The sequence below is a fragment of the Trichomycterus rosablanca genome, chromosome 3 (assembly GCF_030014385.1).
Source record: "Trichomycterus rosablanca isolate fTriRos1 chromosome 3, fTriRos1.hap1, whole genome shotgun sequence".
Taxonomy (NCBI): Eukaryota; Metazoa; Chordata; class Actinopteri; order Siluriformes; family Trichomycteridae; genus Trichomycterus; species Trichomycterus rosablanca.
In genome coordinates, this window is record NC_085990.1 from 25,703,790 (window position 1) to 25,775,878 (window position 72,089).

At 40.4% G+C, this 72,089-nt stretch overlaps 1 protein-coding gene across 1 annotated transcript; it reads right to left on the reverse strand.

Annotated features, from left to right (window-relative positions):
* Window positions 1-776: 776 nt before the first annotated feature.
* LOC134309793 (rho GTPase-activating protein 21) lies at window positions 777-51,585 on the reverse strand. The gene is made up of 25 exons (XM_062991108.1): window positions 51,338-51,585; window positions 44,580-44,765; window positions 42,395-42,416; window positions 28,747-28,839; window positions 27,019-27,097; window positions 25,572-25,626; window positions 24,780-24,803; window positions 22,135-23,935; window positions 19,273-19,404; window positions 19,080-19,182; window positions 18,477-18,519; window positions 18,252-18,377; window positions 15,868-16,164; window positions 14,205-14,269; window positions 13,949-14,097; window positions 12,934-13,061; window positions 11,182-11,337; window positions 9,791-9,869; window positions 9,487-9,560; window positions 8,004-8,093; window positions 7,772-7,897; window positions 7,552-7,593; window positions 6,208-6,313; window positions 2,938-2,969; window positions 777-2,420 (listed from the first exon to the last, which is right to left on the reverse strand). Exons 1-25 carry the CDS (start codon window positions 51,536-51,538, stop codon window positions 936-938), a joined length of 5,694 nt encoding a protein of 1,897 aa, XP_062847178.1. The 5' UTR covers window positions 51,539-51,585; the 3' UTR covers window positions 777-935.
* Window positions 51,586-72,089: the final 20,504 nt, after the last annotated feature.

Consider the following 72,089-nt stretch of genomic DNA (forward strand, 5'->3'; position numbering starts at 1 on the left):
TAGCAAGGACCTGGCTCAGCATCTTACAGCTTTGTCCCCTCTACACTCCAAAGAAGCTTGATTAGGAATGGTCTTTTTGAAAGAGTAGCAGCCAAGAAACCACTTTTATGGAAGGGGACAGGGTAAAATGGCTAGGATATGGTGAAGCAAACAAAGACTGGAATACATATCAGTGGAAATTTAGTATTATGGAGGGACAGATCTAAGCTTGAAATTTTTGTGTGAGAAGAAGATTTGGAGAAAGATGGAAGTATTAGTGCCTGCAGCCTTCAGTGAAACAAGGTGGAGGGTGTGTCTTTGTTTGAGGATGCATTTTTGCCAGTGGTGCTGGCAAAATTGTCTAAATGTATGGGATGATGAATTAAAATCTGTCTGTACTTTTCAGCATTCATCATACCATTCCTTCTGGAAAGCAAATTATGAAAGGTTTTGTTTATCAGTCCAGAGTCCAGACCTGAATATTACAGAAGCAATATGGGATCACCTGGACAGAAAAGGAAATAAAAGACAGCCTAAATCTAAAGAAAAACTCTGGCAAGTACTGAGAAAGCCTGGTATAATATACCAGACAATTATTTAGAAAATGTCAGGATGGTCTTCCCAAAAGAGTTTAAGATGTGCTCAGTGCCAAGTGAGATCACACTTAGTTCTGACTTTTGCCTGTAGAAGCCAAATTGTTTTTTTTTATTTTGTGTACATACAGTATATCCTATATTTTATGTTATCTTAATAAACAGACCAAAAAATAAATACAGATGGTCATTAAAACTTTGCTGAAACAACACTTAGTTAAAAAATAGGGAAAGGGGTTTGAGGAATACAAAATTTAGTGCAGTACCTCTATCAACATTTATATTGACTTTCATCATTCTCTCATTGCTTCATGCAACACCACACACAAGACACTAATGCAGACGTTATCATTGCAGACATTATCACAGACATTGGTAAAACTGGGACCGGACCACTTGTGTCCCCGTGAGTTTATGTGGGTGAGATTCGGTGCCCAGATTCAGGTTGGCTTTGCCTTTGCATTTTGGTTTACCACCATTTAATTGATTCATACTTGACTGGTTACTCGGTGCAATTGAAATCCGACTTAAATCCTTTTCTGTCACCTTTGATCCTTTCAAACTGGCAGCATGACAGAGCTCATGAGTGATTCCATCACAAATGGAAACTTCTCTAAGGTTTTGAGGGCTGAGCTGGTCCACATCTGAAAGCTCTGCCTTCTTCTCAGTGCCACCTTGCTCACGCCAGTCATTAATCACGGCTAGCTCTTTGAAATCCCGCTGGCCACCAAGGGTATGACGCCGCCGTACTCTTTTCTCCCTCTTAGTGCTATTTTTGCGGCTGCTAATCCCAAACATGTCATCTGCTGACCGGTGAAGGTGTGATCTTAACCTTTCTGCAATGCTTGGCCGCTTTACTGTCTCAGATTGGGGCGGGGTGGAGTTTAGGCTTCCCGTGGAACGCCCCTTTTTGACTGCCTCTAGAACACGAGACAGTCGGCTAGGTTCGCTTCGACTCATCCTATCCCTCTCTTTACCAGGTCTAACCTCTAACGAAGACTCGCTGTCTGTCTTCTGCTGCAAAGACTGCTTTTTGGACATGTCGTGGTCTATCAGCCTGGGCAGGAGGCGTCGATTTTTTAGAAGGTCCCATGCTGAAGTAGACTTGCTCTTTCCAGGAATTTTCCAAGTTGGAACAGGAGAAGCACCTCCTTGGGTGAAATCGCCAAACTCAGTCTCACTATCTGTCTCTAGGTGTCGTCCCTCACTGATGAGCTCACTGCACTCATCATCGGCCTCGTCTCCACCACGGCTCTGTATATCTGAACTAATGGCACTCGACTCCGCCCCCGTCAGAAAGGTCATGAAGGACGTAGTTGAGTAGTCCGAGGTGATGGAACTTACTTCGGCTGTTGCTGATCCTCCCACAGGACCTGATTGAGGGAGATCAAAAACAGAAAAAGCTGATGGATCACAAATCCTTGACCTATTCCTAGGCCCAGATGTTGATGAGCTCATTGTACCAAGGTCAGAGGTTTGGTCATCCACCTGAGATGGCGGGTCTGATTTAGATACTTTAGAAAGATCTGCAATTCGGGAACCTTTCTGCCAGTCTGGGGGCTTCACAGGCAGCTTCCTAAAGATAGAATTTCTGAACTCTTTGCGATTTTTAAATGTCTTTAGGGATTCTTCAGCATCATGCTTCTCTCTTAACTTGGTGGTGTCTCCTGGTACAACTTTCTCTTTCAGGTTCTGAAGCTCTTTCTCAGAGAAGACAGAATCAAGATCATCTTCTGAGCTGCTGGCCTGCAGCTTCTCCCTGGCCTTTCGTTGTTTGCGGTTAGCTGCAGCAAAGATGGAGGAGACCAGCTCGTGGCTGTACTGGTCCTTCCAGGACCCTAACGAGCTCTGAAAGAGAAAGAGGATGGAGAGAAAGAAAACAGACAGAGAGAAATATGACAACTTAATATGAGAATGAACTTAGAGGTAAAAAAAAAAAACAGCAATAAAAGCAGGAAGGTCAAAGATCTAACCGGCCACTGCAACACCACGCCACCTTCTCCTCTGAAACCAACTCAAAGAAGAGACAAAAAAGAAAAGAGTCTCTGTAAAGTAGGGCTCATGAAGAACATGAGCAAAACCAGCAGTGGCAAAGCTGCACCATTCACCAACTAGAGCTGAATGATATAGATGATAGCAGGCCATACCACAAGCAGCATTATTTTTTTTTATCACTGCTTGATGCTAAGCAAGCATGATGTATGAAGAAGCATGGCTAGATGGATTCTGATCCGTCTGTCAAAGCTGCCTCAGAGTCAGGTTTATTTCAGAAAGAGACGAGGTGCGTACAGGGTAGATTTGGGATTTTAATAAGCTCTACCTTACTCACTTTTGTGCTAAGTTTAAAATCCAGATCCACACTTACCTTTGATTTGGCAGAATCAGTAGGTGGTGAATCTGTGAAGAAAACATCAGAACAGAGTAAGGAAACAATGCCAGACCTTACACGGTTATGCAGTCTGCACAATGAGTCGAAAAATTAGTGGAAGTGATAAGGCAGATGAGGGGAAACAGAAGTATGCAGGAGAATGCACTGTAAATAGCAAGTGTGGATAAAAACTAACAAATAAAACATTAAGAAATGAAGAGGATGAACATCTGTCTTTGATGTGAAGCACCAGTCTGACTATTCTTGCGGAGACACTTCCATCTGCTAACCATGAGTGATTAAATGAAATAAAAGCCAGGTTTACAAGGTAAGCAAAGAGAATAAAAAAGAGCATGCAGGGATCAACAATTAGCAACTACAGCAGTCCACTCAGGTCCACATCTATCAGTGGGTGCTGTTCTGTCCCATTGGCACTCAAAAATCAGATAAGTAAGTAGATGAATGGTTTAATAGGTATAAGTATAATTAATTTACACCACGTCTTTTATAGTTAAAGCATGAAGGTGTTATGAGAGTAGAAGAAGTACACCGATCAGCCATAACATTAAAACCACCTCCTTGTTTCTACACACATTGTCCATTTTATCGGCTTCACTTACCATATAGAAGCACTTTGTAGTTCTACAATTACTGACTGTAGTCCATCTGTTTCTCTGCATGTATTGTTAGCCCCCTTGCTAATGCTGTTCTTCAAAGTTCTGGACCCCCACAGGACCACCACAGAGTAGGTATTATTTGGGGGGTGGATCATTCTCAGCACTGTAGTGACACTGACATAGTGGTGGTGTGTTAGTGTATGTTGTGCTGGTATGAGTGGATCAGACACAGCAGTTTTTAAACACCTCACTGTCACTGCTGGACTGAGAACAGTCCACCAACCAAAAACATCCAGCCAACATCACTAACATCTTCTTGTGTCCTGTGACCACTGATGAAGGTCTAGAAGATGACCAACTCAAACAGCAGCAATAGATGAGCGATCGTCTCTGACTTGACATCTACAAGGTGGACCATCTAGGTAGGAGTGTCTAATAGAGTGGACAGTGAGTGGACACGATATTTAAAAACTCCAGCAGTGCTGCTGTGTCTGATCCACTCATACTAGCACAACACACACTAACACACCACCACCATGTTAGTGTCACTGCAGTGCTGAGAATGATCCACCACCTAAATAATACCTGCTCTCTCGTGGTCCTGTGGAGGTCCTGACCATTGAAGAACAGGGTGAAAGCAGGCTAAAAAGTATGTAGAGAAACAGGTGGACTACAGTCAGTAATTGTAGAACGACAAAGTGCTCCTATATGGTAAGTGAAGCTGATAAAATGGACAGTGAGATGGTTTTAATGTTATGGCTGATCAGTGTAAGTGTTGCAGAAGTCATAATGGAAATATACAGGATGTGGTGAATTACATTGTAGTCATGACATTAGGTCTAAATGTAAGGTCTAAACCAGGTCATCATTACAAAACCACTGACAAACTTTAATAGGTATAAGTAAGTATGTAAATAATTAAATAAATAAATAAATAAAATTTCACCCATAACCACTAAAAGCATTCAACTAATGTGAAATTGTGGTATTTGGAAAAGTTTGGACACCCTATTACCTTTAAAGGATCCAATATAAACTTGTAAGTCATTCTTGTTTGTTAGTGGACTAAATAATGTGGTCAGATAGACCTGATTTGGCTCATGAGCTGCCATTTGTCATCGCCTAACAAAATGTGAAAATATGCAACATATGGCTGTGGGACCCAACAAGATGACAGGGGTAAGAGGGGCTAGCTAGAAAGAACAGAACTAAAAAAAACAATAGACATGTTGATATAAAAATAAAATGTTAATAAAAGATGGGGTGAGCGAGTGTGGTTCAGGAGCAGTGAAGCATTACCGTGCCATCACTCCATCAGGCCAGCATTCGGAGCGAGAGAAAGAGAAAAAGACAGAGAAAGGAAAAGGGGGCAAAAGAAGGGTGCTTCTTCCCCCTGCTCCCGCTTTTTGACACCTCTGTTTCATCTCTTTTTTTTTGTCTTCTATGAGTTTGACTTCACATGAAGCGAGGGCTCCTGCAGATTAGGCAGCTACAGTGTGAGCAACAGTCCCCTTTCTTCCTACAGCTCAACCTGTCCATCAGGGACATCAGGGCATGGTAGCCTCCTCCCACCTGGCCTGTGTCAAGATCAGGAGTGTGTGAAATGCTGCGAAAGGCCTTAGGAGACGCGACACGGCCGGGCTACGGACAGAAGGATCAGACTTGCTCTTTATGTAATAAAGCTGGGGATCATATGCTATCGTATTGTAATATTTTTTTTTTCTTTTAAGAAAGATCATGCTGTGTTAGCTTGTGACGGAGAAAGCCAATGAAGTTTGGTTACAGAGAATGAAACAGCCGCTACGGGACAGGGTGGAAGAAACCGAGAGGAAGATACAGGAGGGAACTTAAGTGGAAAGAAATCGTTAACAGATTAATGGAATAATAATAACACATGAATAAAACAGCCAGGCAATCTATTGTCAAAGCAATAGTTCACCTTAAAAACCCACACAGACAGGCTAAGCCAGAGCACGTTTTAAACACATAGTTAAAGCTGCAGTATGATACTTTCTGATGTTGTGAGGTAGTGCATTTTACTGTTCCGCCACCCAAGGGCAATGATTACATAAAGTAATACTTTAAAATGGCCCTACATTGACCTTTAACTCATCAAACCATGTCTTTATGGATCTCAGAGACACAGTCATAGTGGAAGAGTTCATCCTTAAATTGTTGCCAAAAAAAAAAGCAGCAATTTTGAATCACTTAAACAAAAGACACATACTCTTTTAAGCAAAAGTTTTAAAGCCCCTGGTTAAATCCCATGTTTTGTGGATTTTATAGATAAAAATATGCAAACATATCTACAACAAAAGACAAACTGAAGAACATCTTTGGTGCACAAGCAACATTTAATCTTGGACTATTAAATTAATTAATCTATTAAATTCAGCATATAAACAGTTACTACTCAGCAAAATGTTCATCAGTTGTCTTTATATACCTCATCTTGAAACTATTTATGCATTTAATCAGGGGTGTCCAAACTTCTGCACAAGACTGTTAATAAAACTCTTCACATAACTCTGGTTATTTTCTTTATAAACTTTCTTTCAAAAATGTACAGGACAATCATCCAGTACAATCATATCATAGGTAAAACTACGACTTCATTCCTAACAGGCTCTGCCCTTACAGCTTACGTTACCTGATACTTCGCCTGGAGGGGTGCTGGTGCGGCCAATGTTGGTGAGCAGGTGGTCGATGTTTGGAACAGGCTGAGTCTCAATTGCACTATCTGTTTGGACCACCGTCTGCAGGAAAAAGTAAGAGACAGTAGGTAAGCATGTGTATCTCTCTATTCACACATCTTACTACACCATTAGTCCGTCTGTCCATCTAACTACCCATGTCCATTAATCCATCCATCCAACCATCCATCTGTCTGTTTAACTATGTATTTGTTCATTTATCAACTCATCCATCCATCCATCCATCCATCGCTTAAGTTTCTTAATGTTACTGTCTAATATCAGTACCAATCTGTCTGTCTAATATTTGTATTTGTTCATTTATCAACTCATCCATCCATCCATCCATCACTTATGTTTCTTAATCCTACTGTCTAATATCAGTACCAATCTGTCTGTCTAACATTGTATTTGTTAATTTATCAACTCACCCATCCATCCATCCATCCTTTACGTTTGTCCCTTAATCTAACTGTCTAATATCAATACCAATCTGTCTATCTAACATTGTATTCGTTCATTTATCAACTCATCCATCCATTCATCAGTTGCCCATGGGACTGTGGCTGTATCTATGAACATTTCATGGCCAAAATTTATTGAACACTCCATCTAATAATTGAGAGAAGATCTTTTGTCCCCATTATTGTACTAGGTGTACAAAGCCCCTAAAAGAGTGGAGGAAACTCCATATCTATGCCCATTGTTTTAAAATGGGATGCCCATGCTCACTTGTTTGTCCGTCCATCCATCCATCATTGTCTTTCGATACATCCAGCTACGTATTTACCCATCTATCACTCATGTGTCTAATTATGTATCAGTGAGTCCATCATACCAACAATTTACCTATCTGCATTACCTATCTTCTCTCTGGATGAGTGTCAGTCAGAACCTTTACTTAGTGTTACTTTTACTTTCTAAGATTTCTGTGTATGAGCATAGCTACAGCTTGTTAGACTACAAATTTTGTCTTATCACAGTTGTGCTGTTTACCTAACAACTGACTGTTTTGCTTATGATCTCTACCACATCTTTAGATTGTCCTTTTCTGTGCCTTTGTCTACTGTGTTTAATAAAATACCTGCACTTGCATCAATTACATCTTTAGCATCATTCTAATGGCCAGCTCACACATGCATATTTCTACCTCACAGAAATATGTGCTATATGGACAAACACATCTTGGGAGGAAGGAATGGAGGAAGACAAAAGATAACAGGATGAAGAGATGTTGAGAAGAAAAGGCATAGAAAGAAATATGTAATGATATTGAGATGGACACTGAGTTAAATACTTACCTCTGGCTCCTCGTCACCATCATCACCGAAGAACCAATCATACTGGAAATGAGAAAAGTGGTTTTTTTTCCCATTTACTCTTATTTCATTGCATGTAATCATATGAAACAATATAAATATTCAGTCATGTTAGGGAACTATTGCAGTAATTATTGAAGGACTGACTGCTATGATACACATTGAAAACATAAGATTGTAAGAAAGCAGATGAAGGCCTTACCTGCTGGATGAGTGTCTCTACGATCTTGTACTGATCAGGCATGTGGGTCACCATGTGGGTCATGTTATTCTCAGACGTGCGCACCAGTGTGGGACCAAACACTATAGCCAGGTTCCGTGGCTCCATCTAAAATTAAGCCCAACAACAAACAGTAAGAAAGCCTAGTCCATTGGTTCTTTACAGCACATGCATCAGTTTAAAGTAAACGTGCATATAAATGAACAATAGATACCTTGTTTTTTTCTGAGTTCTCAGCCACTGTTTTAAGGTGTGCAGAAAGAAATTTGAGGGTCTCATAGTGATGATCTGGCAACTCGTGAAGCTGGAAAAAGAAACAGTAAGAATTAACAGTAATATTATGTCCGATTTTAAACCAGTTTACTTGTAGGCAATTCAAAATTGTTATCTGGACTTTACGTGATGGCTTAACATGCTCGCAGGAGAGCACTAACTGCCTTTTTTTGTATTTGTGAATAAACTAACAGGTGCCACAATACACAAGTGTTGCTATGATTGATGAGAATCGATATGGCATCATTAGGAGAGTTCATTAGAACAGTTTCATTTAATAAAGATGGTGTATTTTGTACAAGGATGATCAAAAGTTTTCATACACCTGTAAAGTGTCTGTGATCGGGCAGATTTTAATGATTTCTGCAATTTATTTGGACAAAAAAATCTTTCACAAATCTGAGTCTATTTATAGCATTATTGTGGCTTTTTAGAAAATCTGATGGGTTAAATTATGGTAATATGTCATAGAAAGTCATACAATGGCATTTAACATTATAGCACGGCCTCTTGATGTTTTTAAACTTCATAATAAATTATAAATTTCATACTTTTCTTATGCATTTGCTGACAAACTGGAGATCCTTTGCCCATCTTTGCTCCCTAGAGTCTTTTTTTTCCATTTTATTTATGCATTTTTCCCCATTTCCTCCCAATTTAGCGTAGTCAGTTTGTCTTCCACTGCTGGGGAATCCCTGATTGCAGTCGAGGTGGGTATATTGCTGCTCATGCCTCCTCCAACCTGCGTGCAGCCCTTAGCGGAACCCTTTTTCACCCATGCATTCTGCACAGTCACCTCTCTATCTGCTAATCAGGGTCCTTACACAGCCCCACCGACATAGTATGGTCATCCCGCCCTAGCAGAAATGTGTCTGCTGCAGGCACTGACAATAACGCACCCAGATGGCACCCAGCCGACCGGTGGCATGACGAATTTCAGCACTGGTGTGCTAGCGGAATATCGCGCTGTGCCACCTGGGCGCCTCTTAAAATCTTAAACTTTTATGGATACTGCTTATGTACCAAACCATGATTACAATCACCTGTTAACATCACCTGTTTGAAATCACATCATTATTATTTTTTTTTTTACCTCATTACTAGCCCTAATTTGCCCATGTGCAAACTTTTTTGGAATATGTTGCAGGCCTGAAATGCAAGAGTAGATTTACAGAAACAAATACAATTAAGCTGACCAGAAAATACATAAAATATCTTGGGTTTAAACTGTCTGCAATTAAATAAAAAATTTTAAGATTTTTGAGTATTTTTTAAGTATGTAGTATGTTCCAATCGTTTTGTCACATAAAATAAACAGTTGCAAAATTAATACAACTTATGACCATAACTGTATGTACAAGGAAAACAGATATTCAGAAGACTAGGGATGATTAGGGATGAAGTGAAGAAAAGCGTTGACTTACCAGTCTTTTCAGCAATTTAAGCCTTTCCACTGGATCTTCAGTTCTGTTTGCTTCAATAAAATCACTGTATTTCTCTACAGAGTGCAGATGACATGAGTGATCAGTATTATACAGACCCATTCAGGGTGACAGACTATACTTACATCCTAGATCACTAGCTACAGTGAGGGGAAATCAATATCCTTAACAGTATATTAGTACCCTATACTATATAATAGTACACATTTTTACATTACAGCACTTCCCTGGTAAATGGCAATAATGAAAAGAATGTACAGAACTGAAGTAAAGAGCTGGATCTTACCATTGGTGAAGAGTGGCTCTGGGAGTTTTCGAAAGAACGACTTCAGCAAACTGCTTATCACATTCAGGTCCTTCCATTTCTACATCAGTAAAAAATGCGTATATAAGGTGTAGAAATAAATATGTACTAATACAGATCATTTACTGCCTTTTAAACATACATATATTGTATTTATACCAATAAACATACTGTAAACTGATTCACTGGTATAGCACCTTGCAACAAAATCTATTGCTAATAATTTATGTAATAATTCTCAACATATAAATATATAATTTCCTTATTTTAATTTAATTAAATTATTTTACTTAGCAGTTATGTTCTTCAGAATTGGTCTTTTTTTTTTTTTTTTTTTTTTCTACAAATGCATGAATTACATAAATTACTATCTGTTTTGAAACAAATAATTTAATATTAATAATACAAATGTAGTTAAGAACATGGTTAGTTGTATAATATGTAAAATATATTTTTATTATTTATAAACGTGCTGTGACTATATTATTTACTAAACTAAATGTTTAATTAGTACTATTACTCAGGGGCGGAGCCAGGGGGTGGCCAGTGGTGGCTATGGCCACCATAAATGAATCTTCGGCCACCCCTCCGGCCCCCCCATCACCGCTTTGCCGGCAACTTTTTTTGCGGAAGCATTTCTGCACGCAGGTGTTCTCACAGGGACGCAATTCAACAGCGCACGTCAAAGAAGTAGTTCTCCACCAAAACAGTGCAGTAATACACTCGACATAAATGTCAACCACCAACACAATTACAGAACAAGTACTACTTAGTGCTACTAGTACTACTATTACTATTAGTAGTATTTGTGGCGAGCTACGAGTAAAGGCGCCAGCTGGCTCTGCGCGTTCCAGTGTTGCCAGATTGGGCGGTTATCCGCCTAATTGGGCGGATTTTGTTGGAAAGCAATTTAATAGCAGTTAAATAACACTTCTATTTAAAAGAATATATTCCGTTTTAAGAAGCTCCAGCATTGTAGAAGGCTATTAAAAGTAAAGTCTATTTTCAATGCTGATCATATTGTTGAAAGAAAATTAACATTTGTTTTCCATGCATTCACACTAGCATGTTCTGGGGTTCAAATGAGTCTCATCATTACACACAAGTTGGCAGCCAAATGATAAAGTATCGCAAAGGAATATCTTTTTAAATTCTTCCTCATAATGTTAAGGTTATAGGCTATATTTTGGAGAAAAAAAAGCTTATTATTCTTCGTGATGTAATTCTACATGGCACTTACTGCCTGTATAGGTAAATGAGTGAGTGACCACATAAAAAAAGGTATCAGTTTCTGTGCCACCCCTGTGTGAGCAATGGTCTCAGTCTGGCCACCCCTATGAAAATTGTCTGGCTCCGCCACTGCTAATACTCACATCCTCATGTAGATCAATCTCTCCCACTCCTCTGTTCAGTTCCTCCTGCATGCTGGAGATGGCAGCATTGTTTCCTGGTACTCTGTAAATACCTGTGTATTCGAGCCCCCTTTCTTCCACCAGCTTACAGCATACATCCACGATCAGGGGTACAAACTTACACACACACACACACACACACACACACACACACACACACACACACACACACACAACATATTTAAAAATTCAGCATTAGATGTACATGATAAGACAACACGTGTCGTATGTACAACCCTAATTCATAAAAAGTGACATCCGGTTCTCTGGGCTCTGTGGCATCTGAGATGGACTAGTGTTTTAGATCTTTTTTGGAGGAAATGAATACTGTGTGCTAAAGTCTGAATACAGACTGTTATCAGCAACAAGTCCAAAAACTATGGTCCGTCATGGTGTGTGGTTGTGTCAATGTCCTTGACAAAGGTCATTGACATTTCTGTGATGGCAGCATTAATGCAGAAAAGTACACTGAGATTTTAGAGTGACATATGCTGCCTTTAACAGCATGACATATTTTCCATGGCGTGGCTGCGAAAGAAGAGGGTACATGGTACAGGTACTATGGAGAATTTTTAGAAAAAATGTGACAACAACCCTTGTTGCACACCTTAAGACGTGTTTGCACGAAGAATGGGACAAAATAACACATGAAACACTTCTTTGCTTGTTATCCTTAGTGGCAAAACATATTTTAGAAGTTGAAAAAATAGCAACATTACAAAGTGGTAAATGCTTTATTGTCAGAACATCTTTTGGAATGTGTTGCAGATATGTATTTCATGTATCACCAAATGAAATGAAGTTGAGCAGACAAAAACATGAAATATCTTGGGTTCATGCTGTCTGCAATGAAATAAAAGTCAAAGTAAATGTAAGCAAGTTTTTTTTCTGATTTGGGGTTGTACCACATACAATACAATAACCAAACACAGTGAGAAAACTGAAACCGTTTGTAAAGTGACTGCATGTGTTACTGCATGTGTTACTAGCTAAAGTGACTAGCTGGGCAAGGCAGAGTGCAGATACTTTAAACTGCACTTCAAACGCATTCTCTGCACCTAATCAAACATTATCCACAGCTTTTTTTATAAGTGCACTTCAGACTCAGTCTGGAGCTTAGTCCTTTGATAGAATGGTTTCATGTTGTTTGTTAGTGTTTGTCTGTTAGTCCTATTTAGTAGTCTTTTGGTTGTCTGACTGACCAGCCTGGCTAAAAGCTGGACTTGGACTTGGCTATTTTGCTGGCCTTATTTGCATGCAGCTGTTATAGAAACCCATCCTAAGCTTTTTGTGTTTATGGCTGCCAGTTTGCTGGGTTCCCCTGTCTGGTTTTCTTGCAAGCAATCTCTGGATCGGTTGGTTAGTGCAACAGTGTGCTTTGTGTTTTATCTCTAGTTTGTACAGTTTTTCCTGTGTTTACTGGTAATCATGTGGAGCATGTGGTCACCTGTCTTTTCCATGCTCAAGTCTCAATTTGGGCTGTGGTTTAGATTTACTTTATTTAGTTATTTTCCTGTTTTTATTTTGGAGCTTTTTAGCCACAGTACTGTTTGTCATTGTATCCTGCAATTGAGTTTATTTCTTTAATATTGTAGGTGGAGGATTGGCACTGGGCTCAATGTCAGAACATGCCATATACCAGAAAAACAATCTATAGCAGGGCATCCCACACAAACTCACTCAACTCACTAATGTATTCCGTTTTTTACTTACTCTGTTGTTATGAGCAGGAGGACAGTCATCCAGTCTCACTCCGAACGTGACTCCAGGAGCAACCTTCTTCTCAAAAGGCTTCCTCATGAGGTTCCTCCATCCCTTATCCTTGGGTGAGCTCGTTTCATCTAGACAACAAACAGACATTGATGGATTAAAGAGAATACAACAGAATATGGTACAAATTACATTGGTACCTTGTAACTCAACGTCCCCTAAACTCAAAATCTTTGAAACTCAACACCCTTCGTCGAGACATTTGTACCCGTAAACTCAACGTGTTCTGTTTGTTTTCTAAAAATGTATTTATTTAACTTTAAATTAACAATGAACAGTCGCTTTGTTCAGAGCTTGGCTTGAGCGGTGCAGTAAAACGTCATCAAAACGTGCAGATGAGACGAATCTGCATTTTTGTGGAATAACCGTCAGATTTACAGTGAAAGCGTCCACATGTATCTGTGTTTAGCTGGATTTTCCTCACTGTTTCACTTTTAAACTTTTGTTACAGCTCGGGGTTCTGAGAAATTGTAAGAATCAGCTTTTTATTTCAGTGTTTTATATTATATTTGTGTTATTTTCAGTGTATACGCGTCAAAAACAACCCCATTATTTTACATTAGCCTCAAATATATGCAGTTCCACGGGACAATGGGACGCATTAACAGGTTTCTCAAACATCCTTATGGGAAAAAATACCTTTAAACTCAACGCCTTTTAAACTTAATGCCAGTCCCAGAACCAAATGACGCTGAGATAAATTCAACTCAAGTCCATGAGCTCCATGAAGCTAATTTTGAAAAAATAAATGTCAAACAAGAATGTGAACAAAATTTTTTTTTATTTTCCACTGCATTTGTAGTAAGTGGTACATTACACAAGGTAGCTACTCCAAACACTGATGAATCTGACCACTGCTTAAACTGCTAGACAAACTTTGAAGTCCTTTCACGAGCCTTGTGTCATCAAGCTGATGGAGTATGTATAGATCATATGTTTTTGGTATGAGAAATTTCACCTTTTTGTAGAATTCTTCTCTCCAGGTCCTTGTTAGGTGAGTTCGGGCTTGGTGTTTTGTTCTCTCCTTTCCCTCCCAGCAAAGTGTGTCTGATACTCAGAGACTGACGGGAAGATTTCATAGACACTTCTGCCTTACTGCTGGTTGGACTGAAACACGTCCACATACACAACAGTGTCAGAATTTCCAAGTGGATCCAGGTGCACTGAAGTAGAACTACAATTATGGGTCAAGTAATAGCTCACATGCTCCTTACCTCATTAGATTGTTGTACTCCCTGATTTTGCGATTAATAAGGTCGGTACTTGTAATTAGTGTATTCTAAAAGTAAAAAGAAAACAGATGAAAAATATAGGCATAAGATTTACAGATGCAAGAAAAAGTACCCTCAGTAATGACATGATACGAAACACATAGACTTATCATTTGCAATCTACCGGGAAAATACAGGTTTTACAGATTACACAGTGCATTTTACCCTCAAACATTGCATCATACACCTCCTGGAACTGAACAAGTAATTTCTGCACCTTACTTGTATTTTTGCACCTTATTTACTTTTTAGGCACCTTATCGGCATTGCCAATTTTACGCTGCTAATGTACAACATGTCACTACCTCATGAACCATTGTACCATCTATTCACCATCATGTACTAACACTTGTCCTTAGTCCTGTCTTCTAATTACTTGTTTATATTAGGGATAATTAGGAATATCTTTTGTAGTTATTTATTATAGGATTTTTTGTATTTATTGTTGTATTTTACACTGTTTTGTATTGTCTTGCACTTTTTGTACCGTGTTACACCGTGATCCTAGAGGAACGCTGTTTCGTTTCAATATGTACTTTTATGTAGCTGAAATGACAATAAAACCTCTCTGACTCTGACTCTCTCTGACTCTGACATTTAATTATCCTAACAATTTTGTCAACCATTCATGTTAGGCAGTCTTAGTCTTACTATTATGGCCCTATGCACCTACACTGGAATTAAACAGCAGTTTACCTGAAAAAGGCAAGGAGGTGAAAAAAGTGTGACTTTTGTATGACAAAATTATAACAAAGAGAAATTACACATTTAAAAAAATTACCAAGTTTCAGATCATCTAAAGACATAAAAAACACCGCTCAGGTGGCGCAGGTGGCGCTAGCACACCAGAGCTGACATTTCAAACTCATCGGTTTGAAACTCAGTCTGGGCGCCTACATGAACAACAATTGGCTGTTGTTCAAGGGCAGGGTGCTGGAGGGGATCTCATAACTGATGCAATTATGACCTCAGCTGGCTGATTGATGGCGCCTGCTTGAGGAATAATGTGATCAGAGTGTGTCTCTCTGTACACAAAGCTGATCCACATATAATCTCGCCTCGTGCAGGTGAAAAGATGCAGTTGGCTACTGCACACGTTTCGGAGGGGGCGTGTGTAGTCACGGCTCTCCTCAACCAGAGTGGAGGTCAACATCAATAGTGCGGAAGTGTAATGCAATAGGGTGATTGGATACCACTAGATTGGGAGGAAAATGGGGGGAAAACGCAAAAAACAGACATTGAAAACAAATGTAAGGCTCCAAATTAATGCTGCTGCCAACCATAATGCTAAGTACAACATTCTGTTCGTAGTATAACATTTTCTTATCTTTAGATGCAAAACACCTAGTATCTAAAAGTTCACTAGTATAAATGAGATGGATTAGTTGGTCTGTCAGTGTGCTATGACTAAGAGTGTCCATATATTTACAGTTTGGGAGTTTTAGATATTTATCCTATTAATCAACAAGCTTTATGAGTGTGACTGTGTATGTTACAGTGTTCCCAAAGCACTGGGAAAGAAAAAAAAAACATTAATACAAAAATAAACTATATAAACTTCCTAAACAAAAAAGAAATGGCCAGTGATGAGTGGGTGTGTCCACACCTTTTCATCCAGGTTACTGTTCTCCTGAATGGCTCGAATCCAGGCGAGCATGTCCTCCCTGTCCTCTGCCTGGAACAGGTACTCACAGTCGGACGTGGTCAGCCTCAGCACATTTTTCCGTTTCGTATCGCTGTATGAAATGTCAATCAAGCAGGCCTTAATGCTAATTTGTAAAGGCTCCTCCTCCTTTTGCATGGTTTGGTTTTGCCCCTCTTTCCTGTCCTTATATAGATAGAGGGAGCGGCCATGTAGCACAGCATACATCTGCTTCCATGGTCGTATGCCACTGCCTACACGCTACCAAACAAAAGAAGAAAAACATTACAATCAAAAACGGTTACTTTACTAAAAATGACAGGTACAGATGTCACATGTCCTCTACCAGAACTGACAGGAACAGAGACCACACCTCCTTTACCAGCACAATTTGGACATGTTCACTGTGGGGTGTACTCACTTATGTTGCCAGCCATTAAGACATTAATGGCTGTGTGTTGAGTTATTTTCAGAAGACAGTAAATCTACACTGCTATACAAGCTGTACACTGACTACTCTAAGTTATATCCAAGTTTCATGTCTATAGTGTTGTCCCATGAAAAGATATAATAAAATATTTGCAGAAATGTGAGGGGTGTACTCACTTTTGTGATACACTGTAGATAGATAGATAGATAGATAGATAGATAGATAGATAGATAGATAGATAGATAGATAGATAGACGGACGGACGGACGGACGGAGATGAAAAGATGGATAGATAGACAGACAGCCAGACAGACATAGATAGATAGATAGATAGATAGATAGATAGATAGATAGATAGATAGACAGACAGACAGACAGACAGACGGACGGACGGACGGACGGACGGACGGAGATGAATAGACGGATAGACAGACAGACAGACAGACATAGATAGATAGATAGATAGATAGATAGATAGATAGATAGATAGACAGACAGACAGACAGACAGACAGACGGACGGACGGACGGACGGACGGACGGACGGAGATGAATAGACGGATAGACAGACAGACAGACAGAGGCCACACCTCATTTACTAAGAAGACACACTTCTCTCCCTGAAACTGACAGGCACACAGGGCACACATTAGGACAGGCCTCATACAGACACTGACAGAAACAGAAGCCACACCTCCCTCCCTGATACTGATACACAGACGACACACCTACTTTACTGAGACTGACAGGCACAGAGGACACAACTGTTTACTGAGTATGACAGGCACACACAACACACCTCCTTTACTAAGACTGACAGGCACAGAGGCCACACCTCCTTCCCTGAAACTGACAGGCACAGAAGATGTGTTTCCTGTACTGATACTGACAAGCACAGAGGACACAACTATTTACTGAGAATGACAAGCACAAACAACACGCCTCCTTTACTAAGACTGGCAAACACAGAGGCCACACCTCCCTGCCTGATACTGAAAGGCACAGAAGATGCGCCTTCTTTACTGAGACTGACAAACACAAAGGTCACACCTTCCTCACTGATACTAACAGGCACAGAAGATGTGCCTCCTTTACTGAGACTGAAAAACACAAAGGTCACACCTTCCTCACTGATACTAACAGGCACAGAAGATGTGCCTCTTTTACTGAGACTGACAAACACAGAGGCCACACCTCGCTCCCTAATACTGACAGACACAGAAGATGTGCCTCCTTTACTGAGACTGACAAACACAGAGGTCACACCTCCCTCTGTGATACTGACAGACACAGAAGATGTGCCTCCTTTACTGAGACTGACAAACACAGAGGTCACCCCTTCCTCACTGATACTGACAGACACAGAAGATGCGCCTCCTTTAATGAGACTGACAAACACAGAGGTCACACCTCCCTCTGTGATACAAGCAGGCACAGAAGATGCGCCTCCTTTACTGAGACTGACAAACACAGTGGCCACACCTCCTTCCCTGATACTGACAGACACAGAAGAGGTGCCTCCTTTACTGAGACTGACAAACACAGAGGCCACACCTCCCTCCCTGATACTAACAGGCACCGAAGATGTGCCTCTTTTACTAAGACTGACAAACACAGAGGCCACACCTCCCTCCCTGATACTAAGAGGCACAGAAGATGTGGCTTGCTCAACAGGGGTTTTTGTATCTGTTGGTCCTAGGTTTTGTAAAGTTGCTTTGAGACAATGTCTATTGTAAAAAGCGCTACATAAATAAAGTTGACTTGACTTGACACCTCCCTCCCTAATACTGACAGACACAGAAGATGTGCCTCCTTTACTGAGACTGACAGGCACAGAGATCGCATCTGCTTCACTTAGACTGAGAAATACAAAGAATTTTATTAGCTTCACTGGAACTGACGTATGTATTTCATTGTACCTTTCCCTTGTCTGAGCCGAGCTGGCGGAAGTGCAGTATTCCCTCCTTAGTAGCATCAGTGAAGACATCAGTTGGAGAGTTCCTCGTCGAGCCTCCTGATGTGTCTTCAGAGGACCGATCCACAGACTGCAGCATACAGACACATTATATACCAAGCATTTTGTACTGCACGAATAGAGTAATAAGTATTGAAGTGTGTATTAGTGTAGTGGTGTATTTGCTCACAGTTTTTAGGCCTTTCACAGTAGCAATGTTCTTCATCAGTGTCCTGTACAGGCAGATAAATATCATTATATATACTGTATTGATGGTTATCATTAATGCATTGGTCATTTATGTAACTTCTACATTGTAAAGTTAACACACTTTTGTGTCGCCATGGCAGTGTATTGTTATAAATATATTTATATTCTTATAAAATCCTCTGCCTATATTTTTGCTCCTCAAAAGCCTTTCTTTGAAACTGCTTTTGTATCAAATCATGATTGCATAATCATTAACATCACCAGTTGTGTTTGAAATCACATACTGGTTACTAACCCTGAATTGCTCCATCCCAATTTTTTTCTGGAATGTGTCGCAGGTAATGGATGTATATTAACAAATAAAATGAATATTTTGACCAGACAAAACATGATGTATATTGGATTCAAACTTTCTGCAGTGAAAAAAGTCAATGTATGAAATGTCCCAAATTTCGAGTTGTGACATTGTTCAGAGGCAGCCTGTGACCAATGCTTTCACTTGCTTTTACTGGAATTAGCTGCAAATCTATGAAAAAATGTGAGCCTAACTGTCTAATAACAAAGAACCGAGCAGCTCACTTACCTACTGCCTTTTTCCCGGAAGTTGTCCAATCCCTCATCACAGGACTTGGAGCGTTCTGTTTTGGCACCGGAATCAGAATCCAGAATTGTGAATCGCAACGAGTCTGTAGACATACAGACACAAAATAAAGAATGAACATCATCCTATAAACAGAAGTGCACTTACTGCATGTGTGTTTGCATGTGTGTTTTACCTTGGTCATGGGAAAGTTGTCGTTGAAGGACAACCACAGAGGAGGAGGTGACTTTTGGTGGAACTGGAGAAATTATGGAACATGAAGGCAAGTGAGCACTCTCCGGCTCATTACTGGGACTGGACGGTTCATCTAAAAGAAGAAACATCAAATAAGAGCTTACATAAATGACTACTAATCCATCATGACAAGCAAAAAACCTCTTGCAGATGTGCATCCAGAAAGCTCAGAAGAAGATCCAATCAAAAGTTTAAGCACAGTTCTAAATCAATGCACCTGACCAAATGTAACCATGGTGGAGTGTAATCATTACAACCAGCAACAATGTTCCATTCATAATAGCATTTTAATACCACATCAAACCAAAATAAGAGGAAAGCGGATTGTAACTTCATTTGGTGAAGCAGTGGTCTAACAAATAACAGCTCTGCTTTTGGCTGGCTGGGTGCCTACCCTGATATAATTGGCTGTGTCTGGGGGTGGGTGGGATAACTTGATTTCTTACTGCTGCTGCAGTTGGGTGGTCAATGGTGCCTGTATAGAGATGGTGTATAATGGAGAGCAGTGCATGATTCTCCATACATGATACTGATCCCTGTGTGAACACGTCTCCAGCAGGTGAAAAGAAGCAGTTGGCTACTGCACACATGTTGGTGAGGTTTGTGTGTTAGGTAAGGCTTGACCCTTTTTAGTTAGGGTGGGGTCTGCAGCAGTAATATTTGTAAAAGAAAGAATTGTTTACATCTGCCTTACAATCACCTGCACAACATTTATGATCCTAGATTAGGTAGGATTCCTCTTTTCTTATCCTGTACTGGATTCCACAAAGAGCCTTAACATGCTTAAGAAACATGTTAGACTGAAGTCCAGTTCAGAGGCTAATTGTGTATGTAGAACGTCCAACCAGGAGGCAAGACAAAGACTCAAATGCAATTCAGAGGGTGCCATCTAATACAATACTAATACTACTGTTATTCCACTAAATTTCCATCTCCTTTAAATTGTTCACATCTGTTAAACAAGAAAACTAAACACCTTAAAAACATTAATATTAATGAAATATTGCACATTTTCAAACGTTGTATTTTCTTAATCTCTAGCATTATAAAAAAAAATTGTTTCTAAGAGTTGTTTCTAAGTCCTCAGTCACCAGCCAACAGGCATGTGGAAAGGCTCCTGGAAAGGTTTATGTCTGTTCCAAGACTCATTCATATTATATTTACATTTAAAGCATTTAGCCAACACTTATATCCAAGCGACTAAATACAATTTAACTATGATCAAATACAATGTAAGCAATAGAGGATCAAGGGCCTTGCTCAGCGGCCCAACAGTGACAACCTGGCGGTGGTGGGGATGAAACCAGATAACTTTTGGGGCTTAAACAAGCAAATTTCTGATTTCATCGCTGTGCTACCATTGCCCTTTATATGAAGATAATGATTCTTGCTGTGGTTCAGCTGTGATTATGCTAGATCAGTACTGCTGGGATCCAGGGTTTGAATCCTCAGCAGTATTATCTGCCGGTCTGGTGTCTACATACAGATTGGCTATGTGGCAGTAGAAGTAAAATATTTTAACCATTTTAGAAATTAACAGTATGGAATTTTGATATATATGGTTTTAGAAATTGCTTAGAATACCTTTTCTGCTATTTTTAGAATGTCTTTGGATACTGGCATAATGTTCCTGTAGAAACTTTAAGCTAAACAACTGTTCAACAATTCAAATAAACATGGGGAAATTACTTTTTAGAAGGTAATTTACACTTCTGTGATGGCAGCATTAATGCAAAACAGCACATTGACATTTTAGAGCAACATGAGCTTAATTTATTTACATTTTCAGCATTTAGCAGACGCTTTCATCCAAAGTGACTTACATTATACAGTCTAAGCAATTGAGGGTTAAGAGGGCCCAACAGTGGCAACCTGGCAGGGGTGTGGTTTGAACCAGCAACCTTTTGCTTACTAGTCCAGTACCTTAATCGCTAGGCTACAACTGCCTTCTTTTTAGAGATGTACATGCATTTTTCAACAAGACCATGCAAAACAACATGGTGCACACATTACAAAGGCAAGGCTATGAAAGAAGAGGGCACAGGTACTGAAGTGGCCTGCCTGCAGTCCTGACATGTCCCCAATAGAGAATGTGTGGAGAATTTTGAAGCATAAAATGCAATGACAACCCTGTACTGTTTCTCACCTTCAGACATTTTTGTGGAAAGAATGGGACAAAACAACACCTGAAACACATCATCACTTGGAATCCTTCTTGCCAAAACGTGTTTTAAGTGTTGTGAGAAGGAATGGCAACATTACAAAGTGGTAAATACTTTACTGTCTCAACTTTTTTGGAATGTGTTGCAAACAAATGAAGTTGACCAGACAAGACATGAAAAAATATCATGGGGTTATACTGTTTGCAATGGAATACAGGTCAAAGTAAATGTAACAAACAGTTTTTTTAAATGCCCACAACCTTTCTTATTTTATCCAGGCCTGGGACCAGCACTGAGAGTGCACTGACAAATGCATCTCTCAATGGCTAGGTTGTTTTGCAACTCAATCCCCAAACTAGGCATAACCAATCACTAATTTTGAACATATACTGAAAGGCTGCACCACTTACTACAAATATAAAGAACTGTTTAGCTTGTCTAGTTCAAATAAGCACCTCTGTTCCTTCATATATGTGTTTTAGGGAACTACTCTATTTAATACATAAACAGACATGAAAACAAAACCTGGGCTAGCTGAGACTTTGAAGGAACTTATTGCTAAGACATTGGTCGCAACCTCATTGGACCACTGTACATTGACATCAGCACACTGACACTGGTTATTTGTCAGGAATTCTTACCTATAAAGGGGATTGAGTCAAGTGAGTCATGAAGCTTCCTTCTTCCCAAGGTTTTCTGTTCCCCTCCAAGTTTTTTGATGTACCCATCTTGCATGACATCATTGTTTATCCAACAGGTTGACATTTCAGTAATTTTCTTTATTCCCCTTGCTTCCTCGTTCACAGCCTGAATATACGATGGGTGTCTGAAGGGTTGAGGGCATGATTTCTTAAATTTATCTCTTTTCACTACCACCATCACTTCTGGACCCTCAATACCTTCAAGAACTGAACCATTAGTGGACACTGAATTGCCACCCAATTCAGTCGTTTTACCTTTGGAGTGGTCAGGGCAAGAGGCAGTGTGCTCCAGGTGGGTCTTACCTTGGTCCTTGTGATTGAAAACTGGAGAAAATCTTTGGTCTTTCAAGGTGTTTAAGGATGCAAGAGCCTTGGCCACATAGGAATCATCCGGTATGGAAGTCTGTGAAGGAAGTTGCCTAGTAGGAGAAGAGATACCTAAAGTACCCATCCTGGAGCTTAGGACTGAATCTGTACCATTAGATTTAAAGTTGACTCTTGGCAAACTGTAATACCCACTTATGGTTCTATGAGTCTGCACCACCTTGCTTAGTGAGTCTGACTGCCCACAGCCTCTAGCCTCCTCCACGGTGCAAATTCGTGGCCTTCCAAATACCCTTCTGTCCATTAACGACACAGTGCTTTCACCCTGTCTGCCCAGATAGTCGCAAGATAGTGCCCGAGGTTTGTAAATATTCTTTGTGTATGAAGAAAGTGCATCTTGTGATACACTTCGATGCCAACCCCGTGGCCCACGTTCCTTCCCTTCCAGTCTTTCCTGAGAGATGCTTCTTAGTGAGGGAACCCTAGAACCGGCATGACCTTGCTTGTCACATAAGCTTTCCTGTGTTTGCCTGGCTCCATTTACATTCCCTACCAGCTCCAAGCTTGTGTTTGCATTGCTCGCATGGCTTGCTGCACGCAAGCTGTCTAGTCGCTCCTGGATAGTCCTGCTGCCGTAAGTATAGAGCCTTTTGTTGTCAATGTATTCTTTGTAAGTGGTGTAATTTCTCCAGTCAATGTTCTGGTGCATTGGGGAGCAAGGGGTTGAGGCAGCAACTGGAGATGGGATATAAGTGCTTGGTCTACTGCCTGTGAGGTTTGGGTGGGATGGAGTATAAGAGTATTCCAACAGTCTTTTTGCTGAGTAGTGCACGAGTGTTTCTCTGAGGGAAGAGTCAAGATGGGATGCAGTGTGTATAGGTGTGTGTGTAGACAATCCGGCACATTCAGGAGGTCTTTTTGGCATGTAGTGTAACAGTGCTCCCCTTCCAAAAGAAGAGCAGGGTGTGGTTTGAGATCTTGGACGGACTGAAGGATAAATCTTCTGAAAGGTTGTATTAAGTGCTTTGTGTTTGTCCTCCTCAGCCCCGTGTTTAGGGGTAGAGCTACACTGGTTACATTCAGGAGACTCTAAAAGCACAGTCTCTGGCAACTCTACACTTTTACTATGCACACATTCATCACAGGGGATATGCAAGGAACAATGAGCTGGAGAAGAATCAGAGATCTCCACACGGTAGCCCACATCATGGTTGAAACCTGTCCCAGATTCCTCCAACACAACCCTCTGTGATACTACCACCTGACTTCCAGAGGGTGCAGAAGGCTCCTTGGATTGGGTCATCCCTGAAGTGTTGGGCTCTATCTGTGAGTAGCACATGGGAGGAGGTTCTGGAATGTTCTTTACATTTCCACTGAAGGCCTCATTCCCCATGAGGTATGCATCTTTGGAGTAGGCCTGCAAACAAAATGCAAGTCATCAGTTGGTGGCATGGGCATTAAATACGCTAAGCAGCTGTCAACTATGTAGAACTGTGTGGAACTGTGTAATACATATCGCAGCAAGGCAAAAGTGCACTGACCCTTAACATAGTATACGGTTAGAAGAAATGAAGCCAGGTTTCAAGACCCTGAAGCCATCCAGTTTCATTTGTGGTTGAGGAGGTAATTATGGTTGAAAGGGTATTTGTTGTTAAGGTTTTTTATTTTTTTTTTGCATTTTTTCTTAATTTCCCCCCAGTATAGTTGCATCCAATTACCTTACTCTCTACTGATGCTGATCTCCACTCCTGATTGAGGAGAGTGAGACTGACACTATGCAGTAGCCGACTGCATCTTTTCACCTGCATGAGGCAAGTTCATATGTGGATCAGCTTTGCGTACGGAAAGTCACACCCTGATCAACACACAATTCCTTGACTCTGTGCAGGTGCCATCAATCAGCCAGAAGAGGTCGTAATTGCACCAGTTATGTAATTACCAGTAATTACACCTTGCTCTGGCTCCCATCCTGTATGAACAACAAGCCAATCATTGTTCATGTTGCCGACCAGCCCAGCCAGATGTTTCAAATTCAGCGTTCGAAATGTCAGCTCTGGTGTGCTAGTGTGTTTTACCACTGCGCCACCTGAGCGGCGAGGTATTTATGTTTAAATGGATATTTATAGTTGAAGGACATTAGTCTGTGGGTATTCATAATGAAAACATAAGAGAAACAAACAAACAGAGAAAACTGACATGGAATATAGATAAAATGACCTCAAAGTAAAATATATAATGTGAGGTGTTCGAAGCCTGCTTACCAAAGCGGTGATATCTCGGGAGAACTGCACCCAGATCCAGGGGTAGTAAAAGTAGGAACGAGAAAACAGAAGCAGTGAGATAGGGCAGCAGAAAGAGATCAGCAGATACTGGAGCTGTCAGTGAGTATTTACATGCACATTAATAATGATAATTATCGGATAAATCAGTGCTTGTTCAGATATAGGTTCAGATACTACTACCTTTATGTATTTATTTACATGAGACACATATTGAGCATGATTGTGGTGGCCGGTTGGTAAATCAACCCTTTTAATGTAAATGTTACTAAAATAATCCTATTTCTGATAGACTTGTTTACAGTGTAGGGGTTTTTGTAGTTATTATTCACTCACACCAATTTAAAACCGCCAGTCCATCTTCTGCATTTTTTGGAAGGTGAAAGGAAAGGTGGAAGTAAATCACCTGTGTCCACGGAGGACACCCATGCATTCTAAAAAAAGGGACTTGACCCTTAATTACCTGCATTGTTTCAGTCACTATTGTCAGGCACTTTGGATAAAAGTGTCTGCTAACTGGCATAAACATAGCATCCAATATGTTTTACAGACAGAAACCAAAGGGATTTGAACCAGAAATAATGATCAAACCCAGGTACCTGAAACCTTTTTTATTATATTTAGGGGGATCAGCTATTTTGAAGACTGTACATGTAAATACACTGAATGTAGTGCAGAATACGGCAGCCCATATGTACACACCACCACTATGTGTGTGTGTGTGTGTGTGTGTGTGTGTCATGAACAAAAATGCATGACTACAGCAAAACTCACCAACTGTAAAATGTCTTCATCTTTAGGCATTACAGAGAGCTCCAAAAATGAGTCACTGTAAAAAAAAAAAGGAATTAAGTGCTGTTTTCATACTGGAATAGTCAAGAGAAAATGCTTAGTTAAACTAAAGCTTGCAACACTGAACTAAAAGACACTGCATAGAATGGACCTCAGAAATATAATAATGCATGATCTGTGCTGGAGATGTCAAAAAGAAAGTACCCTTTTACACTCTATATAGGAATGTGCTATTACAACCCTTTTGGAAGGGAGCATCGAATATGCTGGGAAATTGGATGGGAAAACCCAAAACTGGTTTGCCCACAGCTATGCCTTCTGGGAAACAGAGATTAAGTGAGGGGTATAACTAAGGGTGAATTCAAGATTGTAACCACTGATCTAGTTACAGCTTCAAGAATTATTGGTCTGGTGACCCAGGGTGCCTAAGCTATAAGAGTGGTTACTGACAGAAAACAGGAAAACGTTAGCTGGGATATTTGGACGAGGAACAACACACAGCAAGGCATGGCAAAAATTGTGTTACCAAATTATATTGCAAGTATAGTAAGTTGTCAATACCACCATACCAATTTTACTTTGAAATGTACACCGATCAGCCGTAACATTAAAACCACCTTCATTTCTACACACATTGTCCATTTTATCAGCTCCACTTACCATATAGAAGCACTTTGTAGTTCTACAATTCTACAATTACTGACTGTAGTCCATCAGTTTCTCTACATACTTTTTAAGCTGGCTTTCACCCTGTTCTTCAATGGTCAGGATTCTCCCAGAACCACTACAAAGTAGGTATTATTTGGGTGGTGGATCATTCCTAGCACTGCAGTGACACTGATGGTGGTGGTGTGTTAGTGTGTGTTGTGCTGGTATGAGTGGATAAGACACAGCAATGCTGATGGAGTTTTAAAACACCTCACTGTCACTGCTGGACTGAGAATAGTCCACCAACCAAAAATATCCAGCCGACAGCGCCCCGTAGGCAGAATCCTGCGACCACTGATGAAAGTCTAGAAGATGACCAACTCAAACAGCAGCAATAGATGAGCGATCGTCTCTGACTTTACATCTACAAGGTGGACCAACTAGGTAGTAGTGTCTAATACAGTGGACACAGTGCTACTGCTCTGTAGTGGTCCTGTGGGCGTCCTGACCATTGAAGAACAGGGTGAAAGCAGGCTAAAAAAACATGGAGAGAAACAGATGGACTACAGTCAGTAATTGTAGAGCTACAAAGTGCTCCGATATGGTAGGGGGAGCTGAAAAAATAGACAGTGTGTGTAGAAACCAGGAGGTGATTTTAATGTTATGGCTGATCAGTGTATATATAAAGAAAATAGAAACATTAGAAAAAAATATAGAGAAAATAGAAAATAGAAGGAAAAACAGAAAAACAGTAAAGGAGTTGGGATAGATCCGCGTTTACCTGTTCTGGATGAGGGCGATTACTTGTGAATAAGTTTTTCCAATGATGCTCTCTCCATTCACTTTCACTAAACGATCACCTGAAGAGAAATGTACAGCAGGATCACAGAGTGCTTTAATTTATCCAGTACTTCAGAAAACAAGACTAAAATGAGTGAAATTGGTTCACATGGTAAATTATGATGAACCAGTTAGGAGTAAGCCAGTACCTATACTGTGTCCTCACACAAAACTCACCCCCCCTCAGACTCTGAGCATATCGTTTTACCAGAAGGTAATTATGTCCTGGAGATAGGTGTATACAGAAGTAACTAATCACTAGTCTCCCACAATCAAACACAGCAGCCATAAGCAGTCATAGTCTGAGATGACTACCCTTAGAATAGAATGAAAACAATAGAACACCTTTATTTGTCATATATACATATACAGATGTACAGTGCAGCGAAATTCTTTCTTCACATATCCCAGCTTGTTTTTGGAAGCTCGGGTCAAAGCACAAGGTCAGCCATTGTATGGCACCCCTGGAGCAGAGAGGGTTAAGGGCCTTGCTCAAGGGCCCAGCAGTGGTTGCATGGCAGAGCTGTGATTCGAACTCTCAACCTTGTAGTTGATAGCCCAATGCTCTGCCCACTCGGCTACAACTGTCTCGACAACACCCTACCTCTGTACGTCCTTATCTCTCACTACTTTCTTACCCCTTAATACACTCCTCATTACATCCGCACCTCTCACTATACCCTAACCCTTCACTACATCCTCACCCACTAGTACACCTTAATGCCTCACTACGTCCTCACCCCCTTTACATCCTCACCCCTTACTATGTTCTCACCCCTCACTACGCCCTAATCCCTTAATACGCCCTAATCCCTTAATACACCCTAATCCCTAACTACATCCTCAGTCCTCACTACACCCTATTTCCTTACTACATACTTACCTATCAACTTACTACACCCCAACCCCTCACTATGCCCTCTCTTAACTTTCAAAAACTCAAAGTCAAAATTGAATGTTATAAAGGCACCTTTGTTTTTTAAGTGAACTGATTGTAAAAGTCCTGCAATCCCTGTAGTTATAAATACTTTAATGTTTAGGATTTTAATGTCATGTTTTACACACTTTGGTTACATTTATGACAGAACAGGTAGTTACTGGTTACACAAGATATCAAACACAGTCATGGACAATTTCGTATCTCCAATTTACATCACTTGCATGTTTTTGGACTGTGGGAGGAAACTTGAGCTCCCACTCAGACACGGGGAGAACATGCAAACTCCACACAAAAAAGTTCCCGGTCCACTTCACCTGGGAATTAAACCCAGGACCTTCTTGCTGTGAGGCGACAGTGCTACTCACAGAACCACCGTGCCACCCCTCTGGAGTTTTAAGCTTGAAGTGTCCATCAATACCCTTCAAAAATTACTACTGCGAAGGACCTCTTTGAAGTAGACACTGTCCTCACTTCAAATCAGTAGGCAGCCTCTCTTTAAGGTAGCTTCTTTAGAGATAAATACCCCAAGCAGTTCTGTCAATTAACAAACATTTGGTGCCCATAATCATCCATTTGTTTAAGACCATGACCAATGATTTGCTGACTGTAGTCACTCCATAAAGCCCAATGTAGGTTAAAAAAAGTGCTATGGTACATACTTGACTTTTGCAATATCAGTGCAGCAAGTGGTCTTTACAGAGACAGTGGCAAAAATGAAAACAACCTTACCTGTGCAAAGTCCCGCCTGGTGGGCAGAGCCTCCTTCCTTCACCTGCTTCACAAAGATGGTGTCCATTGGTTCCAGACGACCCCGTTGTTTCCCTAAAAGGGAAGAAAACATGTTTCTGTATTCATAAAGCCCATATTTTTTGTCACCACCAAAACCCCCCAAAATAGAAAAAGTTCCTGCAAACACGTATTAAGGTGTGCAACTGTATAAGGTTGTCATTGTTGCATTTTTCATTTCCAAATTATCCAATATTACCCTCTTGTTCAGACTAAATCTACAGAGGTTTGATCCAAAATCTGCATGATGAACAACAGGGAAAATATGCAGACTTTGCAAAAGCCAGAAAGCACACACACGCGCACACACACGCCCCTGCACCATGAGCATGCACCACTCCAATCATTGTGAAACTGTGTTTACAGCGTCATTGTTTTCATACTTTATATCAGGGGGTACTGAATAATACGAAGGGCTACTTGTTTGATACAAACTTCCTAAATAACATGAAGTTGCACGGTTCACCTTTAATTATATTATTATTACTATTATTATTATTATATCAATATTCATATGAAAAAACTGTCTGATCATATGTTAATGTTAAGGATTGCTCAGAAAAATTATTAACAACGATTTACCATGGTAGGAAACAGATATATTTCAACATGTAACATTATTTATCTCTATTAATCTAAATCTTTTTCAATATTTGAAAGTCAGAGCTATCACATCTCTGATATTTTTGTAAATATCTTTCTTGACAGTTTTGTATAAATTAGGCACATTTGTATCACACCATTTATTTATTTATTTTTTTCAAATGATCACTTCTGTAGCATTTTTTAGAAAATCATTAACAGTCACATCTTCAAATCATGTCCCGTTTGTACTTCTCACTTCCTTTACAACATTTTAGAACAAATCATGAAATCGGTCCCATGTTAATACAAATGATCAGTTGCGTACGATATAAAAAACCTGCGATGTACATGGAAGTTTTTGTGACACGTACTTAAGTGTCTCTCCACATTCTCTTCACATAGCCCCCTTTCATGCTGTTCTTCAATGGTCAGGACTCTCCCAGGACCTCTACAGAGTAGGTATTATTTGGGTGGTGGATAATTCTCTGCAGTGCAGTGACACTGACATGGTGGTGGTGTGTTAGTGTGTGTTGTGCTTATATGAGTGGATAAGGAACATCAGCGCTGATGGAGTTTTAAAACACCTCACTGTCAGTGCTGGACTGAGAATAGTCCACCAACCAAAAATATCTAGCCAACAGCGCCCTGTAGGCAGCGACCTGTGACCACTGATGAAGGTCTAGAAGATGACCAACTCAAACAGCAGCAATATATTAGCAATCGTCTCTGACTTTACATCTACAAGGTGGACCAACTAGGTAGGAGTGTCCAATAGAGTGGACAGTGAGTGGACACGCTATTTAAAAACTCCAGCAGTGCTGCTGTGTCTGATCCACTGATACCAGCACAACACACACTAACACACCACCACCATGTCAGTGTAACTGCAGGGCTGAGAATCATCCAACACCTAAATAATACCTGCTCTGTGGTGGTCCTGTGGGGGTCCTGACCATTGAAGAACAGGGTGAAAGCAGGCTAAAAAGTATATAGAGAAACAGATGGACTACAGTCAGTAATTCCTTCTATATGGTAAGTGGAGCTGATAAAAAAGACAGTGAGTGTAGAAACAAGAAGGTGATTTTAATGTTATGGCTGATCGGTGTACATGTAATACATAATGTTTATGAACAAGAGCCAAAACTGTTTACAAAAACTGACTATATTACTCAGCACACCATATCCACAGAAAATCCTGGTTTCTAATTGGTTGGCAAGTCACTTTTAACAGGACAGCTCTAAAGCTTAATCACAGATTTGCACATAAATAAGTGTTAACATGTTCTGTTTTCTTTGTAGTTTGCCCCACTTTCACAGAGGACCAAATCACATGTGGAGAGTCATGCCAAGCACCAGACATTACCATTTTGGGGGTTTGAATCTCGGCAGTGGTTTTGGCCAGCCAGGAGTCAACACAGACGTGGTTGGAGGGGGTTTGTTGGTTAGAGTCCTGCATTGGATTCAAATCATTCCCTTGGAAACAAGCCCTGACACTGAAAAATGTAAACCCTGCAACTATTTTAGTCAATTATTAAGATTTCAAAATGTAACATTAAAACATGAATAAAGGTTGGTAAGTCACATGAAAACCATTTGATGGCTTGTGGTGCATGACCTCAGACATCACTATGTTCACTCAATCAAATATATGGGTAAGTAAATCTGATTAACATCAACTTTCACAGAGCGTGGTTTCTCATGTCCAACTTATAACATTAGGTAATGCTGATTTGCAGATAATAAGAATGGATTGGTGAGGAAGGGAATGTGATAGTGCCTATATAGAGTTACAACACTACCATGTTGTTTTCTAAAAGTGTTGAGCAAAATCTTGAAATCCATCTACAGCTTATTTTACACAGATCCTACTGCAATAGACATTTCTCTCACACATGCAGCAATAACACAGTTCTACATCATTTTACAACCAAATACCAGAAAAATAACATCATTATTTTCCAAAGGGTGGATGTTTAGGACTTCCCTTTCCCAGCGAGATGCTTTATTACAGCAGGCATGTTTTCACTCTGAGTTGCCTGAATGGGCAGATTTCCCAGTTTCAGCTGTTTGGATGTAAATATACCAGCAGAGTGCAGGACATAAAACTGTACCACACTGATCATGTGGGTGAGTGGCCAAGAGCCAAAACGATTAGCGACCATGTTTATGTAATCCAGACCTCTGTAATATCACATCTTTAATCATCACACTACAGGGCCAAAAGTATGTGAACAGCTGACTATGAGCTTGATGGAAGGCTTTTCTTAAGATTTTGTGTTAGTGTGTCTGTGGGATGTTGTGCACATTCATTCAAAATAGAATTTGTGAGGTGTGATGTTGGACGATGTTACAGTTCATGTTCACAGTGGTTGAAGGCTCAGTGGTTTAGGGCTCTGTGCAGCCCACTGGAGTTCCTTAACATCAAAACTCACCAAATATCTTTTACTGGTCCTTGTTTTGAGCAGAGACACAGTCATGTTGAAACAGGAAAGGACCTTACCTAAATTGTTGCCACAATGTTCATAAAAAAATTTATTTTTATAACCGTGATCAACCGATCGATCGCACAGTGCAAGCTGGTAGATCATGCCTTATTCAAACAGGTCAATGTGATTGACATGAAATGTGGCCACTGTTTCTTTATTTGTTACAACAGCTACACCTCAGCCCGTCTACAGCTCTGCTAATCTAGAAAGTTTTCATTCATCAGTAGCCAGTTTGCACCATTTTTGCATTTTTCCTTTTGTAACCTACACTGTTTGTGAAGAACAAACCAAGCACAAACAAACCGAAAACGGTTCGATTCAGGCAAGACCACTGCAAAGACAGCTGTTTCATTCATATGTGGAAGAAGCTGATGGAGAATATTCAGATCTCATATTCCATACATACAGTATGTCAGATGGCACTAGGCTACCACTGTCTTGACAACACCCTACCTCTGTATGTCCTTATCTCTCACTATTTTCTTACCTCTCACTACACTTTAACTCTTCATTATGTCTGCACCCCTCACTATACTCTAACCCCTCACTACATCCTTACCCATCAGTATGCATTAACGCCTCACTATGTCCTCACCCCCTTTACATCCTCACCCCTTACTATGTTCTCACCCCTCACTACTTAGTAGAGGTTTTGGGTAATATACATGTGTACAAGCTATTAGTGTTCTGCTTTTCAGACTCTAGGCACTTGACACTTTAAAAAACAAAAAAAACAATGCAATGGTAAATTAATACTTAAATACTTATATACATACTTGTAAGCAGCCTAATAATCTAATAATAATTTGACCAACAGTGTCTTTGAGATTAAAAAATTTTAATAAAAAGGAATCCTAAATTATCCCACTGCAATCACAACCTCCACTATAAGCACTTTACCTCCTCACAGCAGCAGAACAACACACACTTACACACACAGACTGGCGTTGAGTTTAAGAGGCGTTGAGCTTCAAATAATTTTTTGCCATAAGAACGTATGAGAAACCTGTTAATGCGTTCCATGGTCTCGTGGACTTGCATATATTTTAATTTAATGTAAAGTAATGGGGTTGTTTTTGACACTTATACACTGAAATTAACACAAATATAATATAAAAACACAAATAAAAAGCTGATTCTTACAATTTCTCAGCACCCCGAGCTGTAACACAAGTTTAAAAGTGAAACAGTGTGATCCAGCTAAACACAGATACATGTGGACGCTTTCAGAGTGAATCTGATGGTTATTCCACACAAATGCAGTTTCGTCTCATATGCGTATTATGACCTAGTACCGCACCGCTCAAGCCAAGCGCTGAACAAAGCGACTGTTCATTGTTAATTAGATTTTTTTCTAAAAACAAACGGAACACGTTGAGTTTAAGAGACTGGAAATGTTTACTAAAAAGAAATCTGATTTAAAGTTCCTTAAAGTTCCAAATCCTAAAATTTCCCACTGCAATCATGACCTCCACTATAAGCACTTTACCTCCTCACAGCAGCAGAACAACACACACTTACAGTCCTGCTCACCATTATTGGCACCCCTTAATTTTTTGCATAACCTGTACAATATCTTCAGAAATAAATGGAAATGTACGAAATTTATATTATCAGGATTTTTTAATTGGAGGTCCAAAGTAATATAACAAAGAACATTGTTTTTCAGCTTACATGTTGTCATTTCAAAGAAAAAACAGAAAAAAATGGCATGTGCTGTAATAAAGGCACCCCTTCTTAATATTTGGTTGCACACCCTTTGGCAGTGATGACAGCCTCCAAACGTTTCTTGTAGCCATCTGTAAGCTTCTTGCATTTTAAAGCGGGTATTTTCTCCCACTCTTCCTTTGCAGTTTGTTCGAGCTTTTGAATGTTTGCAGGGTTCTTTTCCCAATGGCAGATTTCAGCTCACCCCACAGATTTTCAATGGGTTTGAGATCAGGACTCATTGCTGGCCATTTTAAAACAGTCCATTTTTTCCTTTTCAACCATTCCTGCGTGCTTTTGGATGTGTGCTTTGGGTCTTTGTCTTGCTGGAGGACCCATGATCTTCGACTCAAACCAAGTTTTCTTACACTGGGAAGGACATTTTGCTCTAAAATCTCTTGGTAATTCTCCGATTTCATGATTCCTGTAATACGGTCGAGGCCCCAAGTACCAGACGTACCATACGCTTCATTGTGCCGTCTATAAACAAACTGTCGGTGTGCATTGCCAAAAAGCTCTATTTTTGTTTCATCGGTCCACAGAACATTTTCGCAGAAGGATTGTGGTTTGTCCAGGTACTCTTTGGCAAAGATGAGTCGTTCCTTTTTATGTCTTTTCTTCAGCAATGGTTTCTTCATTGGCCTTCGCCCATAAAGTTCTGCTTGGTTTAGTGTGTGGCGTATAGTACTTGTTGAAACCATGACCCCAGACTGTTCCAGGTTGGCCTTCAGGTCTTTGGATGTTTGACATGGTGTTTTTTCCACCATTCGCACCAACCTTCGAAGACATCTCTCATCAGTTTTCCTCTTCCCTCCACGTCCAGGGAGGTTCTTGACAGTTCCATGCTTGGCAAACTTCTTAATAACATTGCGCACTGTTGAAATAGGGATACCAGGGTCTTTGGAGATGGCCTTATACCCTTTGGAGGTGTTGTGTTTGCTAATAATAGAACTTCTGATGTCCTCAGACAGCTCCTTTGTCTTCACCATTGTGATAACATGTGGCTTTTTAAAACACTGAAGTCATCATTCATTGGGTAATTAATGTCACATGGGCACTGACAATTTATCACAGGTGATTCTCATTTGTGATTTAGCACAGGTGAGTCAAAATGTGTTTCCATACTGATTTACTGTAAAGGGTGCCAATACCAGTGCCACAGCAATCTTTAGTTTTTTTCTATTTTTTTCCATCCCATTGTTTTTAGTTTTAAATGTTGTTTATCATTTGCTCTTTTGTATCAAAAGCAAGTTCTCTATAGAAAAAAGTTGTTACACTTGATTCATTTTTTTCCAGGAGATATTCCACATTATGTGCTTAAACTTCATGGGTGCCAATAATGGTGAGCAGGACTGTACGGTACTTTGTCACTTTATATTTTTCAGACAGTGGTGGATTCCTACACAGAGCTTTAACACACATTGAATATAACACTATGCTCACTGTATTCATCCACCACTTGTCCCGGGACCTCAACCTAGCAGCAGGAGTCACTGACATGGCCAACTGCGCATGCAGAGTGCTTAACAGAGCTGTGACAACTCTAAGACTCAGGTCTAAACAGTAGCATGCTGCATCACCCAGGTACCTCTAATGAGGTGAATATACACATTATGTCAAATAAAAGAAAAATGGCAAGTTACTTTTTATCCTATTACACTGGAATGCATTTGTGTCCTAAGCATGATCACTCATCAGTTTTCCTACAGCAGTTCATCAGGGGTTAGACACCACACTGTACTCTACTGTACTCCAGAAATCATCTATCTTAGATATATATCTGATGCAGGAAGACTGATGAACTGAATGAACTCTGGTCTTTCCTCCCTTTTTTGCTCTCTTTTCTACACAGTGCTGAAGTTAGAACAGCTGGCTGAGTGATGTTAGGTTTGGTTTTCCTGCAAGAAATGCTGTGTTGGATTAGGTTATTCTGCAGGTTTTGGAAGGATGCCCACATTCTTTACTGGCCAGAAAATTACACAACAAATTCATTTACTCTCTGTCTTGCACATTTTTTTTTCTCAAACATATGTTCTGTAGCTCTCCTACTGATTTATTCCATTCCTGTTCCATATACAACAATAGCAAAAGTGACAGACTGAGTAATTTTCTGACATTTCTACACATTTAGGGCTTTAGTAGCAGTCTGTTAGTGTGATTTGGTCGCATTCCGCAGATAAAAAAGACTAACAAAACAACACTGAAATAGTGGACTTACACCAATCAGCCATAACATTAAAACCACCTCCTTGTTTCTACACTCACTGTCCATTTTATCAGCTCCACTTACCATATAGAAGTACTTTGTAGTTCTACAATTACTGACTGTAGTCCATCTGTTTCTCTGCATGCTTTGTAAGCCCCCTAGCATGTTGTTCTTCAATGGTCAGGACTCTCCCAGGACCACCACAGAGCAGGTATTATTTAGGTGGTGGATGATTCTCAGCACTGCAGTGACACTGACATGGTGGTGGTGTGTTAGTGTGTGTTGTGCTGGTATGAGTGGATAAGACACAGCAATGCTGATGGAGTTTTTAAACACCTTACTGTCAGTGCTGGACTGAGAATAGTCCACCAACCAAAAATATATCCAGCCAACAGCGCCCCGTAGGCAGCGTCCTGTGACCACTGATGAAGGTCTAGAAGATGACCAACTCAAACAGCGCAATAGATGAGTGATCGTCTCTGACTTTACATCTACAAGGTGAACCAACTAGGTAGGAGTGTCTAATAGAGTGGACAGTAAGTGGACACGGTATTTAAAAACTCCAGCAGCGCTGCTGTGTCTGATCCACTTATACCAGCACAACACACACTAACACACCACCACCATGTCAGTGTCACTGCAGTGCTGAGAATGATCCACCACCTAAATAATAACTACTCTGTAGTGGTCCTGTGGGGGTCCTGACCATTGAAGAACAGGGTGAAAGCAAGTAAAAAAAGCATGCAGCGAAACAGATGGACTACAGTCAGTAATTGTAGAACTACAAAGTGCTTTTATATGGTAAGTGGAGCTGATAAAATGGACAGTAAGTGTAGAAACAAGGGGGTGGTTTTAAAGTTATGGATGATCAGTGTATAACGCACTGAACATGCCTTAAAGAATGGAATACAGTGGTACCTTGAAACTCAACGTCATTTGGTTTTGAGACTGGCATCGAGTTTAAAATATTTTTTTCCCATAAGGACGTATGGGAAACCTGTTAATGCGTTCCATGGTCCTGTGGCATATATTTTAGGCTAATGTAAAAATATGTGAAATAATGGGGTTGTTTTGGACACTTATACACTGAAATAAACCCAAATATAATATAAAAACACTAAAATAAAAAGCTGATTCTTACAATTTCTTAGAACCCCGAGCTGTAACAAAAGTTTAAAAGTGAAACAGTGAGATCTAGCTAAACACAGATACATGTGGACGCTTTCAGACGTAGGATGATGCAAAATGCTGTCTATGTAGAGAGCTCACTAGGTTTTCGAACACACCCTTTGTGTCTACACTGGCAATGTTTGGGTTTGAAACAAAGCCCTGTGATAAATTGGCACCCTGTCCAGGGTATTCTTGCCTTGTTTCACAATTGCATTTACAATGTTAGAGAAATATACAATTATAGAACACTGCTGATGGTGCCACAACCAGTTGATATGTGTGTCGAATAATGTTTTCCCTACTTTAATTATGTTCTTAATTAAGTTTTCTTTGCATGATAATATGTGATGCAAAAAATAGGCAATTTTAGGGAATTATAAGGGAGGCAATTACCTTTTAACACCATTGTACGTGAAGTATGCAGGTGGATATGCAGTGATGATGGGAGCAGATTTAAGAGGGAGCACAGAGGTTGGACTCATGGTACAATGAGGCCTCAGAGATTGCTAAAGAATTCGAAGCTCTCACTCTGTTGCTCCCGACACAGTGTCCACCACTCAATGGCCAAAACAACCGACTGACCAGTGAAGAATGCAAGATTTAATAAGTTCAATGTTGATTTCCAACAGAGAAGGACAAATATTTAAACAGATGGGAACTATTCCTTTCTTCATCTCTCTCCAGCTGTTTTCTGTCGCTTTTGCCTCTAGCCATTAAGCCAAACGAATGGGACACGTCATTTTGATTCTTTGGGTGTTTTCAAACCTACACTTTTTATTCTGTTTTAATCAGACTCAGGTTTGTTTGGGTAGGTATGAACACAGTAATCGTTCTTGGGTGTGAACCAAAACAACCCTTGCACTCGGTGCACCCTTGAGAGGTGGTGATCTCAGTCTAATCCCAAACAAAATCTGGAGCGGTTTATTGGTGAGCAACACTGATTGTTCTATAAATACTGTGTATTTAAAATAAACAGAATGTCATTTAGGACTTTAACAGTTTAACATAAATTAATTTTCTTTCTTTCTTTTTCTCCCGATTTAGCGTAGTCAAATTGTCTTGCGCTGCTGTGGATCCCTGATTGCGTTCGAGGAGAGTATATTGCTGCTTACGTGCCCTTTGATGCATGCACAGTCCCCTAGCAGACCCCTTCTTTATGCCCGTGCTTCTGCACAGACGTTGCTATCTGCTAACCAGGGTTCTTGCACAACGTTTGAAGACCTCACCCACATAATCAGGTCATTTTCCCAACCCAGCAGACACGGTGGCCAATTTGTGTCTGTTGCAGGCACTGCCAATTGTGCCCGCTAGATGACGCCCAGCCACCCGGTAGCAGAGCCACGACTCAAATCAGGGTGTTCAGAATCTCTGTGCTGGTGTGCTAGCAGAATATCCCACTGCGCCACCTGGGCACCATAAATGAATCTTTATACAAGCCCTATTTCCAGAAAAATTGGGATGTTTTGTAAATCGTAATAAAAAAGAAGAATCTGTGATTTGTAACTCTCTTAAATCTTTGTTTAACTGATAAAAGTAGAAAGAAAATATTTCCCTTGTTTTCACTGATCAACTTTATTGCATTTTGTGAACGTACTTTAAATTTGATAACTGCAACACACTCCAAAAAGTTGGGACAAAGGAATGTTTACCCCTGTATTCCACCACCTTTCCTGTTAGTAAGACTTATTTGTTTGACACAAGCTGATGCACACGTTTCTACTATCTTTTGAACTTTCTGAGATGAACTTGGGCCCAGACTCTGGTAGGCTGAGTAGCTGGTTCTCCGATCCTTTTCTTTTTTACTGTTTCATACTTTCCTGATATTCTTGTGGGGTGAGCGTATGGCCACCTGAGTTTTCCCATGTATGCTAAAACACCATAAGAAATAAAGTGATGTGTGTGTGTCTCTTTCTGGACGAGCATGTGGAGTACAATGGCCCTACTTTACTAATGTGCTCGTCTGTCTGTTCTATTAGTTTGCCGCTTTGGACTGCAGATTTTATTTGGTTTCTTTTTTCCCCCCAATTTTCCTCCCAATCTAGTCGTATCCAATTACCCAATTGCATCTTGCTTTCTCTCTACTGATGCTGATCCCTACTTCTGATTGAGGTGAGCGAGACCCCTTCCGACACTTGTGCAGTAGCCGACTGCACCTTGTCACCTGCACAAGGCGAGTTCACATGTGGATCAGCTTTGTGTATGGAGAGCCACACCTTGTACACAATATTCCTCGACTCTGTGCAGGCGCCATCAACCAGCCAGCAGAGGTTGTAATTGCATCCCTATCCGGCTCCCTACCCTGTATGAACAACAGCCAAACGTTGTTCATATTGCTGCCCAGCCCAGCCGGATGGCAGAGCTGGGATTCGATACAATGTATTCGAAATCCCAGCTCTGGTGTGCTAGAGTATTTTACCAATGCACCACCTGATTGGCCATTATTTGGTTTCTTTGATGAATTTCTGTTATTTTGACCAGATAGTAGTTTCATTTTTTGTTTACGGCTCATTACCACAGTATTGTTCGACCTTGGTTAAGCATCCTGATATTGGGCTCATCTTTCCTATTAGTGCAGGAAATCATTACTACTCAAATCATTATCATAATGATATTATAGAACGTTTACAGCTCAAGTTCAAATCACTCCATCACAAAACCGTTTCGTCTTTAGAAGTGAATGTTACTCCCTTTTTTTCACCCATTCTGTAACCAAAGCTTTCATTATCATTTCTTCTGTATAAACCCACCAATGATCCATGTTCCCGCTGCACGGCATGCTGGGAGTTTTCCCGTAAAGCTCACCGCTTCACCAAGTAACAAACAAGGTCAAACATCGGGCACTAAATACCATGCTACCATCTGATTCAGCTAAGGCAAAGGAATTTAACAAAACACACACACACACATACACACACACACACTGATTTGAGCTTAGCAATTTCAGGAAGAAGATGGTTAGAGAGAAACTTTCCTTCTGAACAGGAAGTTGTAGGGATAGTGTGTGGGTGTCTTATGATGAAAGTCAGACGGGAAATCACACTAATACAATAATACTATATTATTACTGGCAGCATTATTCAGTGTAAGGAGCAGTCAGACTGAACGCTGTTATCATTTGATCTGACAAAAAATGTTCTTTAAATTAAATGGAAATGCTTGGGCAGAGCTCCTGGTTCCATGATCCAAGCATAACTACTTTACCTAAAATGAAAGGAACCTCAATCCAACTTTTATGTGAACTACAAAGTTTCTATATGGTAAGTGGAGCTGGTAAAATGGACAACGTGTGTAGAAACAAGGAGATGGTTTTAATGTTATGGCTGATCGGTGTATGTCCTAATCTGCAGTTTGGCTTTGGCTGTGTCTCAAATTGCATACTACTATACCAAAATCTACCTTATGTCTAGTTTACACTACATGAGTTTTGCCCTGATTTTTGCTAGCTGGCTGGTCGCCACTAGATGTGATAGCTTGGAGGCAACTCGGCGTTCGGCCGGGGATTGAAACTCGGCTCGCTATGTGTGAACTGTTAAATGACTCTATCCGAGCGGCTCACCGACTCAAGAAAAATATCTAGCATGTTTAATATCTGGACCAGTCGGCGACTTCAAATCGTGTAGTGTGAAAGGCGTTGCGAGCAGGTTGCAAGTGGCAGCGAGTGCTATGTCAAACTACAGCCAATGAGAATGCAAGATACGGGGGAGGAGTTGTAAAAACGTGGGACAGGGGCATAATATAGTTTATATCAGAATACATTGGCACACATACAAGCTTTACAGTATTTGTGACTATATCATCCACGCCCAACCATAATACCCACGCTGCATTGCAAAAAAATATTTATTAACCTCCAACTCACTACAGAACAGACAATCCCTGCTGGTCGCGTAGCCCAATCCACTCGGATTTATTTACGTTTCCTACTTGCTTTTACGCTGCACATCAGCGCACAAACAACTTTGATCGCTTGCTACTTGTTGACGTGCATTTTTGGACATGGTATCATTAAACCCCTCATCACTTCCCGTGTGTGTTTGGGAGACCGGACAGATTCATCTGCAATTCCTGTAGTGTGTGACCCCGTATCGCCGATCAGTCGTGTAGTGTGAAATCCACAACGACTTAAAAGTCTCCTGATTGCAAGAGATCCACTTGTGTAGTGTGAACTGTACAACGATCTGACAGATCCGAAAGTTGTGTAGTGTAAACTTGGCATTAGAAGCATATTACCAAAAGCGTCTCTTTTATCCAGACATCTTAATAGAAAGCTGTGCACAATCATTATTGTAGGGAGATTTTGTTGTTGTCTACATCTTCAATGTTCAATTTTCTTATTTTACTAGCTTGCTTCCTGTTAGAAAGCATTACAACAATGGATTTGTTTTTCTTTTTTTTTTATTTAGTCATTTTCAGTACCTCAAAACATGCACAACCTCCACCCTATGCAGCAATGTATTCCAAACAGAGAGGTTTACTGTGCATACTGTGCTATCTATCTATCTATCTATCTATCTATCTATCTATCTATCTATCTATCTATCTATCTATCCATCCATCCATCCATCCATCCATCCATCCATCCATCCATCCATCCATCCATCCATCCATCCATCCATCCATCTAGTGGGGAACTGGCATACAAGACCACAGCACAAAACAAGAACCCAAATGTTCAGCATTTTAAATTATTATGCTCCTTCTTTTCTCAAAACATGCACAACCTCCACCCTATGCAGCAATGTATTCCAAACAGAGAGGTTTACTGTGCATACTGTGCTATCTATCTATCTATCTATCTATCTATCTATCTATCTATCTATCTATCTATCTATCTATCTATCTATCCATCCATCCATCCATCCATCCATCCATCCATCCATCCATCCATCCATCCATCCATCCATCCATCCATCCATCCATCCATCTAGTGGGGAACTGGCATACAAGACCACAGCACAAAACAAGAACCCAAATGTTCAGCATTTTAAATTATTATGCTCCTTCTTTTCTTCTTTCCTTCCTTCTGTCTGTCTGTCCATTCATCTATCTAACTGAATTCAGTCTGGTAGGCCAAATACCAGGCCAAGCACCCCAAAAACAGTGCTATCTAACCTGATATGTTTTTTTTATATAGCACATCGTCACAATCATGTATCACAATGAACAATGCCACAGTGTATGGTTACTGCACCACTGAACATTACAACTGAACAATAAAGGGATTTACACAATTTAAAAACTTAAATAAAAGCACATTCCTTGAATAAAGACACTGCAGTGTTCGCCAAGCCTATTATTAGATATGCCAGCCAAAACCACAGTTGCGCAATTTTTTCTCCTCTCCCACGATATCCTTCCCTATCTGTTGCTCGCTCAAGCAGTGCCAGTGTAAATAAGAAGAAGGCATGCATGGCATATGGGCCGGGTAGAAACTCACCTCGACTTCCATTGTCTTCATCCTGCAATAAAGAAGAGAAAAAGGTTTAAAACACAGATACCGCAGAGGTTTCATTCTTCCACTGACTTGAATGGAATCAAAAGGACAAGCCCATGCTTTTCATGTCATTATTTCATTCAAACCCCAGCCTGGTAAATGTCAGTGTAAACACAACAAGATCAAAGCCATGTGTTTTCCCAGCGGCCCCTGAGAACATGCAGTGGGAAAAGCTGTAGACCATCCTTCCTCCCTTCATCCTTATATATCAGATTCTTCATTTCCTCTGTTTGCTTGTTAAAGTCCCATCCATTCTCTTATCGGGTCTGATCTCTTCTCTACCATGGTTGTTCCCTCAAGTCAGTGCCCCCTCAATATATAAAGTCAATCTTTACCTTTTCTCAGCTTTATTTTACATAGACTAACGTCTACATGTGTAATTAAAATGTAACATGCTAGTAAGGGTTAAGGTCAGAAAATTCATCATGATTTTCATGTTTAACTCCTTATTCTGGTCTGAGATGCAGTGGGTCTGGCTAAAAAAACTTTACTATGTGAAAAACACAACTTTAATTACTTTTCTATTGAATATAATGCACAACCCCAAATCAGAAAAAGTTGGGACAGTATGGAAAATGCAAATAAAATAAAAATGCAGTGTTCCTTACATTTACTTTGACTTTCATTTGGTTACAGACAGTTTGAACCCAAGATATGCCATGTTTTGTCTGCTCAACTTCATTTCATTTGTTAATATACCTCCATTCCTGCATTTCAGGCCTGCAATGCATTCCAAAAAAAGGTCTGTCAGGGGCAATTTAGGGCTAGTAATGAGGTGAAAAAACTACATAATGATGTGATTCCAAACAGGTGATTGCAATAATGGTTTGGTATAAAAGCAGCATCCAGGAAAGGCTGATTTTTTGATGAGCAAAAATTATCAGAGGATCTTCAGTTTGTCAACAAATGTGTGAGAAAATTATTGAAGTCTTTAAAAACAATGCACCTCAAAGAAAGATTGGAAGGGATTTGCATATTTCTCGCTCTACAGTGCATAATATCATTAAACGATTCAAGGAATCAGGAGGCATTTCAGTGCGTAAAGGCCAAAGGCGGAAGCTTAAGCTGAACGCCCATGATCTTTGATTCCTCAGACACCACTGCATCAAGAACCGCCACCCAGCAATAGCTGATGTAATCACATGGGTGAGGGATTACTTTGGGAAACCTTTGTCAAGCACTACAATACAGAGTTACACGCACAAATGCCACTTAAAAGTTTACTGTGCAAAAAAGAAGCCTTATGTTAATCATATTCAGAAGCAGCATCAACTTCTCTGGGCTCGAAGGCATCTAGGCTGGACCATCACACAGTGGAAACGTGTATTGTGGTCAGATGAATTTTTTTTGGAAAAAATGGACGTGTGCTCCAGACCAAAGACGAAAAGGACCATCCAGACTGTTATCAGCAACAAGTACAAAAGACCGGGTCTGTCATGGTATGGGGCTGTGTCAGTGCCCTTGGCAAAGGTCATTAACACTTCTGTGATGACAGCATTAATGCAGAAAAGTACATTGAGATCTTAGAGCAACATATGCTGCCTTCAAGACGTCATCTTTACCAGGGACGTTCATGCATTTTTCAACAAAACAATGCAAAACCACATGCTGCACACATTACAAAGGCATGGCTGCAGAAGAAGAAAGTACGGGTACTGGACTGGCCTGCCTGCAGTCCTGACCTGTCCCCATTAGAGAATGTGTGGAGAATTTTAAACTGACAAATGCGACAACAACAACCCCGTACTGATGCACATCTTAAGACGTGTTTGCAGGAAGAATGGGACAAAATAAAAGCTGAAACACTAAATCACTTGGTATCCTTGGTGCCAAAATGTCTGTGTGGTGAAAAGGAATGGCAACATTACAAAGTGGTAAATGCTTTACGGTCCCAACTTTTTTTGGAATGTGTTGCAGACCTGAAATGCAGGAATAAATGTTTATTAAAAAAATTAAATAAAGTTGAGCAGAGAAAACATGAAATGTCTCAGGCTCATACTGTCTGCAATTATATAAAAGTCAAAGTAAAAGTAAAAAACTGTGTTTTTTATTATCTGCATTGTCCATGCTGTCCCAGCTTTTACTGATTTGGGGTTGTACATGTAAGTGAATAAGATTAAACTCAAACCTTGAACGAGTATACGGCAGACTCGGGTGGGTAGACAATGAAGTGGCGGAGCGTGAAGCCATAGCCTTGTGAAGTTCGGTGTAGGTGTAAGGTTTTGGGACCGGGCCAAGAGAAGAGCTCATCCTCAGGTGCCGGGGACAGTGGGGACAAGGGAGACATTTCACTCTGTCCATCCTTCTGCTTTGACTGTTGAACAAAAAAAGAAAAGAGTTCAGTTTTCCGATTTAAAACTATTAAAATAAAAAACCAGCAGCTCAAAAACTCAAAAAATTTAGAATAAAGAGCCTTTATGGCTGTTCAAGAGTCAGGAAATCTAGCATAAGTCCAGCATTAAAACATGACTCCACCACTCCCTGTGTGCTTCAGGACTGTGACTGCACTTGATGATCATAAAACTCAATTTGGAACTCATCCTGCCAGACATGCAGGCTTGAGTGAAGGTGTTAAGCTTCCGCTAGCTTTAAAAGGTCTCTAAAAGGATGTTCAGCCTCTCAATTTACTGATTAAAAAACTATATATCAAAAAGTATCTGGACACTCTTCCTAATGCTAGAGTTCCAATGTTACAGTTGCACCCACTGTTAGCTGTATGAGTGTATAAACTTAATATTAATTAATTTAATTAATAATATGCTTCCAAAATTGTAGCAGCTGTTTGTGGAAGGTCCATTCCACCATGAAGGTACCCATGTGCACAACGCAAAGTCCATAAAGACATGGTTTGATACGTTTGGTAACAAAGATACTTTGTGGCCTGCACAGAGCTAAGCTCAGTCTCACTGAAGATCTTTTGGATGAACAAATATCTTACACACACAATCTAAAATATTATGGAAAGCCTTCCCATAATTGTAGAGGATGTATAGCTTCAAAGGGCAAACAACCCTATTTTAATGTCCATGGTATTCCATGGTATTTGGAATAAGAATTTCATCAAGCCTTAGTTTGAGCTTTAACAACCTGGTCCAGCACATTACAGACCACATGTTCCATGTCCAAGGAAAGAAAAGAGCAACTATGATGTCATCTGCTTGCCCTCTTAACAGTGACACCTACAGGGCAGCTGGGTATACAAGACGCATAATGTTTCAATCCTTTAAAGCCAAAAAATCAGCCAAGAAGCAAGTAATTGTAGGTTTCAGGCATGCTGCATTGGTTGCTAATGCAGTAGGGAATAGGCTATGCCTATATTAGGTCAGAAAAAAAGATTGTTATTCCAATGAACTGCTTCACTCTACAGCTTTTAGCACCCACCCAATTACTGTCTTAAAGGACCTCACTTTAAGCACAGGGGCCACAGTCATGTTGGAACAAGAAAATAAACTGTTGCTAAAATGTTGACAGCGTATAATTTATCTTCAAGAATTCATTTTATATACCTGTTAGGAATGGATATGGTTACAACAGCTGGGGCTGCATTCATACAGATTTAAAGAGTAGGAGTTTAAGCTTAAGAGCAATGTAGAATCAATCTCAGAGCAACTCTGAGAAAGGTATGACACACTCTCGGTACCCTAGTGGGTAGGGCTTTGGGCTATGAATCAAAAAGTTGAGAGTTCTAATTCCAGCTCTGTCATGCAGCTACTGTTGGGCCCTTAAGAAAGGCCCTTAACCCTCTCTGCTCCAGGGGCGCCGTACAATGGCTGACCCTGCGCTCTGACCCCAGCTTCAAAATAAGCTGAGATATGCAAAGAAGGAATTTCGTTGTACTGTACAATGGAACTTGTATATATGCCAAATAAAGGCATTCTATTCTATTCTGTCATTGGTTGTAATATAACATAGGCTTTAATTTGTTTAATTTTTGTATTTATTCTTTTTGATACTTCACCCAGTGAAACAGATCAACCATGACACTAAGCAAGATAAATCAGGGGTAAAACAGAAACTAAATAAATTAATGAATAAATGAATGATTTCATTAATGAAAGGGAAAATGTCCCTGCTATGATTGCTGCAAAGTGTGAATGTCTAGTAAAAACGAAATCAACTGCAACATGATATAAGGTTCTGAAGGTGCTGTTATCATCACCAGGGCAACATTCATAAAGATTCATAGTGCAAAGTGTTGCTCCTAGTGATGAAATTTGAAGAAAATTCGTAGAATTGTGGGCGTTTCCCAATAATTCCCCCTTCCTAGTAGTTCCTAGTAAAGATAACAGTTATTCATAATCCTTATAAGACACCATGAAGTGAAAAACTGTTAGGAGTAGGGTGGAGGACTTTTAAAAAGAATAGGAATTTCTTAAGCTTAGGAAAGAATGAGAGTTCTCCGAACACTGAATAACAGTAAGTTAATAAAACGCTACAGATTAGATCGTGCAGGTATGTCTGTGGCTGAGATTATTAAAGATGTGCTCACTCTCCAACTCACATCTCCAACTCAGAGTTGGACTCAGATATTTGGCAAATCTAAAAATGCAGCATTACAGCAGTAATGATTCGGGTCTGTCACAACCTTCCATCAGCAGAGTGATCACACAAACACTTACAGCACTTTCAGAACCTCAGATGCTGTTGTAGTTTATACTGTTCCTCTGGACATTCACACCTTGCAGCAATCACAGTAATTAAAAAGAGGTTTACTCCAAGTAATATCAAATAGATTACAGTAGACCCTTGACTTATGAATTTAATTGGTTCTGAAGGGCTGTTCTTTTGTCAAAATGTTCATTAGTTAAACCTATTTTTTCCCATAAGAAATAATGTAAATAGAATAATTCCGTGCCAGACCTCCCCCCCCCCCCCCCAACCTTTCTAATGTCTTAATTGGTCTTATTTTCCTTAAATCTTAAATGATAGAATACACATTAATGTAATAAACAATAATAAACAACAATACACAGTAGTACTGTACATAAAACACACATCACATTTCAGTACAGTATGTGTGCTGTACCACACACCATAATAAATGTCCTTCTTTTTTTTATGAAATGTATCTGCCAGAAACAACAACTCTCATATTTCTCTATTATTTCCTTCTTTATTTCAATTGTGTTGTATTTTGTAGGTGTAATTGCATGAAAGAAAGAATACTTTACTGAGCCGAGTTCCTTCTTCTCTCTCACTCACTGTCCCCTTTGTCTGATACACAGTGACAGCTACTGGCAGGAGTAATTATACAACAACAAATAGTAATAGATTTTTTTCATTTTCTCACCACTATGCTTTCTCTGCACCTTCTTTGGGGTCATTTTAATATTGCATTTTACAAAATTTTCTTTTTTCAAATAGGCTTATATCATAATAAAGTGTGTGTGTGTGTGGGGGGGATGAACACTGTCTTTTAAAGAATTCATCATAGCTAGAAACAGGGTCTACCCATGGACTTATCTGATCCATAGTGAATTGAAATATCAGATCTTTCACCTAAACTGAAGTACCTTCTACAATAAAGTGAATCCAGCAGGTTAAGCACTGTGGGTTATTTAAATCCTTTTCTATCCTCAACAGACGGTGCAGCAATTTCTTCCACAGAGAAACTTACTCTCCATTTTCCAAAAGTCCAAATTTAAAAGTTTCCAAATGTCGCCACTTTCTGCCATGACAACGGCAGTCATACAAAACACAGCATGACTCACTTTAACCTTTTTGGGAGACCCACCCAGACCCATTTACACTGCAGCACCCACACACTAACACCCTCATACACATCTCAAAATGTCTAAGCTAACACACAAGCTCAAGAATCATGTACAATAAAATTAAGCTTTGTACATGCCACATAAGCATTGTGGACAAAAAACCACAAACACAACATCAAATAAAACTAAACCCAATTATGAAAAACACAGCAGGACAAATGTATTTTAAAATTCTGAGAATAATTTACACTAAATGGCCAAAAGTTTAGGAAAACCTGACCATGATCATGTTGGACATAAGAAAAAATATGTTAATTAATACAGCGCCCCAATCCTCAAGTTTTAACAGCTGTTTGCGATAATCCAATCAAACAAAAACAAGTTAAATAGCTCAACGCAACTAATATAAAACGTGGTTTATACAAATTCAACAAAAATGCCACTTCAATGACAACTCCCTGAATAGAATCCCTCATAAGAGCATACATTTGCAATTCAGGTGTTGTTTCAAACTTACAATCAACTGTCAAAGTCAACAAACCCCTAGCCCGTCCTAGAGATGTTCCTAGAGATACAGTTGGATGCATTGTTCACCATCATCGGCTGCCACCAGATTGCTGAGGAGGCAAGTGGTGAAAAACCCTAGAGTGACTGCAAAAGGCATGCAGTAGGATTTGGTGGCAGCAGGCACTGATATTTCAGTTCGCACAGTAAAGTGCATACTAAACGCTGAATCCAGGATGAAATTGTCACTATAGATGAAACACATCTCATTGTTTTGTGCAGCAGGGCAGCAGTATCTAAGCGTTTAAGGTACTGGCTCATTAATCAAATGGTTTCTGGTTCAAACCCCATCACTGCCACTGTTGGGCACCTGAGCAAGGACCTGACACCTTAATTGTTTGCATTGTATTCAGCCAGAATTGTAAGCTTCTTTGAATAATAACGTGTCTATTAAAAGCTGTACATGTACAAACTGCATTTCCAGGAAAAGTTTGGACATTTAGGATAGTTGTAGCTGGTAACTAATTAGAGTTAATCACAACCTTATATTGCTTGGATTGTAGTTGGTCAAAATTTTAAGTCACTTTGGATAAAAACATCTGCAATAAGCTGTACATGTAAAGTGTACATCATACAAAATACTCACTCACTTTCTAAACCGCTTATCCAATTAGGGTGGAGGGGGGGGGGGGGGGGGGGGTGTTGGAGCCTATCCCAGCTTACAATGGGCGCAAGGCACACAGTAACACCCTGGACGGGGCGCCAGTCCATCGCAGGGCAGACACACATACACACACATACACACACCCATTCAACTATAGAGCAATTAAGTATCTCCAATTAAACTGACTGCATGCTTTTGGACTGTGGGAGGAAACCGGAGCTCCCGGAGGAAACCCACGCAGACACGGGGAGAACATGCAAACTCTGCACAGAAAGGATTGAACCCAGGACCATCTTGCTGTGAGGTGAGAGTGCTACCCACCGAGCCACTGTGCCACCCTCAAACAAAATAATGTAGGAAATTTGTGACAACAAATCCTGGGCCCTAAATTAAATGATGTGAATGATTAATTAAAGCCCCTAAAACAATGTGTGTGTGTGTGTGTGTCAAGGGCTGCATATACACACCTTTCATTGTTCAAAGGCAACTTCTACCAACATCTGCTTAATACACTTTCCAGCACGACTCCCACCACTCAGATATACATAGAATTCACACACACCATTACTAAACATGTTGTCATGGTGATGGTGAACGCTGGCGCATTTGGCTGCCGCTACCGTTGCCGTATTTTATTTTATTTTATTGTATTATACGAAACATTTTACTGGATTTTATGCATTGGATTTGGGATCTTTTTTACTGTGCTTGTGTTGCTGATGCTTCTATGATGTGGAGCGGTGTATCCGGAGCAGCGAGAGTTAGCGGATAACTCCTTTCTCTGTCAATGTGGATTGTTTGGAATTGCTCCTTTGGCTGCTGGGATTGGATGGCTTGGAGTCTCTGCAACTTTTCTGGTCTAGACAACGTCTCCGGTCTCATCATGACGATGGAGTGCTCTTTCAGTGAACTCTATGCTCTGGGACATTCACGGTATAAACTGCTCCACTGCGACATTTGTATTTTGCAAAGGCCTAAATATTCCCACCGAGCCTCAGTTCGGACTTTTGTTTACCAACAGCATGCTAAAAGCAACATTCCCTCACTCTGGTCACTGCAACGCCGTGAGGTTGCCAAGGTGATGCTAGGCTCCTCCCACCAGAAGTACGGAAATCTTATCTGCAGCAGTGTTCAAAACCCTCAAAACATCTTTTCCAGCTGACTCAGAACTGTGCCACATGTTTGGTGTTTCCTATGTTTGTAAATATGTATTTTATTTATTTTTGCTTAGTCAATGTGTATTTTATTTATTTTGCTTAGCTTTTCTATATTTTTATTGTACAGTGTCCTTGGGTGTCATGAAAGGCGCTTTTCAAATAAAATTTTATTATTATTATTATTATTAAAGCAATAAGCCACGAGAGACCGCGCGTTACTGCGATTTTATCACGGGGAAGGTCGTTTTGGCACGACCTAAAACATCTTTCCCCGTGATAAAATCATAGCAGTAACGCATGGTCTCGAGTGGCTTATTGCTTTTATAAAACGGCGGTCAACATAAAATATAATAAAATACAACAATGTTCAATTTATAAATGTTTTTATTTACAAAAACACTTACAAAAAGCATTCTTCCGCGACCCCAGGTAGTTCTTTAACAGTGTTGCCAGGCAACATGAGGGCGAACATAACATTCACTTTTTCTTTTCAGTGGCGTATTAATATGGATTGATGTGAGGTGGTCATAGGTGTGCGTTTATCGGGGATTTTACAACGGCTTCGAACGCGGCTCAGCCAATCAGATTTTAGAACCGGAACTATCCGTTTTATAAACACTAATACACACCACGTACATGAATTCATACAATTCTAACAGTCTCTGTAAAATGTGTTCAGACAGTTGTGCTTCAAACATTCAGTTCCTCTTTATGCAGTGTCACATGAAACTAAAACAGAAAGCAATACAAGCACATACAAAGTCCAGATCCTGAGTCCAGAGCACACACACTGCTATCATATACACAGATTTCTACTCAATCAACCCAAAAACAAAGACAGGCTCACCCGTGTTCGGCCACGGTTCCTCTGCGGAACACTTCTCTGCTCGCATGTGTCCCCCTGCCCCTCGTATACTCCAGACAGAACACAGAACCATACACGGCACACATCGCTCACACACAAATTGCTAGCACACACGGTATTAGTGTCCTGAGCCCCACGAGGCAGATGGCCCACAGTGGACATGACTCTCCGACTGGCCAGCATGGCATCGCTCTGCTCTGTTCTCAGTGCTCAGCTACACTGAAGCACAGAAACACACTCACATCAGTCTTTCACTTTCTCAGTGTGGGAGAAGTACACCACCAGTGCTGCTCGGAATTCCTGCACACACACACACACACACACACACACACATACACTCATGGTTCAGAGTGTTGTTTCCACTTAGAGGCTAAGAAGACCAGATGGGTGGATGGATTCATGTACAATGGATGGCTAAATAGAAATACAGACAGACACATGTTACAGAAAGTTGTTGTTAAATAAATACACAGGTAGACAAACACACAGATGCCAAAGGTATACATACAGAGAGACAGACAGACATGTAGGCAGACAGACAAATAGAATGAATAAAAAAACTGAAACGCAGTTAATAAGGTACAGGCAAACGGACCTATGGATCCATAGACCAATAGTAATACAGACAGACAGAAAGACAAACACACAGATGCACAACCACACAAAAAGAAAGCCGGAAGAACATACAAACAAACAAAAAACACATAGAGGGTGGGCAGACAGTCTAACAAATGAATGGATGGACAGAGAGACAGATAGCCACACCAAACCAGGCCTTGCCACAAAGCCAAAATGGTTTATTGAGGTGTTGAATTGGCCTCCAAATTTTCCAGATCTCAATCCAATCCAGCATCTGTGGGATGTGCTGGACAAACAAGTCTGATCCATGAAGGCCCCACCTCCTGCTAACATCTTGGTGCCAGATACCACAGCACACCTTCAGGGGTCTAGTGGAGTTCATGCCTCGACGGATCAGGGCTGTTTTGGCAACAAAAAGGGGGCCAACACAATATTAGAAAGGTGGTTATGCCTGATCAGTGTAGTTAACCATACAGCCAGACAAATTGTAGACAGACATATGGGTAAAATGGCAGCTAGACACATGAAAGAACAGACATGAGGCGCTAGGGTGGCACAGTTATGTACTATGTAATGCACTAGCACTGTGCCTGAGGGAGGAGGATCGGTGTTCCGAGGTTTCTGCACAAGTGGTGGATGAATGACAGTGTAACCCTTCATACACGGTACAGCTCGGTGTGGAAACCTTCCGCTAGAAGTTAAATTGCAAGCGTGTCAGAGGAAACACATGATTGTCTGTGGCTAGGCATAAACTGACTAAAGTTTAGAGCGTCATATTGAAAATAAAAATCAGCAAACAGTTCTATTTTGTTTTCATAATTTACCACCACTTTATCCTAGTCTGGGTTCCTGGAACCACTGGGTGCAATGGAGGAACACACCCCAGACATGATGACAATATCGCATGGCCTAGGCTACCCCACTCAGAAATAGTCCATCATGTTTGACTAACCAATAGCACTGCTGCAAATTCAAACCCTGTATCAAAGCAGTGGGCCAAATCAAACAGCTGTTTGACTATATGTGGTGGTTCATTCTAACTGGATATGACCTCCTTATTGATTTCCCATCTTTTCAGCCAGGGCAGTGCTGTCAGTCAATAAATGAATGATACACTGATGTTGTAGAGAACTCACTGTCTGCATAACCAACACAGGACAGCGGATCCACCATACACATCCATATAGCAGTCGAAACTGTTTTATGGTATTCTTATTGAAACAGCATTTTCATCTCTAATTGTGACTATCTATATACAGTGTATCACAAAAGTGAGTACACCCCTCACATTTCTGCAGATATTTAAGTATATCTTTTCATGGGACAACACTGACAAAATGACACTTTGACACAATGAAAAGTAGTCTGTGTGCAGCTTATATAACAGTGTAAATTTATTCTTCCCTCAAAATAACTCAATATACAGCCATTAATGTCTAAACCACCGGCAACAAAAGTGAGTACACCCCTAAGAGACTACACCCCTAAATGTCCAAATTGAGCACTGCTTGTCATTTTCCCTCCAAAATGTCATGTGATTTGTTAGTGTTACTAGGTCTCAGGTGTGCATAGGGAGCAGGTGTGTTCAATTTAGTAGTACAGCTCTCACACTCTCTCATACTGGTCACTGAAAGTTCCAACATGGCACCTCATGGCAAAGAACTCTCTGAGGATCTTAAAAGACGAATTGTTGCGCTACATGAAGATGGCCAAGGCTACAAGAAGATTGCCAACACCCTGAAACTGAGCTGCAGCACAGTGGCCAAGATCATCCAGCGTTTTAAAAGAGCAGGGTCCACTCAGAACAGACCTCGCGTTGGTCGTCCAAAGAAGCTGAGTGCACGTGCTCAGCGTCACATCCAACTGCTGTCTTGGAAAGATAGGCGCAGGAGTGCTGTCAGCATTGCTGCAGAGATTGAAAAGGTGGGGGGTCAGCCTGGCAGTGCTCAGACCATACGCCGCACACTACATCAAATTGGTCTGCATTGCTGTCACCCCAGAAGGAAGCCTTTTCTGAAGTCTTTACACAAGAAAGCCCGCAAACAGTTTGCTGAAGACATGTCAACAAAGGACATGGATTACTGGAACCATGTCCTATGGTCTGATGAGACCAAGATTAATTTGTTTGGTTCAGATGGTCTCAAGCATGAGTGGCGGCAATCAGGTGAGGAGTACAAAGATAAGTGTGTCATGCCTACAGTCAAGCATGGTGGTGGGAATGCCATGGTCTGGGGCTGCATGAGTGCAGCAGGTGTTGGGGAGTTACATTTCATTGAGGGACACATGAACTCCAATATGTACTGTGAAATACTGAAGCAGAGCATGATCCCCTCCCTCCGGAAACTGGGTCGCAGGGCAGTGTTCCAGCATGATAATGACCCCAAACACACCTCTAAGATGACCACTGCTTTATTGAAGAGGCTGAGGGTAAAGGTGATGGACTGGCCAAGCATGTTTCCAGACCTAAACCCAATAGAACATCTTTGGGGCATCCTCAAGCGGAAGGTGGAGGAGCGCAAAGTCTCGAATATCTGCCAGCTCCGTGATGTCGTCATGGAGGAGTGGAAAAGCATTCCAGTGGCAACCTGTGAAGCTCTGGTAAACTCCATGCCCAGGAGAGTTAAGGCAGTTCTGGGAAATAATGGTGGCCACACAAAATATTGACACTTCAGGACTTTTTACTAAGGGGTGTACTCACTTTTGTTGCCGGTGGTTTAGACATTAATGGCTGTATATTGAGTTATTTTGAGGGAAGAATAAATTTACACTGTTATATAAGCTGCACACAGACTACTTTTCATTGTGTCAAAGTGTCATTTTGTCAGTGTTGTCCCATGAAAAGATATACTTAAATATCTGCAGAAATGTGAGGGGTGTACTCACTTTTGTGATACACTGTATCTACTGACACATCTGTCTATTAACCAACCATTCTTCCATTATCTACCCAGGTATAACCTTAATCCATTTATTCAGTCATTGATTAGAATATCCATGTATCCATTTGTTTCTCCATAATTTTCATAATAGCATTTATCCATCTTACTATCCATTCATCCATTCATACTTTCACACATCCCTCCATCCATCTATTCTTCTTTACCATTATTACAATTATTAATTTTAATTTTATTAATTTGTCATTCATTGACCATCCAGCATCTCCTCCATTCATATTGTCACGAATCCAGCCTCTGGGCAGCACGGTGGCTAAGTGGGTAGGACTGTCGCCTCAGGCGAAAAGGTCCTGGGTTCGATCCCCAGGTGGGGCGGTCTGGGTCCTTTCTGTGTGGAGTTTGCATGCTCTCCCCGTGTCTGCGTGGGTTTACTCTGGGTGCTCCGGTTTTTCTCCCACAGTCCAAATACATGCAAGTGAGGTGAATTGGAGATACGTACAAAATTGTCCATGACTGTGTTTGATATAACCTTGTAAACTGATGAACCTTGTGTAATGAGGAACTACTGTTCCTGTCATGAATGTGAAGTGTAAAACATGACGTTAAAATCTTAATAAACAAACAAACAACATCCAGCCTCTTGACGGCTTGTTAGTTAGTCCATGCTCTTGTTCATACTCAGAAGTCTTGGTAAGTGTTGTTTATGTTTGGTGTTATCTTAGCTTAGGGTCTAGTATAGGTTAGTCAGTTCATGTTTAGCATTAGCATTTAGATTAGAATTTAGCTTAGTTCATGTATGTTTACAGTGGTGCTAACAGTAGATAAAGAGAACCCAGTTAAACAAATGAGGCAAAAATATTATACTTGGTCATGTATTTATTGAGGAAAATGATCCAATATTACATATTTGTGAGTGGCAAAAGTATGTGAACCTCTAGGATTAGCAGTTAATTTGAAGGTGAAATTAGAGTCAGGTGTTTTCAATCAATGGGATGACAATCAGGTGTGAGTGGGCACCCTGTTTCATTTAAAGAACAGAGATCTATCAAAGTCTGCTCTTCACAACACATGTTTGTGGAAGTGTATCATGGCACGAACAAAGGAGATTACTGAGGACCTCAGAAAAAGAGTTGTTGATGCTCATCAGGCTGGAAAAGGTTACAAAACCATCTCTTAAGAGTTTGGACTTCACCAATCCACAGTCAGACAGATTGTGTACAAATGGAGGAAATTCAAGACCATTGTTACCCTCCCCAGGAGTGGTCGACCAACAAAGATCACTCCAAGAGCAAGGCGTGTAATAGTCGGCGAGGTCACAAAGGACCCCAGGGTAACTTCTAAGCAACTGAAGGCCTCTCTCACATTGGCTAATGTTAATGTTCATGAGTCCACCATCAGGAGAACACTGAACAACAATGGTGTGCATGGCAGGGTTGTAAGGAGAAAGCCACTGCTCTCCAAAAAAAACATTGCTGCTCATCTGCAGTTTGCTACAGATCACGTGGACAAGCCAGAAGGCTATTGGAAGAATGTTTTGTGGACGGATGAGACCAAAATAGAACTTTTTGGTTTAAATGAAAAACGTTATGTTTGGAGAAAGGAAAACACTGCATTCCAGCATAAGAACCTTATCCCATCTGTGAAACATGGTGGTGGTAGTATCATGGTTTGGGCCTGTTTTGCTGCATCTGGGCCAGGACGGCTTGCCATTATTGATGGAACAATGAATTCTGAATTATAATCAGAGAATTCTTAAGGAAAATGTCATCTGTCCATGAACTGAATCTCAAGAGAAGGTGAGTCATGCAGCAAGACAACGACCCTAAGCACACAAGTCGTTCCACCATGGTTAAAGAAGAATAAAGTTAATGTTTTGGAATGGCCAAGTCAAAGTCCTGACCTTAATCCAATCGAAATGTTGTGGAAGGACCTGAAGTGAGCAGTTAATGTGAGGAAACCCACCAACATCCCAGAGTTGAAGCTGTTCTGTACGGAGGAATGGGCTCAAATTCCTCCAAGCCGGTGTGCAGGACTGAACAACAGTTACCGGAAACGTTTAGTTGCAGTTATTGCTGCAAAGGGGGGTCACACCAGATACTGAAAGCAAAGGTTCACATACATTTGCCACTCACAAATATGTAATATTGGATCATTTTCTTCAATAAATAAATGACCAAGTATAATATTATAATATTTTCTCATTTGTTTAACTGGGTTCTCTTTATCTACTTTTAGGACTTATGTGAAAATCTGATGATGTTTTAGGTCATATTTATGCAGAAATATAGAAAATTCTAAAGGGTTCACAAACTTTCAAGCACCACTGTAGTTTAGCAGTTAGCTTAGCAGTTAGCATAGTTTGTGTAGTTCTGGTCTTGTCTTGCGTACCTTTGTCTTGTCTTTTGTTATTATCAAACATATTGTTTAAAAACATCTCTGCGTGTGTCCGCCCTTCTCGTCTTGCCTAGCCCAAATTCGTTACACATATTTATTTATTCACATAACCATTCACCTATCCGTTCATCCATCCATCCATTCATACTTTGATGACTCAATTTTATTATTTTTATTCATTTTATTTTTATTAATTTGCCATTTGTTGAACATTCAGCATCTCTCTCATTCATATATCTATTTGTCCACATAACCATTCACCTATCTGTTCATCTGTCCATCCATTATTACATCCACCCAACCATCTATAAATCCAGACATCGTTTTTATAATTAAACGTAGGACTAATTTCTAAATTAGTGGTGATGAATGTTACAGGAGTGTTAAGTAGTGGGGTGAAGGTTTCTCTTTCCCAAGACCACTACAAAGTAGGTATTATTTTGGTGTTGGGTCATTCTCAGCGCTGCAGTGACACTGACATGGTGGTGGTGTGTTAGTGTGTGTTGTGCTGGTATGAGTGGATACAGCAATGCTGATGGAGTTTTTAAACACCTCACCATCACTGCTGGACTGAGAATAGTCCACCAACCAAAAATATATCCAGCCAACAGTGCCCTTTGGCAGCGTCCTGTGACCACTGATGAAGGTCTAGAAGATGACCAACTCAAACAACAGCAATAGATTAGCAATCGTCTCTGACTTTACATCTACAAGGTGGACCAACTAGGTAGGAGTGTCTAACAGAGTGGACAGTGAGTGGACACGGTATTTAAAAACTCCAGCAGAGCTGCTGTGTCTGATCCACTCATACCAGCACAACACACACTAACACACCACCACCATGTCAGTGTCACTGCAGTGCTGAGAATCATCCATCACCTAAATAATACCTGCTCTGTGGTGGTCCTGAGTCCTGACCATTAAAGAACAGGGTGAAAGCAGGCTAAAAAGGTAAGTAAAGAAACAGATGGACTACAGTCAGTAATTGTAGAACTACAAGGTGCTTCTATATGGTAACTTGAGCTGATAAAATGGACAGTGAGTGTAGAAAAAAAGGAGGTGGTGGTTTTAATGTTATGTATTTCTTATATATTCTATTTATCTCTCTAAAAATCTTAAAAAAACATGCAGTAATAAGGAAACAGGAAAGGGGATGTGACAATGACGGAACATTCCCTCCATCCCTCCCTGGCACGAAGCACACCATCGCACATGATTTTAAACAAGCATTCCATACACACTAGCCTGTGGAGCAAGAGGGTAAAAATAACCCCATGTGAGGCTCCATTGTTGTGAGAAGAGGCGGGATGGTGAAAGCCTGCAGTGTTGAAGCTAACCACAGACAGCCGGAACTAAATACCAGACTAAAAAAGAAGGGGTGAAACAGGACAAACTGTTTGATAGGGCCTGTGTTCATCTCCCAGTGTTCCTGTCTTAAGACTAAAAACATTCCAGACTTACTGACATTGATGGCTTGGGGAAGAAAAAAGGGAGTTTTTTCACCTGGAGAAAAAAAGAGTAGTGTTGATTTAACAATGTTAAGTGTAATAGAGAAACTTGTTTTACTAAGATGTGTAAAATTCTACATTTATAAAGTCACTGTAGCTGTGATATATTACTCAAAACACATTCCAGATGGACAGATGGACTGATGATGGAGCAGAAAAAAAACCTCTCTGTTGCTAGAGAAACAAGCATGAACATCATAACAGCAAATTCAGGACACATTAGTCTTCCACAGTGCAGAGACTGTGACTCATACACAAAAAAAGCACATATTCAGATGAGATTTGACTCAGAAATTCATCTCCACGCTATGAAGGTGTTTGCCAAGATGACACCATGCTTTAATGTTTTTTAAGGATATAGTTAATGACCAAAATTTCCAACAGAGGGCGCACTACTAACACTATCACTTCAGCATTAACCACTTGACAGAGAAAACTGTCCTAATGAGCTTCCAACTGAGTTCCAAAGATTGTCTATTATTTCCCAGGTTATCAGAATTTTTGTACAACCCCAGTAAGTGCCCCTTAAGCAACTAAAATATTTCATTCTAATTCATTACCCCCACTCCAAATGTTAAACTGTTTTTATTTATTTTATTTACTTCCAGTAAAGATATCCACTTCAAATTTACACATTTAACGTCTAAATATGAAAAAAAAAATTGTACAAACTAAAATTAAGAGTGGTTAGTAGAAAAAATAATACATAAATATAGACATCAATAATTTTTAAATCATTTCCACATGTATTCAATAAAAAAAGTACAAATACAAGAAACATGTCAAATAATTTTATTGTTCGTACTGACAGGTGAAGTGAATAACACTGATTATCTCTTAATTACGGCACCTGTTAGTGGGTGGGATATATTAGGCAGCAAGTGAACATTTTATCCTCAAAGTTGATGTGTTAGAAGCAGGAAAAATGAGCTTTGAGCGAGTTTGACAAGGGCCAAATTGTGATGGCTAGACAACTGGGTCAGAGTATCTCCAAAACTGCAGATCTTGTGGGGTGTTCCCAGTCTGCAGTGGTCAGTATCTATTAAAAGTGGTCCAAGGAAGGCGACAGGGTCATGGGCGGCCAAGGTACATTGATGCACGTGGGGAGTGAAGGCTGGCCCGTGTGCTCTGATCCAACAGACGAGATACTGTAGCTCAAATTGCTGAAGAAGTTAATGCTGGTTCTGATAGAAAGGTGTCAGAATACACAATGCATCACAGTTTGTTGCATATGGGGCTGCATAGCCGCAGACCAGTCAGGGTGCCCATGCAGACCCCTGTCCACCACCGAAAGCGCCAACAGTGGGCACGTGAACATCGGAACTGGACCACGGAGCAATGGAAGAAGGTGGCCTGGTCTGATGAATCATGTTTTCTTTTACATCACGTGGATGGCCGGGTGCGTGTGCGTCGCTTACCTGGGGATCACATGGCACCAGGATGCACTATGGGCAGAAAGGGGGACCAACACAATATTAGGAAGGTGGTCATAATGTTATGCCTTATCGGTGTACACTCAGTAAACATTTGAAGACTGCAACAAAAGTTGGGACATGGGCTTATTAACCACTGTGGTAAATCAGTTGTGGTAAAACACAGTTCTGTAATCACAGCAAAACTAAGTACTTACTCTGGAGATTACTCTGCCAAATTGAAATGCAATCACTATAGTGGAAAATGTGAAATGCAATACATGTCATTTGCTTTTTCATAGTAACATGCAAAATACAAACATTGTTTTAATGTCAGTTGATCTCTTTGCTGAAAAACAATACAAGAGAATTTGCATTTAAAAAAACAAAATGCTGAATTTGTCTTACACATTCAACTGGGAAATAAAATCTTAGCACAGCTTTATTGCTTTCCATCATGTGGTGCTGAATCATGGCAAAATTAAAAGTAAAAAATCCATTGCTTGACGTTTTGGCAGAAAAACATAACACATAGGTTTGCTATTTATTTATTGAGATTTTAATGTCATGTTTTACACACATTGGTTACATTCATGACAAAACAGGTAGTTAGTGGTTACACAAGATTCTTCATTTCAAACAGTCAAACAGTCATGGATAATTTTGTATTTCCAATTCACCTCACTTGCATGTCTTTGAACTGTGAAAGAAAGCCAGAGCACCTGGAGGAAACTCATGCAGACACGGGGAGAACATGCAAACTCCACACAGAAATGACCTGGACCACCCCACCTGGGGATCGAACCCAGGACATAGATTTGCAATTAAAAGAATAAATGCGTTAGAATAAAAAAAATAGCTTGAAATGCAATTGACTCACAGCTGTACTACATTGTGTGGTTCTTTAAATGTGCCAAAAGAAAATGCAGTAAATGCATTGTACAGTATTTCTGTACCAAGCAGTGCTGTATTTGTGCCAGAAAAGTAATCAGTGACCAATCTCAATCCTCTACCAGATTTGGAGCATGGAGAATGGGGCTATTCGTCACACAAGAACCAAAGAGAGTTCTCAAATACAACAGAGTGCTGACATTCAGTGTCTGCAAAGACCAGAGTAGACCGAACAATTAGCATCTTGGCTTCATATGAAAATAGGTGTGCCAGCTGATGTGCTGACAAAAAGGACAGGAAAAAGTCATGATATTTAAAGAAAACCACTTCACCTGGAAGGCATCAGTGCTCACAAGTCACTAAAATTTGTTACTAGAGTCCAACAAACTGTGCTTACTGAGAAGTTTACTAAATGTATTCCTGTGTCCGTGTGGATAAATTCATGACAGAACCACGTCATTTTTTACTGCAGGGACCAAAGACTACAGCCTTTAATAATTATATTTGGCCTTACACTTACAATACATATACTTAAAGACTAGGTTTTTCAGACATTTATCCAAGCTTGGCCTATTAAAAGTTGCTGGTGAAGTTGGAGAAAATGAAGCACTAATTAGCTGCCTAGAGCTGGATGTTGTGTTGCCTTACTGCCTATAAACAAAAATAAATACCTATAAATTAAACAAAATGACAAGACAGTAAACACTTGGGTTGTTTTTGCCCAGCCTGGTCTGGTTTGTGAAAGTGGGTCAGGTAGGAGTGTGCAGTACAATGCTGCAGTGTGGGTGAGGATCACTCTCTTCCCAGTGGAGAAAAGGAATGCAGTTTGCAAGCATTCATCGATATAAAATCCCAAACCTTTACACACTGTTGCAAAGGCGTATCAAACAAATACGTGCTTTAAAGAGACCACAGCAAACGGAAGGGCTTTGAACACTAAAGGGCTTGGACCACACAGGTGCTTCACTTCAATCACCTTCTGACATTTACCAACACAGACCGATGCTAAAGTTCATATCTCAGATTCAATGCTCAGAGAAAACTGAGCACATTCAGTTCATGCAAAACTGCATACACATTTACTTATCTATTATTATTTGGTGATGCATTTTAATACTGTAGTACTGTAGTACTTTATTATGTGAGATTTTAAAACATGAGGAAACTAAGAGAGTCTCTTGATGGGTGCAAGAATTACAGGTTGCACAGAAGTACACCGATCAGCCATAACATTAAAACCACCTCCTTGTTTCTACACTCACTGTCCATTTCATTAGCTCCACTTACCATATAGAAGCACCAATTACTGACTGTAGTCCATCTGTTTCTATACATACCTTTTTAGCCTGCTTTCACCCTGTTCTTCAATGGTCAGGACCCCCACAGGACCACCACAGAGCATGTATTATTTGGGTGGTGGATCATTCTCAGCACTGCAGTGACACTGACATGGTGGTGGTGTGTTAGTGTGTGTTGTGCTGGTATGAGTGGATCAGACACAGCAGCACTGCTGGAGTTTTTAAATACCGTGTCCACTCACTGTCCACTCTATTAGACACTCCTACCTAGTTGATCCACCTTGTAGATGTAAAGTCAGAGACAATCGCTCATCTATTGATGCTGTTTGAGTTGGTCATCTTCTAGACCTTCATCAATGGTCACATGACGCTGCCCATAGGGCGCTGTTGGCTGGATATTTTTGGTTGGTGGACTATTTTCAGTCCAGCAGTGACAGTGAGGTGTTTAAAAACTCCATCAGTGCTGCTGTGTCTTATCCACTCATACCAGTCAGTAATTGTAGAACTACATATAGAATATAGAAGTCTAAATACTTTCCACGAGTAAGAAGACAAAAAGCAAATCAGTTCTTTAAAATTGTTTAGTAAGAACTGAATCAAATATTAAGCTAATCTCGTTTTTCCTCTTTTTGTCTTTCCAATCAAGTTAGTTTCCTGCTGTGTGTAGCAATCCCTAGCGGTGAAAACCATCCCGGCCGCAGACCGTCATGTTTTTTTACAGGGATCATAACGTGCTTGTTTCCAGCCCTGAAGAACACTACATTTTTGCAATGCCTTGCTCCAGACTTAAATATCCAACTATAATTAAGACCTTTGCCTCTGCTTGGTTTCCCAAGTTGTGAGTAAGCTGCCATTAAACTGCTAATCACAATCTTGCATAACATCAAGCATAACTGTTTGTTTTTCTTTTCACTGTCATTGAACACCCACATGGACATTTTGCAAGCCTGGCTAACTTTGGTGGTGACATCTAAGCACACAGTGAAATTCATCCACCCAAACATCTGTCCTCACTCTCTTAGCTGCATATTTTTTAACATAGCTATTGAGTCACAAGCAACCACAGTGTGCTTTTTTTCTGTTTTCCTTTTCAGTCTGAAGCCTTCGACTAGGGTACAGTCATTCTGCTCTGACTCAGGAAAATATTTATAGCTTGAAAGAACTGCTAGAGATGTGAACTGTGAGATGAGCCAGATGGAGAAAACATGCTTTAATGTTTTATTTATTATTATTATTATTATCCTGGCCAGGGTCGTGAAGGGTCTGATTCCACCAGGAAACACTGAGGCTGAAATTCCTTAAACTGGGTGCCAATCCAACACAGGACTTGAAGGTAAATAAGCCACACCCACCATACAGGTGAACTTTGTGAGTTTACAAATACTGATTGGAGTGCATCTGTTGCTAGGTATTTTTCTTACCCCATGTACCCCATTTATTAATCTAAAGGGGCCCCCATAAGACTGGACCGACAAGAAATGATTTGGCTAGTGGAAGATTCTCAAAACTGCAAATGTAATGACATGGTAATGTGTGTTGTTCTGGTATAAGTGCAGCAGTGTTGTTGGGATTTATAATTCAGTTTTAACCTACTGGCCTCTTTATGAGAAACACATACCCTGTTAGTACTGGTTGTAAGTGTACAGTTAGAGATAGTAAGTGTAGCTAATAAAATGGCTAAATAATAAATAACAATGTGAGTTCAAGAAATTACCAAACTATCAATAAGGACGTCGACATTCGCTGGAAAGACGTGCAGGGTAATATGAAAGCAAAAAGTAAAAAAGCAAAGACAGAATAGAAAGAGAAAGACAAAGAAATATTAGGCAAATTCATAAAAAGGTGAGTTGATAAAGAAGGGGTTCGGGTGCCACAGCGGTCTAACACGATAACATACCAAGACAGAGCATTCAAACTCAACAGACCCACTGACCTCAGTGATGAGGGCGGATAATAGTCTACCTACTGTATGTTCCTCAGCCAGAACAAAACTAGTACAAGCGACAGCAGAATGACAATCAGGAATTGGAACTTACTAGATTGGGAAAAGGAGATGGGGGATAAAAATATTTGTGCACTGTGTATGTGTGTGCTAGTGTGTGGGAGACAGTGTGTGTTTGGCTAGTGCAAGCGGCAGTGGAGTTCCAATCAGAAATCTGAAATGACTAGATTGGAAAAAAGGATTGGGGGGGCTGGTGTATGCACGCCTTATTAGTATCCCTGGAACAGTGCTGATATTTTCCCCTTAACATAAAAAACAAGGCCAAAATATGAGCACATGCTTCTTCAAACTGGCTCCAACTGGCCTGCCAAAGGGTGTGTTCCACTTTTCTGTCCCCTTGCCAATCTCAGCAGTCACCTCATAATCAACATGTGCAACAGCAAGAACTGTGTATATTAAACCTGTTACCTGACACTGACTCAGTTAGGCAACACGGTCACAGCTGCAAATATCTAATTTTATTATTAGCAAACAGCATCCAAGTTCTGTTGAAGCAATGCAGTCAGATTTCTAATGAAATCAAAATTCCTGGCAGTGTAAATGTCCCACAGAAGGGATTCCATGGTATAAAGCAACCTATTTGTCTGTCTATGCATGTTTGTGTTCTACTAGTGAGTCTGTCTGCAAAGCATGTTGTATACTGGTGTGTCAGTTACTGTGTATATCAGTGCTGAGCTGTTCTTCAATCAGTCCAACAGACCATTACACAGTTTGTCAATATGTCAGTTCTTCGGTCTGTTTATCAGTGCATTAATCTGTTTGATAGTCCATCAGCCTCTTAGTCAGTCTGATAGCTGATCAGCCTTTCAGCCTGTCAGTCTTTTACTCCATCAGCCTCTTAATCAGTCTGTTAGTCCATCAAACTCTCAGTCAGTCTGATAGCTGATCAGCCTATCAGTCAGTCTGTCTGTTAGTCCATCAAACTCTCAGTCAGTCTGTTAGTCCATCAAACTCTCAGTCAGTCTGTTAGTCCATCAAACTCTCAGTCAGTCTGTTAGTCCATCAAACTCTCAGTCAGTCTGTCAGTCCATCAAACTCTCAGTCTATTAGTCCATCAGCCTCTCAGTCAGTCTGTCAGTGTATCAAACTCTCAGTCTGTTAGTCCATCAGCCTCTCAGTCAGTCTGTTAGTCCATCAACCTCTCAATCAGTCTGTAAGTCCATCAGCCTCTCAGTCAGTCTGTTAGTCTATCAGCCTCTCAATCAGTCTGTTAGTCCATCAGCCTCTCAGTCAGTCTGTTAGTCTATCAGCCTCTCAATCAGTCTGATAGCCGATCAGCCTTTCAGTCAGTCTGTTAGTCTATCAGCCTCTCAATCAGTCTGTTAGTCCATCAGCCTCTCAGTCAGTCTGTTAGTCTATCAGCCTCTCAATCAGTCTGATAGCTAATAAGCCTTTCAGCCAGTCAGCCTCTTAATCAGTCTGTTAGTCCGTCAGTCTCTCAGTCAGTCAGTCCTACTAGAGGCTTCCTACTCTTATTATCTAAGTGCTACCTATGGTACAATATACTGGATTTTTCATAGTCTATATGTAGTCATACAAGGGATCCGCACTTTTATATTTTTGTTGGAAACGGTGAGGGTGGGAGGAGTAGTAATTGGTCGTGTCTTAGAGATCATCTGATTTCCACCTTTTTGGACCACTCAAAGAAGCTTTAAGGGGAAGAAGATTTTCATGTGATGATGATAAGAAAGCAGGGGTGCATCAGTGGCTACACGCTCAACCAAAAAAATAAAGTTGGTATGACGCTGGTAAAAATGCATTAAAAGGTGACTTTGTAGAAAAGCAATGTCATTTGTTTTTAAAATTCTTAATATAAACTTTTTGAAGAACCCTCATACATGACTTACTTTACTAGCTAAGTTTGTTAACTCCTTTCTTTCTTCTGCCAGTCAGACAGTCATGTACTTTATATAACCAGATTTATTTGGACACCCCTTTTAAGTAGTAAATATTGCTGCTTCAGCCACACCCAGGTATGTATGCCCTTTCCTGTTTGAAAAATAATGTCCTTAAGCTCACTGGTGTATGCATACTTCTAGCCACACAATGTATGTCTACCTGGTCTGGTCAGGCTTTTTTCATAAATCATTTATCTGGAGAGCGACAAACAAGTGGCTAAGCTGTTCAGCCAACCTGAGACATAGACAAAGTGACTGGCTGATAGAACCAAAAGTTAATAAAAGTGAAATATTTTAACATATTGACAGACATAGCATTACAGATGTTGACTTTAAAGGGTTGAATAAGAACATTTGTAATATAACACCATGGGTGAAAAAGTTCATGGGGTAGGTAGTAAACTTATTATGTGGTCATTTTGAGCCACTAAACTGTGGTCACTGACCAAAAAGGTTAAGCTGTCATGGCAATTAGTGGTTCTAGTGCCATGATATTGTTATAAGGGCATTAGCAGTAAACATTGAAAGTGGACTCTAACAACACTGAGAACAAAGCTTTCAACTAAGATCTAATTATCATAAAAGTTTGCATCTATGTTCTGCATGGTTTGAATTAACGGAAAGTCTGATTACCCCTTAATAAAACAACAATATACAGCAACAGTGTATACATATCAAGCACATTGAATTTTAATAATAAACTAACACCACCCAGACAGTAAATGAGGCATGGCATGCAGTCTGGCATGCAGTCTGGACTCCTGAGAAATCAGAGCAATAAGTAGAGTGAATGGAATGAATCAACAATGTGGAGGTGATGTGGTCAAACAGCCGCGTTGTACACTACAGAATCATGAAATAATGTTTTTCCTGAGTTTGTGGAATTTTTCAGCTATCTAGCGAGTCAGCTGAAATGCATGATGGTTAGCTATCAATTCTCATTACAAGAAATACAGAACAAATAGTTCTGCAAAATTCACTTTAACATCCAGTGTATGTAGGAGAGGTAAAACCTGAAGGAAAATTATTGCTTCAATCATCTCAAATCCCAAAGCCCCACTAAAATCTTGTCTCTAGTACAGTCTCCACTGTGCCAGTTGTGAAGACCTAAGACTATGTGCCCCCTCTCGTACATCTGTGTCCTCCAGCTGCATATTTTCGTCTGCCCGAAATGGATCTGCCCATGATGGAGCTGCATCTCACAAGGAGAAACAAGCCCTTCAGACCACAGATCATGATTGCAAGCACTTCAACCAGACAGCAGAGGCCACAATTGTACAACTTCCATGGGCACTGGGCACAAATGGCATCCATGGAAGAGCTACAAGGCAAAAACCATTGATGACCAAAACATGTAGATGACCCTTAAGACTTTGGCATAGTAAGTCAAAAATGATACTCTTTGAAAGGCATGGGTCCCATTGCATGTGGCATAGAGCTAACAATGCATTTCACCATAAGAGCATCATACCAACAGTCAAACAAGGTGGTGGACGTGATGGTCTGAGGTTGCTTTTCTTCAGTGAACATGGATGACATAAATTCTCTCTATCAGAAAATCCTACAGAAGAATGTTTAAGACAATGTTCCAAAGCACACAAGCAGGTCAAATGAAGTGGCCAAGTTCAGTTTAACCCATTGAGATGCTGTGGAAAAAAGTAACCCTGCTCGGTCTAATAGATGGCAGCAGCCACAAAAAAATTGGATAAGAACACATTTAAAGCTGTTTTATTGTATTATTGTAGTGAAGCTGGATTGGGTGCTCTGGTGGCGCAGCTACCGGTGAGATCCGGGCTTTGATCTGGACTGCAGTCAGGCCAGTCAAGCACACATTTTGTGTCTATGGTTGTAACACATACAGAATGAGGCCTGGAAACATCTCTAAAATGCCAATATACACCTCTGTGTTAATGGTACCTTCACAAATATGCCATTCACTCATGCCATGGGCACCGATGCACCCCCATACAATGACAGCTGTTGGCTTTTGCACCTTTCACTGATAACAGTCTGGATGGTCCTTTTCATCTTGGCAAAATAAACTCAATGTCAATTGGGCTGAACCATTGACTCTGATCACTGTACATAGTCTTTCATGCCATCTGACATGACCTTGGGCCCAGAGTACTCTGAAGTGTTTCTGCATAGAACTGATGTAGAGAGTTTCCTTTTCCTTTGTGTAATAAAGTTCAATGTTGCATTTCTTGATGCAGCGGTAGACTGTGTTAAATGGCAATTGTTTTCTGAAGTACTCCTGAGCCCATTCAGCTATATGTATCACAGTAGCATGATGATTTCTCATGCAACGCTGTCTAAAATCTCAGGAGTCTAAAAGCTCACCCATCATGCAGGATGGTCCCTGCTGAGTCTGGTTCTTTTCTAGGTTTCTTTCTGTAATTTTAAGGGAGTTTTTCCTTGCCACTGTTGCCCTCAGACCTCAGGCCTAAAACCTTTAAAGATCCTTCATGTCAAAACAACACTTTTGTCTTTTTGACCTTCTGGAAATGCCCTTGGAGAAATTTGGTTAAGCTGACCAGTCATGGGTAGGTTCACCACTGTTTGAAGTTCTAGTGGGTGGCTTTCACTGTGGTTTGGTGGAGTCCTTTTGTTTGGCAATATAAAATCATTTAGTGTGACAAAATGTTTTATACAACTGTGTATGTGTGTGTGTGTGTTCTGAAGGAACATGCCACTCCCTACACAGCTTTGATCTTTAGGTGTAACTGTACTGTACACATGTGATGAATATTTTCACATGAAGATAGATCTTTCATCATCTGTACACCTGCACTTATTAATGACATTCCTCACATTCTTAACTCAGGATGTTTTATCACACAATGACTGTATTAAACACAGAGAAAGTGTACATTCTTTTCAAACTATTGTCAGGCTTTGACCCATCCAGGAAGTTTTTAGATATAGTAAACAATAAAAAAGAAGTCTCTCATCTCTTTATAATCTTTGAACGGTAGTTGAATTGTGCATTATTCTGCAGTTCAAAGCAGTGGTAGTGAAAGCCTAAACAAGTGTAGCTAATCATGCAACTACAGCTAAAATCTCTGTAGTGTTTTCATTTCACAATTCATTCATTCATCTTCAATAACACATTTATCTTGTTCAGCAAGACACTAGGCAGAAACACACCTTAGACAGAATGTGGTTTCCTTGGGAAACATGTATAATCTCACTTATTCACACCTATAATAGTAATAAGAGTAGTCAGTCCACCTATTGATATGGTTTAGGGATAAAAGAAGACAACCAAAAAAATGCAGAAAAACCCAAGCAGACCCTTTAATTTTAATACTGTTTTAATTTTAATAGGGCAGTTGTAGCCTATGGGTTAAGGTACTGGACTAGTCATAGAAAGGTCACTGGTTCAAGCCCCACCACTGCCAGGTTGCCACTGTTGGGCCCTTGAGCAAGGGCCTTAACCCCCGTTGAGTTTAAATCAATAGGTTGCTCTGAAAACACATGTCCTTACGCCCACATGTAACCAAAACATAGGTAGGTGAGTATTTACTGTTTAAAGCACACTAACAGGCTATGCTTTCTTCACAAAGTACAAAATAAGCACCATAATCCTCTAAAACAGTTTTAAAGTAATAAAAATATTATTAATAATTTTTGTCTCTTATTTAATGAATACCATCGGGTCGATTTACGCTTCCTGCCACCACATGGAACAGACAAATGTAATTGACTCTAACTGACCTGTTACATACAATTACAATAAAACATTTAACAAACTGCAAGCTTTGCTATTTTTATGACTTTACAATACAAACTCTATACATTATTGCACTATATTACTTCATGACTAATTATTTGAGGTAAGGAACAATTGATGTTGATTGCTAAACACAGCAATCAACCCCACAATATCCAGTTTCTATTTATTTCCTTACATCATACAACCACAACATGACCCAGACAAGCTGCGGGAATCAACAGTAGCTGAACCCACAGCCTCCTCAACCTCATTAAAGTGCGCTCAAGATCAGTTAGCAGCCAAAGCTAAGACAATAATCAGCACAGTCAGCTGTGTAGCTGTAATTAGACGACAGAAAATACTTTCCTGGCAAGCTTTACAAATAATCCATTGTCATGAAGCTGACCCCAAGATGCTCATTTGTTCTGTACTTGTCCAATAGTGATACTTGGGCATTTTTTGCCTCTCTTACAGTTATTACTGTATGTGGGGGCAAAATAAACTTGGGTTCTCATCAAGGCACCTTTGTCATAGTTCCAGTTCCAGTTAAATGGGACTTTTTAATTATTGGTCTAAGTGCAAATCTAGGCATTTTCAGGTATGAAGCTAGTTTTTAGATGCACTGCCTCATTTATAAAGGTCAACACACTTTTCCCTGTTTTAATTTTGTGTTTATTTTGTCCCCAACAACCCTCCACGGCTGACTGAGGAGTCCCCTGACACACATCCCCTCCGACACGTGTGCAGTACCGACTGCATCTATTCACCTGCACTAAGCGAGTTCATATGCGATCAGCCTTGTGTAAGGACAGCCACACCCTGATCAGCATTATTCCCCAACTCTGCGCAGAGTACCTTTCTTCTTCTTCTTATCACCAACAGTTGATCGATGCTTTTAGCATCTGTAATAACAGCACAAATGCTTGCAGGTAATCTATGCACTCTGTCACCTTGTTTCTACTCTTTACTTCCATTGTGCAGTGCCCACAGTTGACAACGCATCATTGTTTCCCAAAAACTCGTAGAAACGCAGGCCGGTTCTCTAATGCCAAGTTCACACTACACGACTTTCCAAGTCGTCAGGTCGCTGTACAGTTCGCACTACACAACTGGATCTCTTGTAATCGGGAGTTTTTCAAGTCGGTGTGTATTTCACACTACACAACTGATCGGCGATAGGGAGTTTCACACTACACGATCTATCACCAACTGGAATCGCAGACGAGCTTCTCTGGTCTCCCAAACTACGTTTTGTCACGAAAACACACAGGAGAAGTGATGATTTAAGGTTTAATGATACCACGTCCAAAAATGCACGTCAACAAAGTAGCAAGCGATCAAAGTTTGTGCGCTGATGTGCAGGTAAAAACAAGGAGAAAAAAAATAAATGAAATTGAGTGGATTTGGCTATGTGAACAGCATGGATTGTTCTATAGTGAGTTGGAGGTTAATAAATATTTTTGCAATGCAACGTTGGTGTTATGCTTTGTAGAGAACAATAAGGTCAGAAATACTGTAAAACGTGTGTATGCCGATGTATTCTGATATAAACTATATTATGCCCCTGTCCCACCTTTTTACTCTCCTCCCCTGTGTTTCCCCTCACCCCGTTTCTTGCGTTCTCATTGGCTGTTCGACATAGCACTCATTTCCAGTCGGGCAACTCAGATTCAGATATCTGACATGCTAGAAATCTTGCTTCGGTCGCCGAGCGCTCAGCAATCACTCAGCTGCTCGGATTGAGGTGTTCAGTAGTTCACACATAGCAATTGATAGCCGAGTTTCGATCACCGAGCGAACGGCGAGTTGCTCCCGAGCCAGCAAATCTAGCGCCGACCAGTCGGCGAGCTAAAATCAGGGCAAAAATCATGTAGTGTAAACTAGGCATAAAAAGCACCAAGATTCAAACAAGCCTGAGCTAAGTTCTTCTGGTTGAAAAGCACTATGTGTGTAAGGATCTAGGAATCTGATTTGCACTGGCCAGCAGCTTCACACATGTCAACAGAGGTATGTGCTAGACTGCAGCCCTCCTTAGCCAGAGTGCACAGGGAAATTGAGTGTATCCAAATTGGGACAGTGAAAAAAATCAAACAGGTTAGATTTTTTAATTTTTGCAGTCTCTCAAACTCTCAAACATTCA

Coding starts and splice junctions, on each gene's coding strand:
- LOC134309793 (XM_062991108.1), bottom strand. CDS start 51,538: ATGCTGGCCAGTCGGAGAGTCATGTCCACTGTGGGCCATCTGCCTCGT. Junction 28,840..42,394: donor TGAAGACAATGGAAGTCGAG/GTGAGTTTCTAC, acceptor CTTCCCTTTTAG/GGAAACAACGGGGTCGTCTG. Junction 14,270..15,867: donor ACAGTAACCTGGATGAAAAG/GTGTGGACACAC, acceptor TTTTACTTTTAG/AATACACTAATTACAAGTAC.